The sequence below is a fragment of the Pezoporus wallicus genome, unplaced genomic scaffold, assembly GCF_028554395.1.
Source record: "Pezoporus wallicus isolate ANWC-B61680 ecotype Strahan unplaced genomic scaffold, APGP_CSIRO_Pwel_v1 contig_7923, whole genome shotgun sequence".
NCBI classification, from domain to species: Eukaryota; Metazoa; Chordata; class Aves; order Psittaciformes; family Psittacidae; genus Pezoporus; species Pezoporus wallicus.
In genome coordinates, this window is record NW_026642186.1 from 260 (window position 1) to 72,348 (window position 72,089).

The 72,089-nt window shown below is 43.6% G+C and overlaps 1 protein-coding gene and 1 pseudogene across 1 annotated transcript in view; one reads left to right on the forward strand and one right to left on the reverse strand.

Moving 5' to 3' along the window:
• Nucleotides 1-459: 459 nt before the first annotated feature.
• LOC130609316 (glucose-6-phosphate isomerase-like) lies at nt 460-48,005 on the forward strand (annotated as a pseudogene).
• Nucleotides 48,006-67,200: 19,195 nt separating this feature from the next.
• The window catches only part of LOC130609317 (Wilms tumor protein 1-interacting protein homolog), an 8,996-nt gene continuing 4,107 nt past the window's right edge, over nt 67,201-72,089 (reverse strand). Inside the window, exons 4-6 of the mRNA XM_057428194.1 lie at nt 71,729-71,780; nt 69,805-69,873; nt 67,201-67,496 (exon numbers count right to left, since the gene is read on the reverse strand). Of these exons, the coding sequence (XP_057284177.1) occupies nt 67,344-67,496; nt 69,805-69,873; nt 71,729-71,780 (274 nt within the window). The 3' untranslated portion in view covers nt 67,201-67,343. The remainder of the gene's footprint in view (nt 67,497-69,804; nt 69,874-71,728; nt 71,781-72,089) is intronic.

Here is a 72,089-nt window from a genome sequence, read left to right on the forward strand (position 1 = left end):
TATGTGTTTATCACAAGGAGTATCCGAAGCTAGCAGATGTTCGGGAGACACTGTCTCTAAACTAACTGATAAGTAGAAGGACGGGGTGAAATAATTCACTCATATTAGTAAGGCCACTAAATTCTGTTACCTCACCATAGACTTACAACACAAACATTGTTCTCTATTTTAAACCTGAGTTAGGCTAAAAGTATTTTAACCCTATGTTTTCCAGGCACTTGCTTTCCTTATATCAGCCCCGAGACCTAGCGACCTGTCCACGACGGCCGGAAGCCACATAGCAAACGCGCACACTCACAAAACCGCGCAGATGAACTGAGGACATCCCACGGCTTGGCCTGGCGGGGTAGCCGTAAAGGGGCGGGGCCGACGGCAGGAAGCCGAGCTCGCCGCTATAAAGGCGGAGGCTTGGGGTTGTGTGTTAACTGTTGTTTGGTGTAGTTCTATTTGGTTCCTAGTATGTTTTTTTTAGGTGACCCCACTTTCAAGAAGCTAGTGCAATGGCACAAGGCAAATTCTTCCAAGCTTGTCCTGCGGCAGCTGTTCGAAGCTGACAAGAATCGCTTCCAGAAGTTCAAGTGAGGCTAGGTAGACCGTGCCAGTCATTCTCTGCGGCTCAGTGGGGCAGTAGCCGTCCTAATTCCCTTGCACCGCGCCCCGCCCACCCCTCAGGCTGCCGGCACACTGATTACTTCAGTGTACGAGGTCTGTTGCTGCGTAGCGCTGTCTCAGATAGACGCTGCTGGGGAGCCGGGACATTCCCCGGGGGCGGAATGCGCCCTCTCGATTCAGTTCTTCAGGGGCTGAGTGGAGCTCCACTTCGCTCTCTCTTGCCCATGCGGTCCTGGGATGGGAGAAGGGAGGAATCGCCGCATGCACACGCAGCCGCTCTGCTAGCTGCTGCTCCCGCCAGCGTACGGAGGGGCCGCGTGATGGTGACTGAAGCCGGGCTGGCTGCAGGCTCATTACAGGCTGGGCACATGCGCCCGGGGCCTGCAGCGCCCTGCCAGGAGCGCTATGTGGGCAGCCGAATGGTTGCGGACGGGGATGCGATCCCTGGCATCCCTCGAGGAGGGCGGCAGAGCCCACTTGTCCTTGACTTATCCTTGCAGTAGGGTACGTGCTGGGAAGCACAGCGGTGGGCTACAACTCACATAGTGGCATTGTGGATCCTCCGTTTCTTAGTCTCTTGCACCCGTGTGCGTAGCCATGATGAGATCCGCGATAAAATCATGCGGAGCCATCCGTCCATGTGTCTCTACCTGTCAGGAGTGCGACGGTATTTGCCACTGCCCTGAGATGGGGAAATAGGAAATGTTTAGTAGGCTTAGTCCTCCTTTGCTTCATGCTATCCACGTTGCCATAAATGCATTGCAACACTCCTTAGCCAGAGGAGGGAGTAAGAAGTGAAAGCGGTTCCATCATGTGCACCAGACTGTGCTCAGTTGTGTGTGGCTTCGCTGTTTGAGTATACTAGCAATCTTGAAAGTAATAGTATGCATATGTGTCCCTGACTTAGTTTTAAAGTGAGCCTGAGTAATACAGATACAGTGAGTTTATGTTCTCAAGCTTTCAGATAAGACTTGTGGTGTTACCATAAAAGTTGCTTGGAGAAGCTCTCTAAGGCTCAATTTGGGGTTTCAGGAAGTAGGCATTCTTTAGTGAAGTGCTGGGCACACACACAAATCATTTCACGAAGGTGAATGTGCTTGATACTTTCTGACAGTGGCTATATATTTAGCATACTCATGCATATTAATAGTTTTCCTTGAATTAATTATAATATGCACATCCTAATTATGTATGTGCTTTCTTGCTGAGTGGGGGTCTTTGGTGGTTGTCAGTAGTCTTCCTCACTGTGTTTACTGAATGACCTCAGTGCTTGTGTATGCTTGTAAGGTCCTCGTGCTGAGTTAGCAGTTGGTGTGTCCTTGTTTCTGTTCTGTTCCAGTCTCGCTCCATGCTGAGTGCCACTCTGTCTTGAAGGCTAGCATCCTTGGTCTTACTTACTGTCTTTCTAGTTGTTATCAGTTCCATGATGTTCCTTCCCCCATCAGCCAAACATTTCTTTCTCTCTATGTCTTAGTAAGTTAGAACAGTTTGGTTTCTTCTACTGTGTTAAAGGCACACACACTATTGTGAGCTTAAGATTTAAGGTTACAGCGGTATCAAGCTTTTTGTTACTGCCCTAGATAAAGTGACTTTTCTTTTTGAGATCATTAGGTGCTTAAATTGTAGTTAAACATTGCATATGAAGTCCTGCACATTAGTAGACAAGACTTAGAATGCCACTTTTATTGATGGAAAAGGTATGCTAAATTTTTGGAGCATTGACTTTGTCTGGCTCTTCTAAGAGTATTTTCTATCCTGTTAAAGAACTTTATTGATATTATCTTATACATATCTACTAGCTTTTCTCTAATGGAGCTAGTACTGGTTGCAAGATTTCCTTCTCTACTATATTTGAAGAGACTGAATTTGGTAACATTCTTGTAACAAGCAAGCTACCTAAATCAATCAAGAGGTTTCTTACACGGTTCCTTCCTAAATGGCTTAAATATTCCTATTGGGGATAGCAATGCATTTTAATCTAACTGGCTGCTACCTTAACCATGAAATGGTGCAAAATACAATTGCAGAACTGACAGCCTGGGTTAGTTTGACAGATCTGCTTGTATAAATGTCACTGATTGCAACTTTGAGCCAGATCAGCAGGACGATGGTGATTAACATGTGTTGAAAGCCTAAGCAGTCTGGAGGGCTGGCCACAGGGTCCTCTGTAGTTTGCAGCTCTCCATGTGAAATTAATCTTTGTTAATATGTTTCAGTTCCTTCTGCTAGGTTTTGTCATAAAATAACTATCTTCCTTTAGAAGGAAAAGAGGAACTTATACCCACCTATGTAAAAGTACTTCCTGATACTGATTCTAGAGAAACTTGACTGGTATGGGTAACTTGCAAATCTGAGAAATGAGTGTCTCAGAATTTGTATCTCCTGTTTTCCTAATGAGGAGTGTAGTCAACCCTATGAGGTATACCTTTGGCTCTTTTTGCCACCCAAATATAAGGTCTGGTAGGAACAGTGGGTCTTAACAACATGAAAAATCCCACTATTTCAAAGGGGTTAGAACTGATCTGATGTAGCTATTGTAGAACTTGGCAGATAATAGATACCTGGATGATGATTAAGGTACTCGATGCAAATAGGTAGTGCAGGATATAAAGCACTCCTGCTAGCTGGCTTGTCCATTATGAAGGATTAGAAGGAGCCTCTAATCTAAATGGTAAATATATACTGCCAGGGAATCCATGTGTAATAATACATTTAGGGGTCGCATACTGTTTCTTTACTTTGTGTTTAGCTGAGAGAGAAAATCATAGAGATGCTGCAGGTGATCTTTCAACTAAGGGCTGCATCACTTAAATGTGGATTATGTGACAAAGCTCTTGTTCTACCTGTGTAGTGCCACCATTAGCTGCTGCATTGCAGAATGCAGCTGAGCTGCAGGGTTTGGAGCTTCTATTTAAACAAAGGGTAAGTCCCCTTGTGTAAAGGTTTAAGATGAGATTATGTTGAATGCTGCATGTTCCACTGTGTGAGAAGTTAGATCTGATAACCACTGCTTGTTTGTTGTTTTTTTTTTGTGTGTGTGAAATGTCTTGGTATGCCATCTTTCTGAAATTTCTTCAAATGAGCACTGATTTGAATCCAGACAGAGCTTCATGGGATACTTAGTCTTCTAGGTCTAGTGGAATTGATTTTTATTCATACAAGTAAAATAACAATGGATTGTAAAAGTAAGGTGTATGTCAGGTGAATATAAAGATAAGACTATGAGGATTCATGTTCATGGAGTAGAAGACTGGGAAAGAGTATCTTTCTATATTAAACTATAAGAATTTTAATATATCTACTTTAAACTGAAGTAGTATTACTATACTAATGGCCTCAATGTATCATTAGTGAAATGTGTTCAAATCTGAGACCTTTCTGTAAAGCAATTGTATCAGACATATAGAATCATAGAATAGTTAGGGTTGGAAAGGACCTTAAGATCATCAAGTTCCAACCCCCCTGCCATGGGCAGGGACACCTCACACAAAACCATATCACTCAAGGCCTTGTCCAACCTGGTCTTGAACACTGCCAGGGATGGAGCATTCACAACCTCCCTGGGCAGCCTATTCCAGTGCCTCACCACCCTCACAGGAAAGAATTTCCTTCTTATATCCAACCTAAACTTCCCCTGTTTAAATTTTAACCCATTACCCCTTGTCCTATCACTACAGTCCCTAGTGAAGAGTCCCTCCCCAGCATCCCTATAGGCCCCCTTCAGATACTGGAAGGCTGCTATGAGGTCTCCACACAGCCTTCTCTTCTCCAGGCTGAACAGCCCCAACTTTCTCAGCCTGTCTTCATACAGGAGGTGCTCCAGTCCCCTGACCATCCTCGTGGCCCTTCTCTGGACTTGTTCCAGCAGTTCCATGTCCTTTTTATGTTGAGCACACCAGAACTGCACACAGTACTCCGGGTGAGGTCTCACAGGAGCAGAGTAGAGGGGGGCAGGATCACCTCCTTCAACCGGCTGGTCACGCTCCTCTTGATGCAGCCCAGGATAAGGTTGGCTTTCTGGGCTGCAAGCACACACTGCTGGCCCATGTTCATTTTCTCATCAACCAGCACCCCCAAGTCCTTCTCCGCAGGGCTGCTCTGAATCTCTTCTTTGCCCAACTTGTAGCTGTGCCTGGGATTGCTCCAACCCAGGTATAGGACCTTGCACTTGGCATGATTAAACTTCATAAGGTAGCATCAGCCCACCTAACAAGCGTGTCGAGGTCCCTCTGGATGGCATTTCTTCCCTCCAGCATATCAACTGAATCCCACAGCTTGGTGTCATCGGCAAACTTGCTGAGGGTGCACTCAATCCCCCGTCCATGTCAGGGATGAAGATGTTAAACAAGACCGGTCCCAACACCAATCCCTGAGGAACACCACTCGTTACTCGTCTCCAGCTGGACATTGAGCCATTTACCACAGCTCTTTGTGTGCGGCCATCCAGCCAGTTCTTTATCCACCGAGTGGTCCATCCATCAAATTGATGTCTCTCCAATTTAGAGACAAGGATGTCATGTGGGACAGTGTCGAATGCTTTGCACAAGTCCAGGTAGATGACATCAACTGCTCTACCCCTGTCCATCAGTTCTGTAGCCCCATCATAGAAGGCCACCAAGTTGGTCAGACAGGATTTCCCCTTAGTGAAGCCATGCTGGCTGTCACCAAGCACCCTCTTGTTTTTCATGTACCTTAGCAAGCCTTCTAGGAGAATCTGCTCCAAGATTTTGCCAGGCACAGAGGTGAGACTGGTCTGTAATTCCCCAGGTCATCCTTTTTCCCCTTCTTGAATATGGGAGTTATATTTCCCTTTTTCCAGTTGTCGACTTGCTGGATTTCTTGTTCTCGGATTTTTTTTTCTGTACTGTAGCAATAAATAGCTAATTTTGCTGGTGAGAGATGGCAGTCCTTATCTTAGCTAGCTGTATTCCAGGTACCTTTGTGCTGGATGGTCAGGGTTTCAGGATTAGTGCTTGCAGCCCAGTGAAGAGAATGGTGATTAGCAGCTATGATACTATTTTTCCTTCCTCGCCTTGTGTTCTTGCCTATAAAAGAAACATTCTTCAGAGATTGTGATTCAAGACATCTTCCTTTCCTTATTTTGTCTTTTTTTTTTTAGGACTTGAAAAAGGGTGTGTTACTGTGATTTTTATTCAAGTTAGTGAAGCCACCCAATTTATTTGGCTTTGATTATTGCTGTTATTAGAAGTTCAGCTTTGTTCTTCTTTGGCAGAATTCTGTCTGCTTTGTCATATCTGTTTGGAATAGCAATTACACCATGTTTTGTCCCTGTGAAGTCTCTGGTATTCATGGTCACTAAAATCACAGAAATGTACTTTGTTTTTGGTATTGAGAAGGAGAAAGCAGGGGAGGTAGTGGAATGTAGAAGCATGGAAAACTTAGAAGCATGGGATTTCTTGTGGCTTGTGCAAGTGGAGCAAAAGAATAAGATATAGAAGGCTGCCTGTGCTTGTATAGGAGGCCTACTGAGTTATTTCAGGAACTTAAGTTGTCCAGTTTAGAGTGAATGTTTATTTTTGCTGTCAATTAGTGAAAAGAAGAAATGGGTAGGAAACTGCTGTAAAGGACTTGTAGGTTCTCACATAAATACAAAGCTAATAAAAATACAAATGGGCTTGCTTTATTGGACTGCCATTTCCAAGTTTCATTTCAGCTGTAAACCCAAAAATACTTGTCTTTTTGAAATGTTAGGCTATAGTTTTCAGATAATTAGTAAAATAATTTGGAGACTTCCATTTGTGCATGGTGTAGTTTTGCTGACTCAGTAGGAGTTTAATTGTTCATAGTAGTTGACATGGTGTTTCTGTACATGAAGTTGTATAGATTTTTAAGTTGTGCTTGCTCAAGTTTCCATTTAAATAATGATTATGTGTTGAAAGGACCTGTAGGAAGGCAGTTTAATTTTTTAGCAGTAAGAGAATGTGGTAAGCTTTTTACCTAAGATCTATTGGGTAAAAGCTAATTATTGTTAGAGAATGCTAGTGGCTTAGTGAAAATAGAATGGGAATGTCCAGTTATGCATTAAATGTACTTTATTGTGTTTGGACTTCCACAAGCAGAAAGTGGACGCTATAATTTAGCTTGTTGAAAGCCATGGTCTTCAATTAAAGCACTACTCTAGTAAGTCATTTTATGAGACTTGTGGGGAAATCACTTTCTTGGGTCATCTTTGAGAACTTGGTATAATTAGATTTCCAAGTATTTTGTAGTCTATGGAGGAGTTAGCATTGTCTTGCTTAAAACAGTTCTCCAGGAATTTGTAATTAAACAACCTGCTTTGTTTTGACAGCTTGACTCTGAATACTGATCATGGGGATATCTTACTGGATTATTCAAAGAACCTTGTTACAGAAGAAGTGATGACAATGCTGATGGAACTGGTAACTCTCTTTAAACCGTTGAACTACTGTTTAGTGTAGTGCCTGTATTTACAATCCTTCCCTGGCTACTGGTTCAGCTGAAGGCTTAGATCAGGTAGTGCTTCCTGTTTTAAATATTTGTCTTATCAAAAATAGCCATAGCAAAGTTACTTTTCCTACTCTTCACTCAAACAAAAAAAAAACAACAAACAAACAACCCACCAAACAAAACAAACAGGAAAAAAAAATCACAAAAAACCCACCACCTTAAGCTAGTACAAGGGATCACTGATTAATCCTATACCAGTATGACAGCATGAAACTGAGTAAGATAGATTTACTGTATCTTTGTCATTCAGCACATGTTATTGTGTAACCTCTCAAGGGAATAAGCAGCCTGCATAATACTTGCTTTAAAATATGAGGATTTTTAAGGTAGAATCAGATGGGTCTTCAATACCATAATTTGTTTCACTGTCTTATGGTAAATGTTCATGCTCATTGATGCAGCTGGACCTCTGTAGTGCATGTTGACTTCCTGCTGTTTTTAAGAGGATTTTATTTTTACATTTTTCAGACAAAGTCAAGGGGTGTGGAAAGTGCCAGAGATCATATGTTCAGTGCAGTGAAGATCAACTTCACTGAGGTAAGGCTATTTCTGTCCATGGGTCTTTACCTTCAGTTACACTTATGTGTTATAGGTGTTCATGCATCTATGTAAGAAGTCTTGAAAACAACTTACTAATTGGTACTTTGAAATGCTTAATGATAGTAGTATTTGCTGCACTACTTATGAGATTTTCACAGCTCTAACCAAGACAGAAGAAAATGTGTATGACTAAAACTATTCCATCATCCCTTCCACGTGCATCTTAATTTATTTTATTTTTTTTAGACATTTTTAGTGGTATTTTTTTCCTTTCTCTTCTCTCTTGTAGAGAGGAGGATGGGTTAGATCTTTCAAAGTGCATGGAGCAGAATATTGCTTTCCAGGTATCCCTTACATGCTTTTGCCTGATGTTGGTGATCATAAACCTTAGTGAATTGCCTGTAGAGTTTTAGTGAGGATTGTGGAAGGCTTTCTGCTTTGGGCTGTCAATGCCACTTATCTTTGGCTGTGTTTAACTGTGGAGACTACTAAACAGTTTTGGGGACAATAGCCACCTATTTCAGTAGGAGGATGGAATATCCTCATGTAGATATGAAGGTTGTAATTAAGGTTAAATCTTCACCAAAACATACAGAAAACTAAATGTACTTTTTCTCTGAAATGAAAATAGATAAACTAGATAGTCTTTAGTGTGATTTGTTAGTCTATCTATCTTAAAAATTAAGGCTATTTAGTATGTTTGAGGTAAATTCACAGAAATCAGTGTTTCCTTTGATTTGGTTATTGACTGATGTAGCTGGTTGCACAAGCTGTTTGCTTAAGATAACTCAGCGGTTGGACACCGTATTATTTGTGAATGCTACATGTCTGTAAAAATGCATGGACAGAAAGCTTTACAGGAGAGATGGTTCTGTATTAATGCCTTCAATTCACATGCAATTCTAGCTTAGTGAAAAATGAAAGTGGAGAAGGTGATGTCTTAAACCTACCTAGAGGATTGCCTCCTTGGGTACTGCCTCTTGCTAGCCTCATGTAACATTGTTACAGGGCTAGCCCATCACTGTCCATATATTATGGAGTTATACTTCATTGTCTACATGAGAGCAAATGTAGCAGTAGTTGAAGTTTTCTCAGAAGGATGTAATTTGCACAGAAACCACTTAAACACGATATTAAATTATGTATTTGGCTTCTGCTAACTCCCTGCTTTGCTACTATCTTGATATGGCAATTTCATGTAGCAATTACCTGTGTGAGGAGTTCAGAAGTATCTTTTTCATTATCGGGCTGTTTCTTATTTACAGTCAGAAGTTGACTTAGAATTGGATTTGCTTTGCTTAAATTTTTTTGTCTAGAATGTCAAATCAAATTGGCTTGACTCCTGAATAAGAGCATGTGGAGAATGTAAAATTGTCATGAGACCTTAAAAACAGGATGTTGTCAAGCAGCATGACTAAATAAACTTAAAGCAATAAGACAGAAGGGAGCCTCTTAATGGCAAGAGCTGACTTGTCTACTATTCTGGTTTAGAATGTTTTTAGCTATTTCTCTCAAATATTTGATTCGACTGTATTTGATGCTGCAGGCATTGGCTGCATGGTGTGCGGTTATGTGGAAATTCTTTATAGTGCATCCAAGTGTGTCATTGCCAGGTTTTTGTCTCAGATGAGTTAACTTGTAGCTTGATAAGGCACAAAGATGCAGTGCATTACAAAGTAACTAATATCTGACCACTCATCATGGGGACAGTCTTCTTAGTCCACCTGATTTATAGAAAATATTTCCATTTAACAGTAGACATCAGGTCAACTATGACTGCTTCTCTTCACCAAGACAAAGCTTCCTTCAAGCTGGATAGTGAGCAGTATTTGTCAAATACCATTCCATGGCTGAGTTGCAGAACTGTCTTGGTTCACCCCAAGTTTAAGTGGGTATGCGTTGCTAATTAGCAACTGAAAGCTTTTTCATATTCTAAGTTGGTAACTACAGACTCAGTGACTTTTGAATTAGCATTTGGTATTTAAATCATAACTTGTCTGTCTCTCAATGCATCTCATTATAGCAGGGAACACTGGGGTAGAACAGACAAATTTTTTATTTGTTAGTATTGACTAGCTCCTTCATTCTAGATTCAAGCTGTTCAGCTCTTGAACAGGCCAGATTTCATTGCTTTGATTTGTGTGTAACTGGAGAATTAATATAATGTGGTGCATGCTAACAACTTTTTTCTCAGCACAACTACTGCCTATATATTTGATGTGTCAGTGTCCTGGGTTTAGCAGTAGCAGTCATTTCTTTTTCTCCTTAGTAGCTGGTAAAGTGCTGTGTTTTTGACTTACGGGCTGGGAACAGTGCTGATAACACCGATGTTTTTGGTTACTGCTCAAATGTTTAGTCTGGCCAAGGACTTTCTGAGTCTCATGCTCTGCCAGGGCGGAGGGGAAGCTGAGAGGAAGCAGAGACAGGACACCTGCCCCAAACTGACCAAAGAAGTATTCTGTACCACAGCACATCATGCCCAGGATGTAACAGAGTTACCTGGAAGGGCTAGTTCACTGCGGGGTTGGACTAGGTATTGGTTGGTGCTTGGTTGGGTGGGGGCAAGTTATTGGTTGGCAGGTGGTGGGGTGTTGTATTCTTTTCCCTTATTTCCTTTATCATTATTATTGGTGGTAGCAGTAGTGATTTGTGTCATACCTTAGTTACTAAACTGTTCTTAACCTGTGGGAGTTGCATTCTTTTGATTCTCCTCCCCATCCCTCCAGGGAGCAGGGGGAGGGCAAGAAAGGAGGGGGGAGTGAGCGAGCGAGCGACTGATTGTGTAATTTATGGCTGACTGGGTTTAAACCACGGCAGTTAGTATTCAGGGAACATTTAATTGAGAGCAGTGGATAGAATAATATAGCTATTGTATTCTGTTTTGTCAAATCCATAAGAATGTATTTGTCTCTTCCCATATGCAATAGACTACTTGGGATAATTGAGAAAATGCCAGAGAAAATAACTTTGGCTGCTTGTTATAATTGATTTCCAGTATTGTCATTAATGGGGAAACTTTATCCTTGTATACCTGAAGCTTGCCAAAATAATTAAGCAAGCATGCTAAAATAATCAATACATTAATAAATAATAATTATTTTTAATATATGAATCATAGAATAATTAATAATTTTAACCCTCAGTTGTTAAATGCTTTCCAAGGCATTTTGAGCTTTATTATCAGTGTAGACAAATAAGCTATTTGTTTACTTTGCATATTGTGCTTTGGTAAGCCCTCTGCAGTGACTGTGAAGCGAGAGTGTGTTTTTTAGATAGCTGGTTGTCCTGGGTTCAGTAGTAGCAGTCATTTTTCTCCTTCTTAGTAGCTGGTGCAGTGCTGTGTTTTTGATTTTTTCAGTCTGGGAACAAGGTTGATAACACCCATGTTTTTGGTTGCTGCTCAGTAATGTTTACTCTGACCAAGGACTTTGTGAGTCTCATGCTCTGCCAGGGAGGAGGGGAAGCTGGGAAGAAGCAGAGACAGGACACCTGACCCAAAATAACCAAAGAGGTATTCCATACCACAGCATGTCATGCCCAGTATATGAACTGGGGGCAGGTATCCAGAAGGGCTAGATCATTGCTTGTTTCAGGCAGGGTATTGGTTGGTGGATGATAAGCAATTGTATTGTCTTCCCTTGTTATTTCCCTTATTATTATTATTGGTGGTAGCAGTAGTAGTTTTGTGTTATACCTTAGTTACTAGACTGTTCTTATCTCAATCCGTGGGAGTTACGTTATTTTTGATTCTCTTCCCCATCCCTCTGGGAGTTGGGGGAGGAAGGTGGGGGGAAGTGAGTGAACGGCTGTGTGGTTCTGGGTTGCTGGCTGGGCTTAAACCATGATGCTAGTGATGAGTGTGTGTTATACCCATATACTCACAAACTACTGGTCTACCAATTCCAGTTAATTAAAGAATTTCAAAGACTTGAAGATCATACTATCTCCTCGGTCAGACATCTGAGGCTTCTGGGTCTAATTTGGGAGTAAATTCATAATTTTTTTCCCCTTTCTTCAGAACTGAGCTGTGCTTCATGTTACTCTGGGAAATCGTTCCAATGTGCCAATAGTTGTAGATGGGAAGGATGTTGTTCCAGAAGTAAACAAAGTGTTGGACAAAATGAAGCGCTTCTGCCAGGTATAAAGTACTGCCATGTTCTGTTGGGTTTTTTTTTTAATGTAATTATACTATACCCAGCCAAGTTCTTATGTGTATTGTGAAGCACCGATTGTGGGCTAGGTCACATGAATTGTGCTCTTGTTTGACGTTAATAATAGGTCTGGCTCAAAAATGGGATTGGAGCTGGTTTTGGTATGATTTACTCCTTTATGTATTTTTGTGGGTGTTTTGTGTGATTTTTGTTTTTTGTTTTTTATTGTTGTGCTCTCCAGATTTTGTTCTTTTCACAGTAATCTTGCACTTAGTTCAGAAGTTTTGTAAAGCATTAAGTACCATTCAAATATTGCTTTATTTCTTGCTAATTTTTCAATTACTTGCCTCTATCAAGTAGAAACTCTATTTTTTTGCAAAATTCCTTTATGAGTCTATTCTTTGCAGATTTAGTGGTGTAAAATTTTTGTTGTTTCCTAGTTAAATACAGCAGTTGAGCATTATTGTCAAATATCATTCATTATTTTGGGAGTTTTTTTGATTCTGTATATCTTTAAAATGTAGGTATATTGTCAAATCAATGGAGGAAATGCTCTGAAGAACTTAGTACTGTACCAAAGTCAAATTTGTGTCATAAAACTAATCAGTAAAAGTTCACCAAATAATAGTTTTGGTGCATTAAACATGGCTCTGAGGTGTGAAGTTGATTGTTATCCTGGTGGTAATGGCCTATATCACTGCTAACTCATATTTGTTAACCTATACAAAATGAGCCTGTACTATGTCCAGTTCCTAATGGATAAATGCCAAAACAACAATAACTGATGCCAATTAGTTTGAATTTGGTAGTTTCTTCAGGTAATGCTAGAACTGAATTGGCCACTAATTCAGTGGTGTGTTTTCCACTGTAGAGCTTTTAACTGATTAAGGTTTTTTTGATAGTGCAAACCAAGTTTTCACTGGTGCCACCCTCATTTGTTGCTAGATAGTTTCAGTTATCAGAGCCTGTGATTATCACTTCCCATGCAGCTGTATCTTCTCTGCAAAATAAGTCACATTAAGCAGTTTGCTTGGAAAGATTAATGAAGATGCTTGTTTCGGTCAACTTGCGTAAGCAGGTGGTATTTTAAAACATCTTCAGGTTACAGAAATGGTATATACTAAGAGTGCATTCTCTGTAAGATTTAACTTAAACATCTGTGGAGAAGGAGAGCAGCATCAGTGTAACCAGGTGATTTGTTGAAGAATCGATTTAGAATTGGGGAAGTTATGAAGAGTGCATGATACTAGAAAGATTAATTTGGATTGGACAAATTTAATGCATAGGGTGTTACCTGATGGGCAAAATCCAATGCAGTGTTTTGATATTATTTAATGATTGTAATTTTGTTTGTTAAAACTCTCAGTGACTGTTAAAGTTACAAGAATAGAGCAGAAACCTGCCCAGAAATACACCTTAATGCAAGCATATATGCACAAGAGAAGCCTTTTGAATGTTTGGTTTGCCAATAAATCTCTATCTCCATTGCTTTATTCATATTTTAATGTCTTCCAGTTAGCGAAGGTTTTTTCTTTCTAATTAAAGACACTTAACCCCCTCAGGTTCTGATATTTGTTACAAATAGCTCAGTGCCCAATATTTTATTCATTTTTTTAGTCTGATTTCTTTTGCCTTTGCTAACACTGTTGTGAATGCTATAGCAGTTCACACAGTTAGATACTGCAGTATTTTTAAATATGTGCATTAGACTTCTAACCCTTAATAAAGGGTTATCTTGGATATAACTGAGCTAAGAAGGTAGCTTTGCGTGTAGGCTTTAAAGTCTGGAAGCTTGAAAGGTCTCTTCAGAGACTTACTATAACAGTACCTGAAAATACAGCATTTCCAGTGTTAGAATCATTAACTTAAGTATAAAATAGTCATGGCAATATTCTTACAGCGAGTCCGTAGCAGTGAATGGAAAGGCTACCCTGGAAAGGCAATCACTGATGTGGTCAATATTGGTATTGGTGGCTCTGACTTGGTAAGCTGACTTCTATATATCTTCCACATCTTTTTGTGTGTATATATGCTTGCAATGAAGATAAAATTTTGTTGCTTCTATACAGGACCCTCTGACAGTAACTGAAGCTCTGAAACCATATTCCAAGGCAGGTCCTTGATACAGGGTTAACCAATGTACAGGGGGGTTGTACAAGGGGGTTAGAGGAATTCGCTTGCTTAAACAAAGGTATGGTCTGTACCTATCATGCCTACTAAGCAGAACAAAGGCATGAACCATTGATAAAGAGAAGCAGACACCTGGTTCTACTGACAAGGAAAAGCAGATGCCTGATTCTACTGATAAGCCGCTATTGATAAGGAAAAGCAGATGCCTGAAGGGGGAGAAGCAGATGGTTTATGGCTGGGACACTGACCAAACCCTAAAGCTGTACATGAAGACTAAAAGGTGAAAAGTTCAAGAAAAGGAAGACTCATTTATTTAATCTTGAAGACCCCTACTCACAGGAGGAAGACTCATTTACTTCATCTTGAGACCCCTGCCCCTGACCAGAGGGGCACTGTGCAGGCGCAAAGGACCCTCTAGCTCATTATAATACGTAGCAGGGATAGGACATGAATATGTATAGGCGTATTGTGCAACCTTAATAAATGTAGAGGGAAACAACACTGAGGTACACATGACTTTGAGGAATTATCCCTGTGCGTCTCAGCACTGAATAAAAAGTATACCTACTTTACAACTTTAACGAATTGTTGAGTCAATCCGCGTATCAGTTTGGCGAGCCAGCCAGGAGATCTCTGTTGGGCTGCTGGATCGGCTGAGGGGTGGACATCCTAGGCGCCCCAGGCCGCTTGCCTGGAGGAGCTCTGCTCCTCATCCGCTCATTGTGAGGACAGACAACAACCTGTGCCGGCTGCGGAGAAACGGTATGCTTGAAATTTAGGGTAGGCAAACCCACCAGGTCTCCACTGCATCTCAAACTCTGGGAACCAGGATGGACCTGCTACCATAAGAAGCAGGAGAAGGGTAAGGCGGAACCATAGTGTGAGTGTGTGGGATCCCATGTGTAAGTGTTTGTGTTTCTGTGTGGCTGAGACATAGCATAGCTGTGAAGCGAGTGTGGAGTCCTGATCTGCGGTTCCATGTTCTCTGCGAGGAGAGCGGCTTTGTTTTGTGTTGTGTCTGTCTTTAGTGTTAAAGATTATGGTGTTTAAGCGGTGGGGGAGGAGTAGACAAAAGTAAACTGTGGCTAATGGGGGGGTTAAGAAGAGTTCCCTCTCTGCGCCCTGGTGGCTGTATAAGAGAAGTATAACCTCTAATATCTGTAGTCCTACTCTTGAGACCTGGACTTTACACTCAGTACCAGAGGCTTGTAGCCTCACATATGGGTGCATAATAACTTTTGAACAGTGGAACCTGCTGTGGATATTAGGACAGTGTAAATTTTGCTGGAACCAAAACTATGATCTAACAACAGGGGAGTTGATCTGCAGAACCCAGAGATACTATTTTACTGAACCCCCTGAGAATATCATAAAACTTGTGTGTAGGTGCTCTCATATTTTGAAGTGCATTTGCAGAGCACTGGGAAAGAGAAGCTATAGAGATTTGCAAAAGATTGTTTCAAATGGGAGCTGGTCAAAACAAGGGAATTCTGAAGAAAAGCCCATTGGGTTACATTTTGGCACATTGGAAAGAACTGGGAGGGTCTTCTGGGGGCTCGGTAAACAAGAAAACATTGATAAAATATTGTAACCAATGTCTGTTTTTAGTTAGACTGTTGCTAACTTAAAAGTTACAATTCTCCACTCCTGTAATTTTGCATGATGTACACCCCTGTTATTTTTAATTTTTAAAATTTGATATGAAACTTCTCTGGATAAAGTTGAGTACTTGATGCGTACGTATGGAATATCAGGTCCTGTGTGCAGGTGTATCTTTTTATAAAGTCTGTGATGTTCCTATATGTGTATGAATTGTATCTGTAAAAACATTGTGAGTGTAAAAAGCTTGCATTTGAAAAGTTAATTGCCAAGCTTGTGATTGTTTATTAGATTGGGGAAAGTTTTAATTGGGATTTTGGTGTGAAGTCTCTGAAGTTAAGTAGCAGAGGACAGGTATTAGCCCCCTATTTATTATATGATCATACATTCAGGAATGATATAGAAAGAGAACAGTGTGTCAATGAAATAGCTCTTTCCCATGGTCAATACTTGAACTTCCATTTCATCTATAAAGAAACAGTGATATTAATTAAATGTGTTTGATTTGCCTTGCCAGACTTGGATTGCTCTGGAGACTGCTAAGCATTTTTCCAATTTGATATGGAATTTTCCCTTGCTTGGATTCCCCCTTCTGTCTGTCATGTGTCAGGGTTTGATAGCAGTTCTTTAAGGATGTTTGATGCCTAAGACAGAGGATCCTTTATGGCAGTGTGTACATGTATAATTTATTTATTTTAAATTTGTCAGACCAGAAAATGGGGCTACAGCTCCCATTGTCTGGTAATTCTTAGTGAATTTAATTATATAAAGCAATGAAAATGGTTGAATTGTAGGAGGAGATTAAAAAAAACACATCTTAATCTCATAATGACATGTCTCAAGCTGGGCATGGGGAGGTTTAGTCTGGGTATTAGGAAAAATTTCTTCACCAAAAGGTGATCAGGCATTGGACCAGGCGGCCCAGGGAAGTGATGGAATCAGTGTCCCTGGAAGTGTTCAAAAAACATTGAGATGAAGCCTTTAATGACATGGCTTAGTGGTGGTTTTGGCAGTCCTGGGGTAATGGTTGGACTTGATGATCTTAAAGGTCTTTTCCAACCTGGTTAATTCTACAATTCTGTGATCAGGAGAAATGGCCTAAAAATGGAACTCTGAATTATAATACATTGTTACAATTAATGTTGGTTTTGAGGTGGCCAGGAAAATGGGATGAACTAAGATATATGGATTCACTTTCAGAAACCACCTGGAGTGGCAGACATAATGTGAAATTAATATAGCTCTGCCAGATCCCTAATTTGGGCTTTGGAAAAGGACAGGGAAAAACAGAAAGCTAAGCTGGAGAGATGTTGTTCAGCCTGTGATATTGGGGTAATGAAATAAATAGGAAAATTATATATCACAGGTACCTCTGAGAGGAGCACCCTCTATATCTGTCTTATCAGATATTGATAAGGAGGAGGAGACTGCTGTCACTGGCAACAAGCAGCACATTCACATTAAACCAGAAGTGCTGTTGCACAGACAGGCATCTGTAACCCCTGCAGAGCAGGGTGAGCAGCTGTGAGAAAAAAAAAAAAAGGAAAACCAAGGGGGAAAGGAGGGGAGCTTGCTCGGCTCCTGTGTTTGAGCATGGGATGAGTGCTGGGGCAGGCAAACCAGTGGGAACATACGGGACTGAGGGCTTGTTGAATAAATGTGGACAGGAGTGAACTAGGTCGTGCTATAGCCACGGCTGCGGTGGTTGCTTAGAAACTGGTGGAGGAGGAATGTCGGGCCAAGGTGGGGTAAGTGGATTCTTCTCCCATGGGATGGGATTGGTGTTTGTGTGCTGTGGGGAGTTTTGGATGTTGGAAGTGAGACTGCCCTGGGGGGGAGTGCCATGGGGTGGCTCCGGTGGCTAAATTGGAACTAGACTGACAAGGGACCTAGGTTATCTACCCTAGCAGATCCACTGGTTAAATTAAATCTATGGACTAGAGAAAATAAAGTGGAATTTTAGTGGATACAGGAGCAACTTATTCAGTGTTGAATTAGAGGGAAAAGAATTTGTTACAGATGTGGGAGCTACTGGCCACCAAGGAAAAGGAAAAAAAAAAACAATTCTTAATTGAATGTGAATTGGAATATAATACTCCTATCTTGCCAGTAAAGAAAAGTTGCAGATTGATTCAAGATCTCGGGAATCAACAAATTTGTAGAGGATATTCAGTAGTAGCTAATTCGTATACCTTATTGACTAAATTGAATCAGAAATGGTTTGCCATCTTGGATTTAAAGGACTCTTTCTTTTGCTTACCATTGGCCAAAGAAAACCAGAATTTATTTGCTTTCAAATGGGAACATCCTGACACAGTAAGGAAAACCCAATTAACTTGGACAGTATTACCTAAAGGGTTTAAAACAGTCCAATGATTTTTGGAAATCAGTTAACACTGGAACTAGGATCATGGAAACCACCCACTCAGATGGGGACTCTGTTACAATATGTGGATGACCTATTAATTGCCACAGAAACAAAGGAAGCATGTGTCCAGTGAATGGTGGGATTATTGAATTTTCTGGGAATGAATGGTTATTGGGTAACCAGACAAAAGGCCCATCTAATCCAAGCCCAAGACTCCTACTTAGGACATGAAATAACAGGACAGAGAGAACTTGGAACTGCTAGAAAAGAAGCCATTTGTCAAACTCCATGACTGTCGACCATCAAGGAGCTCCAGACGTTCCTGGGAATGACTGGATGATGCAGACTTTGGGATGCATGGTTATGTTGTTCTGGTAAGACCCCTATATGAACGGTTAAAAGAAACCCCTCTCTCTTTGGAATGGACTGATTCAGCAGAGGAGGGCTTTAGAAATTTAAAAGTAGAGCTAATGAGAGCTGCAGCTTCGACTTCTGGATGTGACTAAATCCTCTTGGCTATATTCCTATGAAGAACAGGGAATAGCTTTAGTGGTCCTTACTCAGAAACTAGGACCCTGTAAGAGGGCAGTGGTGTATTTTTCAAAACAGCTGAATGAAGCGAGCAAAGGATGGCCTGGATGCCTAAGAGCTGTGGCAGCAGTTGTCATGAATATTGAAGAGGCTCGCATATTTACCTTGGGACAAAAGATAACTGTACTAACGTCCCATGTTGTATCAGCATTCCTGGAACAGAAAGAAGCCCACTGGTTATCTCCTTAATGTTTTTTAAAATAGCAGGCCACCCTTGTGCAACACGATGATAGAGAAATTGTGGTCACTAATGTTGTGAATCCAGCATCCTTTTGCAGGAACAACCAACAGAGCTATTAACACACGACTGCTTGGCCACTACATGAAACTGTATATTCAAGTCAACCAGATTTGAAAGAAACCTGGAATGTGCCCTGGAATTGGCTAAAGACAAAAGGATAAATATTTGGACTGATTCTAAATATGCATTCGGTGTGGTCCGTGCACATGGTGCCATCTGGAAAGAACGAGGACCTTTGAACACCCAGGAGAAACAGATTAAACATACTCCAGAAATTCTATGACTACTGAAAGCTCTTCAGCTACCTGAGGAAGTAGCTATTATGTATTGTTGAGGGCATCAACAAGGTGACTCTGAAATTGGAAGTACTCATTCCCTTAATTCCTGATGGCAAACTAACAATTGAGAAATCTAAACCTAGATATTCAAAGGAGGATAGAAAATTGATTGGAGATCTCAAAGGAGGGGAAAACAAAGAGGATGGGTTCAGATACCTGATGGGCAAATTGTAATCCCCTATAACCAACTCTGGAAGCTAGTTCAGGAGGAACATAATAAAACTCATTGGGGTAGCAAGTCTTTGTATAAATACTTAGATGAACAAATTGCAGGAAGGAACCTATATACCATAGTTCTATTACTGACAATCAGCTCTGTCTCAAGAATAATCCTAAAATTGAAAATAGAAATCAAATTGGTACAACCAGGGAGGAAGTTATCCGGAACACCACTGGCAAATAAATTTTTCTCAATTACTGAGAACAGGAGGTTACCAATATTTGTTGGTGTTAATGAATATTTTTTCAGGGTGGCCAGAAGCATTCCTTGTAGAATAAATAATACAAGACAAGTAATTGGAACATTGTTAAACAGTGTAATACGTTGTTTTAGAGTACCAGAGACAATTTCTTCCGACTGAGGCTCACCCTTTATTGCAAAATGGCTACAAGAAATTAGCAAAAATTAGAAACTGATTGGCAACTATATTTTCTGTACAGGCCTCAGGCCAGTGGGCAAGTAGGAAAAAAAAAATCAAACAACAGATTAGTAAAGTATGTCAAGATATTAGTACCAAGCCTTACCACTGGCTCTTTTAAGAATTCAAACTAAACCTCAGTTGAATAGAAGGGATTATCCAACTCGCCCTTTTAGATCCAGAGACTGGGTTTATGTTAAGAATTTTTCAGGAGATCCTCTACAGGAGAAGTGGAGCGGACTGTATCAGATAATATTGACCACCTTTACAGCAGTGAAGATAAAGAAACAACCTGCTTGATACATTGTTCAAGAATAAAGAAAGCACCAGAACCAGAGAAGACATGGCGGATCGAACCTTCAGGACCCTCGCATATGAAATTATATCAGTTGTAATTTGGATTTATGTGATAACCTACATACCAGCTTGGGACTAATACCTGAAATTAATGCAGAATGACTTAAGTTGTTAATTGTAGTGACTGTTGGGTGTGTGCACAGTTGCCTGAATCAGGAGAAGATCAAGGCCTTCCATTAATTTGTGTTCCAGTTTCTAACACTACAATTTTAAGGTTTGGAATAGTTAACCAGAATAGGATACTATGTTTGTTTAAATGCCACAGGTGTAGGTCACTATTCAAATTGTACTCACACTATTAAAATATAGATGGTATTGTGGTTCAGTGGTGGCCTGTTCCTGAAAGGAAAGGATGGTATTGGTTAAGCGAGGGTTTAACCCTATTGCTGAACAGAATACTGCATTTCATAATTTTGTGAGATGGCTAATTCCATCTTTGGGAGTATCTCAGCAACCATAGAGGAAATAGAAAGTAAAACCATTGATATAATCCAAGTGGAACAAGAATCAATGGAAATTGCTGCTCCTGAAACAGATCTGGAGGAAATCTGGAAACGAACTAAAATATTTCATAAAATGGCCAAGGATGATACCTCCTGGGGGTTTGAAGCAATGTAGAAAAAGTTACCTTCATGGTTACCTGATCTCTCCTGGTTAAGGCAACTGGTTGCAGGAATATTAATAATAATTGTTTTAATATTGATTACTTGTGGTATAACAAAACTTTCTTCATGATGGTACTCATATAGCCAAAACCCTGGCTGACCTTAAACCGGATGCTATGCTCTTCATCATTGCATCTAAGGTATGTCTACTACAACCACTGGAGTGTGACTTTAACTGTAAACGATTCAGTCAGAATGGAGACCTGTCCACAGGAAGATCTGAATCAGGGATGACTACTAAACATTCCTGGTGTGATTAATCACAAACTTGCAGCATAAGCTTGTGTTGCTGCTGAAGTACTGGGGGATTCAGAAGTCTGTCGTAGTTTAAACCCTAGCTGTACAGCTTGTTCACTCACTCCCAGTGAGTGGTGCCGGGCTGGAAGCAATAGAGTGTCGTGTCGTCCCCCCCCCCCCCCCGGGGCTTTCCCCTTCCCCGCTCTTGAAGGGATGGGGAGGAAAATCAAAAGAGTGCTATGTCATTCCAGGTTACTGTTGCCAATGAATGGGCATATAATGACAGTGCATTCCGTGTAAGTTTTCGCCACATGGGTCGTGTACATTCAACTTCATCTGGATCTATGGGTATATCCCCATTATTCGGCTTGATGTGATAGATCATTTCTATGATGGCTGATTCCCGCAAAGACTGGATGCCTTTTGTCTATAGTGGTCCACTTGGCCGAACGACTCATAACATTGTCCTTGTATGGAAACCTTTTTTTCACAGCTGCCAAGAGCCGCCTCTAAAGACTGAGGGACTTTTTCTCTCTTGCAATTGCTTTGTCAATTCCCCCTTCTCTAGGAAGTGATCCCAGCTGCTTGGCTTCTGGACCTTCTAGTTCCTGACCATCAGCCCGATTGTCCCAGCATCGAAGTAACCAGGTGATGATGTGCTCCCCTGGTTGACGGGTAAAAACTTTTCGCATATTCCGTAGCTCGGTTGAGGTCCGAGGTCGAAGTTACCTCTTCCTCTTCTTCGTCATGTGATGATGACTCCTGATCAGATTCTAGACCAGGTGGTGAATACATTGTTTCTTCATCTTGCTTCACCCTTTTTGCCTCCTTTTTGCTTGTTCTCTTGCGTACAGGGGCAACCGATATTGGTACGAATTGATCCTATGGTTTGGCTGCAGTGATTATCACTGTGGTTTGAGTAGCAACTGTACTTGTTGCTGGGGTGGTGTAGCTGCTGTGCTTGGAGCTGGGGTAGCCACGCTGTCTGTTGCAGTCAAAGTTTGAGTAGCTGCTGTACTTGCCACTGGGGTAGCTGCGCTGTTCATTGCAGCCAGAGTTTGAGTAGTGACTGTACTTGTCACTGGGGGTGGTGAACTGCTGTGCTTGGAGCTGGAGTAGCTGTGCTGACTGTTGCTTGGCCCTCAGATCCACCGATGTTTTTTTGCTTTTGAAGGTGCTGGATAGTGTTGAACAAGGCCCTGTAAGCATAGGCCAAGCCCCAGCACGTTGCCATGATTTGTCTGTCTCTGGTATGGCCAGAATGACCACACACCTCATTTAAGTGTTTTACTAATTCTTCTGGATTTTGCAGTTGTTCGGTAGTGAAATTCCAAAATACTGGAGGGGCCCACTGACCTAGATACTTGCCCATACTATCCCACACACCCTGCCACTCATGACTGTCCAGCCTCAGGGAAAATCCCTTGGTCCTCCTACATTGTCGTTTGACCCCAGACAAGACCCAAACCTGACTCTGCTTAACTCTTGAAATCAGTAGTGGGCAAAACACACTCTGTATGCATGCTAGCATGGTGATTCCCGTCACGATCAGCAAACAAGTCTCAACAGCATTAAAAGGCCATTCAAAAACTTCAAAACTCTCAAATGATGCTGTAAATGGTCTGGGGGAGGACTGGGAGGGTAAAAGAATGTCTCCTTCACAGGTTGAGCACCTGAGAAGGAGAAAAAAGATTTGTAATTGCTAAGCACTTCTGTTATATACCTCCCAAAGTATAAAGGTGGTGATCACACTGGGAACATAAGCCAGATCAGTTTCATGATCAATGATTCTATTGTATTACAAGTCATTGCCATAAAGTACAATGCGACAAAAACCTTAGCCCAAGTTAGTGATAAACACTAACACAGCAAATACCGGATGGAAGTAAGGTATGATATACTGAAATTGTGAGATCAGGAACAACAACCTTGAGAGCCAATAAATCAGCATTGTGATGACTAACTATTAATCCGGACAGATCTGTCGTTATTTCAACCCTTTGGGCCCCACATTGGGTGCCAAAAAGAACTGTCGTAGTTTAAACCCTAGCTGTACAGCTTGTTCCCTCACTCCCAGTGAGTGGTGCCGGGCTGGAAGCAGGGGAGGAGAATCGAAGAAGTGCAACTCTCACAGGTTGAGACAAGAACAATCCAGCAACCAATGTACAACACAAATCACCACTGCTACTACCAATGACAACAATGATAAGAGAAAATAACAAGGGAAGAGAATACAATACCACCCGCAGAGAAACGAGTTCGACCCCGAAGCCTGTGTCCTTCCGGGTAACTCCCAGTTACCGCCCACCCCGGGCATGACGTGCTGTGGTATGGAGTACCTCTTTGACTAGCTTGGGTCAGGTGTCCTGTCTCTGCTTCCTCCTGGCTTCCCCTCCTCCCTGGCAGAGCATGAGCCTCACAAAGTCCTTGGTTAGGGTAAACATTACTTAGCAACAACTGAAAATATCGGTATTGTCAGCACTTTTCCCAGCCTGAAGACAAAACCCAGTGCTGCACCAGCTACCAGGAAAGAGAAAATTTGACTGCTACTGCTAAACCCAGGACAGTATCCACCCCTTATTCCATACCATTCATGTCATGCTCAGATCCCACATTTTCAATATACCATCGCTCTCCCACATGTATACATCCATATACACACACAGACCAAGAGAAAGAGATCATTTTCTTAGTGCATGGACCAATCCCTATAATGCTGCCGAGTCCATTGGGTCCATGATGTCAAAACAGCGCTGCACCAGCTACCAAGAAGGAGAAAAATTGACTGCTACTGCTAAACCCAGGACAAAGTAAAGTGCTGAAAATCACTTAACCTAAACCAAATTGGTTTAGCATCAGATCCTATGTAGATGTTAAGTTCTTGATATTATTATTTCGTTCCTTACTTTTATTTGAGGGTACTTCTGGTCCTTTAAAAGTAGTGTTACTTGTTAACAATATTTTGCATCTGCATTAATTGCATGTAGTTTGGGAATCTTCGTTCTCTTTTAGGGTAGTAACAGTGTTTTCACCTAAAAAACTTAAATGAGTTAGTTGAGCACTACAAATACTAAGCTTTCTTAAAGTGGTGGAGATGCCACTTATTTCTGAATGCAGACTTAATAGCTGCCTTTAAGTCTTGTCTTTTGTTTACAGAATATAGTTGGGGGGGTGGTGGTTTGGGTTTTTTGTTGTTTTCTTCTGTTGAAGGAAAACTGCAACAAATGAATGTGTGTGTAATGTTGGTGCTCATTATCTTTTTTGCTATACTGCAGCCAAGCAAGAACTTATGGAATAATAAACTTCACAAACTAATACAGCTGGCACTCCAGAACCAAGTAGCTGCTTGCTCACTCCCCCACTTCCTCCCCCTGCTCCCGGAGGGATGGGGAGGAGAATTGAAAGAATGTAACTCCCATGGTCTGAGATAGGAACAGTTCAGTAACTAAGGTATAACAGAAACCACTGCTGCTACCACCAATAATAATGATAAGGGAAATAACAAGGGACTAGAATACAACCGCTCACCACCTGCCGACTGATACCCAGCCCAACCCAAGCAGTGATCTACCCCTTTTGGCTAACTGCCTCCAGTTTATGTACTGGGCATAACATGCTGTGGTATGGAATACCTCTTTGGCTAGTTTGGGTCAGATGTCCTGTCTCTGCTTGCTCCCGGCTTCCCCTCCTCCATGGGAGAGCAAGAGGCTCACAAAGTCCTTGGTTAGAGTAAACAATACTTATCAGCAACTAACAACATGGGCGTTATCACACAGGTGCATATGATGCCTTAGTGCATTGACCAGTACATATAGAGCTGCTGAGTTTATCTGGTCCATGATGTTGGGCTCCAACTCTTGTAACAGTCTTTCAAAGCAGGAGAGGCTGTGTGCAGGTGTGCAGTGTTAGGTCGTTCACTGCTAATGATACTGCAGAACTCATTTGGTTTCATCAAAGTTCATTCTTTGTTGGGATGATGGTTGGAGGGAAGTCAGGGCCAGTCGTTGGTCATCTGAAGACATCCAGTTGGTAGGCTATAGAAGTGCTACATAGCAGGCAACAGCATACAATTAAGTTCATTTGCTGCTTTCCCCTAAAATCAAATCCCCTTGAGGTATACATCAGACTTCCCCATTTTCCCGCATTACCTACCATGTATGTGAGGGCCCCTGAGCAAAATGAATCCAACGAGTGGGTTTGCTTTTACATGAAACAGGAATAGCCCAGACTGTCTTCCCCAGCAATATCTTTATGTGCACCACGGGAACTTTATCCCCCTCTACAGTACGTACAATTTCTGACTGGTCTGGGCCAGCCCTGTTGGCAGACCTTCTGGTTTTGATCAACCAGGTGGCCTTTGGTAAGTGTGTATCCCAATGTTTGAAAGTTCCCCCACCCATTGCTCTCAGTGTAGTTTTTAATAGGCCACTGTACAGTTTCCCAGAGGCTGGTGCATTGTAGGGAATGTGATATACCCACTTAATGCCATGCTCTTTGGCAAAAGTGTCTATAAGCTTGTTCTAGAAATGTGTCCCATTGTCTGACTCAGTTGTTTCTGGGGTGCCATGTTGCCACAAAATCTGTTTCTCAAGGCCCAGGAGAGTGTTCTGGGCAGTGGCGTGAGGCACAGCATATGTTTCCAGCCATCTGGTGGTTGCCTCCACCATAGTAAGCACGTGGCGCTTGCCTTGGTGGGTTGGTGGGAATATGATATAATCAATCTCCCAGTCCTCCCCATATTTGTACTTCAGCCATTGTCCTCCATACCAAAGAGGCTTTAACTGTTTAAATTTCTTAATTGCAGCACATGTTTCACAGTCACGAATAACCTGGTCAGTAGTGTCCATTTTTAAGTCCACTCCTCGATCACGAGCCCATCTGTATGTTGCATCTCTGCCTTGATGGACTGAGGTGTCATGGGACCACAGGGCCAAAAATAGTTCACCCTTATGTTGCAAATCTAAGTCCATCTGAGCCACTTCAATCTTAGCCGCTTTATCCACCTGTTGGTTGTTCTGGTGTTCCTCAGGGGGAGAAGTCTTGGGTTCATGAGCATCTACATGGTGTACTTTCACCCCCAGGTTCTGCACCTGGGTAGCAATATCTTGCCACATTGCAGCAGCCCAGATGGGTTTCCCTCTGCATTGCCAGTTGCTCTGCTTCCATTGCTGCAACCACCCCCACAAGGCATTTGCCACCATCCATGACTCAGTATAGAGATAAAGTACTGGCTGCTTTTCTCATTCAGCAATGTCCAAGGCCAGCTGGATGGCTTTCACCTTGGCAAACTGACTCAATCCACCCTCTCCTTCAGCTGTTTCTGAAACTTATTGTTGCGGTCTCCATGCAGCTGCCTTCCATCTCCGATGCTTTCCCACAATACGGCAAGACCCATCAGTAAACAAGGCATATTGCTTTTCACTTTCTGACAGTTTATTGTATGGTGGGCCCTCTTCAGCATGCATCACCTCCTCCTCTGGTGACATTCCAAAATCTTTGCCCTCTGGCCAGACCATGATGACTTCTAGAATTCCTGGATGACTGGGTTTTCCAATTCAGCTCATTGTTTAATTAGTGCAGCCCACTTATTCCATGTAGCATCAGTAGCATGATGTGTAAAGGAGACCCTGCCTTTAAACATCCAGCCCAGCACAGGCAGCCGGGGTGCCAGGAGGAGCTATGCTTCAGTGACAATCACTTCTGAAGCAGCTCAGACCCCGTCATAGGCTTCCAGTATGTCTTTTTCAGTTGGGGTATATCTGTCCTCAGATCCTCTGTATCCCTGCCTCCAAAAGCCAAGGGGTCAACCTTGAGTCTCCCCTGGAGCTTTCTGCCAGAGGCTCCAGGTATGATCATTCTCCCCAGCTGCTGTATAAAGCAAAGTTTTCACATCTGGCCCAGTCTGGACTGGTCCAAGGGCTACTGCATGAACTATCTCTCATTTGATTTGGTCAAAGGCTTGTTGTTGCTCAGGGCCCCATTTAATATCATTCGTCTTCCCGATCACATGAGAGTGAAGGCTTGCAATCAAACTGTAATTTGGGATGTGCATTCTCCAGAACCCCACAACACCCAAGAACGCTTTTGTTTCTTACTAGTTGTTGGAGACATTGCAGTTATCTTGTTGATCACATCTGTGGGGATCTGGCGATGTCCATCTTGCCATTTTAATCCCCAAAATTGAATTTCCTGTGCAGGTTCGTTGACCTTACTCTGTTTCATGGCAAAACTGGCTTTCAGCAGGATTTGGATTATTTTCCTCCCTTTCTCAAAGATTTCTTCCACTGTATCACCTCACATGATAATGTCATCAATGTCCTGAAGGTGTTCTGGAGCTTGCCCCTGTTCCAGGGCAGTCTGGATCAGTCCATGGCAGATGGTAGGGCTGTGTTTCCACCCCTGGGCAATAGGTTCCAAGTGTACTGGATACACCTCCAAGTAAAAACAAACTGTGGCCTGCCCTCTGCTGCTGAAGGAATTGAGAAAAATGCATTGGCAATATCATTTGTGGCATACCAGTTGGCTGCATTTGACTTCAGTTCATATTGAAGTTCTAGCATGTCCTGTACAGCAGCACTCAATGGTGGTGTGACTTCGTTCAGGCCATGATAGTCTGCTGTTAGTCTCCACTCTCCGTTAAAACTTTCACACCGGCCATATGGGGCTATTAAAGGGTGAGTGGGTTTTGCTGATCAGTCCTCCACACTCCAGTCTACAGCAGGTCAGCGTATGGTTGGGAATCAGGGAGTCTCGGATGGTGCGATATTGCTGCTGGTGCACTGTTGTTGTGATTGGAACTTCTTGTTCTTCGACCTTCAGCAACCCCACAAGAGAAGAATCCTCTGAGAGACCAGGGAAGGGGGACAGCTGCTCAATTTCCTCAGTTTCCAAAGCAGCAACACTAAAAGTTCATTGTTACCCTTTTGGGTCTTTGAAGTACCCTCTTCTGAGGTAATGTATGCCAAGGATGCATGGAGTTTCTGGACCAGTCACAATGGAGTGCTTTTGCCACTTCCTCTCAGTCAGGCTGATTTCAGCCTCCAGTGCAGTCAACTCTTGGGATCCTCCTGTCACTCCAGAAATATATAATTGGGTTCCACCCCTTGACAGTTTGATTGTATCAGAGTACCCTGTGCACTGTTATCTACTAGAGCCTTATACTTCTGTGGGACTGATTTGCCAGGCCATCTGATCCACACAGTCCAGTAAATCTGATTGTCCCCTGTCTCCACCTGGCTGTGGATAGTCTTTATCACAGGAGCTGGAGTAAAATCAGCTCTTCTACTCCATGTGGGAACCTGCTCACCAGAAACTGAAGCCACAGCTTTAATGGGATGATCATCCTTGACCTTTGTTCTTCTCTTCACTGAGGTAGGTTTTACATCCCACTTCCTCATGTTTTCTCCATGATCCCGCAGGTATCCCGCATGACATATACCTCCTATATCTTCTCTCTCGAGCAGTAGGATGCCTCTTGTTGATGGCTGAGATGTGGGTTGTTGCACGGGGGGACTGGATAAATCGGATAGATCATCTCTCAATTTTTTGAACTCCTGAGACTGTTTTTCACAGCTGAAATGATGGAAAGGGTGAGATTGTTTTCAAACTCTTGGAGTTGATGAATTATTTCATGCACTGTTGGTGGTGGTATATCATTCCAGGTTACTGCTGCCAATGTGTGGGGATATGATGATGGTGCATTCCATGTAAATTTCCGCTATATGGGTTGTGTACATTTGATTTAATCTGGATCTATGGGTCCTTTCCAGGCATCCTGTTTATGGTAGATCATCTCTACAATGGCTGATTCCCTCAGAGTGTGGATGCCTTTCTCTAGAGTAGTCCACTTGGCCAAATGACTCATAACATCGTCCTTGTTTGGAAATATTTCTTTCACAGCTGCCAAGAGCCGCCTCCAAAGGCTGAGGGATCATTTCTCTTTTGCAATTCTTTTGTCAATTCCCCCTTCTCTAGCAAGAGATCCCAGCTGTTTGGCTTCTCTACCTTCATGACCGTCAGCCCCATTGTCCCAGCATCAGAGCAGCCAGGTGATGATGTGCTCCCCTAGTTGACGGGTAAAATCTTCTGCATTTTCCATAGCTTGGTTGAGGTCTGGGGTCGAGAAGTCACTTCTTTTTCTTCTTTCTCTGATTCACATAATAATAACTTCTGGTCAGATGCTATCCCAGGTGGCGAGTACATTGTTTCTTCATCTTGCTTCATCTTTCTTGCCTCTTTTTTTGCTTTTCCCCTTGCATACAGGGACAACTGATACTGGCACGAATTGGTCCTCTGGTTTACCTACAATGATTATCACTGTGGTTGGAGTGGCTGCAGTATCTGTTGTCGGGGTTTGGGTAACTGCTGTACTTGTCACTGGGGCTGGTGTATCTGCTGTACTTGGAGTAGCTGTGTTATCTGTTGCAGTTGGAGTTTGAGTAGCTGCTGTACTTGTCACTAGGGTTGGTGTAGATGCTGTGTTTGGAATAGAGTAGCTGCATTGTCAGTTGCTTTGCCATCAGATCCAGAGACATTTTTTTCCCTTTGAAGGTGCTGGATAGTGTTGAACAGGCTTCTGTAAGCAAAGGCCAAGCCCCAGCACTTTGCCATGATTTGTCTCTCTCTGGTATGACCAGAATGACCACACACCTCATTTAAATGTTTTACTAATTTTTCTGGGTTTTGCACTTGTTCAGTGGTTAAGTTCCAAAGCACTGGAGGGGCCCACTGGCCTAGATACTTGCCCATACTATCCTGCAAACCTTGCCACTCATGACTGTCCAGCCTCGGGGAAAATCTCTTGGTCCTCCTATATCATCATCTAACTGTAGTCAAGGCCCAAACCTGACTCTGCTTAACTTTCGAGATCAGATGAAATGATTGTGGGTAAAACACACTCTGTATGTGTGCCAACATGGTAATCTCCATCACAATCAGCAGGCAGGTCTCAAGGGTACTCAAAGGCCATCCAAACCTTCAGAACTCTCAAATGCTGCTGTAAATGGTCTGGTGAGGGGTCTGGGAAGGTAAGGGAATGTCTCTTTCACAGGTTGACCACTTGAGGAGGGGAAAAAAGATGTGTAATTGCTAAACACTTCTATTATATACCTCTCAAAGTGTAGAGGTGGTGACCACACTGGGAACGAAATCCAGATCAGTTTTATGATCAATGATTCATGATCTAAGAAGGAGAAAAATGACTGCTACTGCTGAACCCAGGACACTAGGTTACCCTATTTTGATGCTCTATTAGTTCCTTTTTAGGTGAATGGTAAAACTTTTAGTGAAAGACTATGGTAGGAAACTTAGTCTCAAGGGTTTGCATTAAAATTTGGGAGAAGGAAGTAACTGGGAGTAAATATTCCAATTTCATATATGATCACAGCACTAATCCATTGGATTGATAAGGATTTTTTGTGTTTTTTTTTTTGTGAAATCTGGCAGAAGCTGTCTTATGAATACCTACAGTTCCTCTGCTCTGATTACTTTGGGACGTAAGATATTTTAGCAGCCTGAACTGTTTTTAATTTTAAGTATACTTTTACATACTTCCTTGTTTTCTGATGTGCAGACTTTCACTACCCAAGAAACTATCACCAATGCAGAGATGGCCTAAGAGTGGTTCTTGCATGCTGCTTATGATGTAAGTCTAATATGTTTATGTTGTGTTATAGAATGCAGCAGCCTTTTTGTGTAGCATTTCCCTGGTCATTTTGTGTGCTTTGGAACAGTCAATAGCTGCCCAGACATAAGATGTATAGCTCAGCAGATGCTGTATGTATATCACTTCAGTGCTTCATGGTTAGACAGGTTCTTATGTCTGATCAAAGTGAAGACATTATTTTTTCAATATAAATGATTGTAATGCATTGTTCCCCAAAATCCTGCCTGTTAAGTAATAGTGTTATATTAGTGTTGTGGTTTAAACCCAGCCAGACAACTCGTTCACTCACTCCCCCCCTTCTTGTCCTCTCCCTACTCCTGGAGGGACAGAGAGGAGAATCAAAAAGAATGCAACTCCCACGCGTTGAGATAAGAACAGTTTAGTAACTAAGGTATAGCACAAATCACTACTGCTGCCACCAATAATAATAATGATAAAGAAAATAACAAGGGAAGAAAATACAACATCTCACCACCAGCCGACCGATAACTCCCCCCCAGCCCAACCAAGCACCGACCGATACCTCCTCCAACCCCACAGTCCTAGCCCTTCCGAGTAACTCTCAGTTACCTCCTGGGCATGACGTGCTGTGGTATGGAATACCTCTTTGGTCAGTTTGGGTCAGGTGTCCTGTCTCTGCTTCCTCTCAGCTTCCCCTCCTCCCTGGCAGAGCATGAGGCTCACAAAGTCCTTGGCCAAACCATAACATTGTTATCAGCTCTGTTCCCAAGCCGAAAGTCAAAACACAGCACTGCACCAGCTACCAAGAAGGAGAAAAATGACTGCTACTGCTGAACCCAGGACAGCTGGCTAGTAATTTAGTGGAGCAACTGATATAAAAAGCCAAGAATATGGTGTCTATGTGGCATTACCTTCCAATTGGCAAATATTTAAAAAGTAGAAGTTATGGTTGAAGTGATATACTGACGATTCCATGGCAGATGGATGTGCTATGAATAGAAACCCTGTATTTTGTTCATTCTCTCATTTTTAACCTTTAAGAGGAATAAAAAGCAGATACTGTCTGCTCAGGTTATTAAGATGGTCTTTAACATGTTCCAGTCAGGGTAGCTGTACTTTGAAAGCTGGGCTTTGAAATTGCTTATTACACTACTGTTGCAGACACCTCATCTTTGTCCACCAGAACACTTGCTGAAAGACCGAAGTCTAAATATGGAGCTTGGGATTTATCAGTAATACCAGTTGTCTTGTTCTTTTGACCATAGCTGGAAGGGTAGTACATGTACAACAAACTCCATCTGCTCCAAAGTGGTAGTAGTGATGTTCCGAACCAGTAACGCTCTTAAGGAAATGGTGTGCTGTTCTAAGTAGCGACTGCTTCCATAGGGCTTCATCAGAATGCTATCTTCAGGCTGATATGCTTCTGAGTCCCACACTTAATGTGAATTAAGTAATTTCAAGTTGATAATGCAAAAATAACTGGATAGTGATCAGTAGTTTGTTTAAATGGTAGCAGATCAGCTTTATGAACAGAACTCAATAATTGGCATTCTAGAACAAACACTGTTTGCTTTTATTAAGCCTTCAGATGTGGCCAAGCATTTTGTTGCCTTGTCTACCAATGCTGTAAGTATAACAAATATTTTTTTTTTCCTATGTACCTTTAGGATGGCCTCATTTTAAAACCCTAACCCTAATAGGTATCCAATTTGTGTGTTTTATTTGCTAGTCAAAGCTTTTAAAGATTGCTGGTTTTACTTATGGTGTCCTTACTTTTTATTTATATATATATGTAAATATATATTTTTTTTCATTCTAGCCTAAATTTAAAGACTTTGGAGTTGACCCAGAGAACATGTTTGAGTTTTGGGATGTAAGTAAATGTCCAATGTGTGGTAGATGTTAACTGTTAGAATAATCTAACTTGCTTTAGAAAATGCTAACTAGATGTCAGGAAACTGCCAAAACTACTGAAATTATAGTAGTTGTATTCTGTACTGAAATATCTGAAAACATTATGAAATTGAGAATGCATTAGCAAGTGAAACACTCTTCTCTTGGTCATTCCATTAAAATCCTGCAGTCAAAGGCCTAAAGAGGAGTTTTCTGTATTTTTGGCTGTCTAATCAGCTGTTGGGTAACAGGAGGTAAGCCTTAGCTTATTCCTCTGTGTAAGTAGTTACTCTAAGCTGTGGCATTTGACTGGGGGTCTACTGTGTATAATCTAGGCTTGTAAAGGTCAAGTGTCAGAAATGGGAGAGAATTTGGTATTTTGTAGGAGTTGCATATTTTAAATATATTGCCTTTGTCTTGGCCCTTATACTTAACTAGAAACAGCTTGTTTTATGCTTCATTGACTATGTGCTTTTACAAACTAGATTTTTAAAGCTGCTGTTTAGAAATGTATGTAGAGACTTATCCTTCCCTAGCTAGTGTCATAATCTTGCTGAAGCAGACTTTATTTAGAGGAGTGACATTAGGAAAGCAGTTAATACAAGGTGCAATTTTAGTATTAGGAAATGAATTGGAATCATCAGGAGATCTTCTATAGATGTGACATAAATTGGATGAGTAGGTTAACTTTGAAGTGTCAAAAAATGCATAGTTAAGGAATCATGAGGGAGCTGCTGTAAGGTGCAGGTTCCCTTGACCATGCCTTATAATACACAGTGAATTATCATCAGAAACAATATTGGGTTTGCTGAAAATAGTCTAAGCACATGGTACTATTTCCTTAGAGTTTGAATAAGTGTAGATTTAAAAGCCTTGCACTTCTGTCTAAACTGGTCTCTTCTTTTCAGTGGGTTGGTGGCCACTATTCTCTGTGGTCTGCTCTTGGTCTCTCCATTGCCCTGCATATTGGTAGGTATTCTTATGATTGTTGCAGAATGACTCTAAGAGCAGGACCATAGAGCCCTGGAGGACTGTGCGAGCAAGGCAGGGGGTGGCCCCCACAGGTAACCGGAAACCGGACATGGGAGGAGAATGTGGAAGAAGCTGTGTGGGGCTACCCAATACTGTTGTGCCAAGGAGGAGTGGCTGAATACCACTCCTATATATATGTGAACTGCGTCACAAATAAAGTAGAAGTTTGCTTATCACCCATATTGGGTTGGCCTGTCTGCTTCTCCTCGCTGCTTACAAATGGTGCCCGAACAGGGACGCGGACTACAGGGCCCCGACTAGCGGGGACCCAGAATACAGGGCCCCGACTAGAGGGGACCCGGATTACAAGGCCCCGGTTAACAGGGACCCGGATTACAGGGCCCTGACTAGCGGAGACCCGGAATACAGGGCCCCGACTAGAGAGGACCCGGATTACAGGGCCCCGGTTAACAGGGACCCGGATTACAGGGCCCCGACTAGCGGGGACCTGGATTACTGGGCCCCGACTAGAGGGGACCCAGATTACAGGGCCCTGACTAGCAGAGACCCGGAATACAGGGCCCCGACTAGAGGGGACCCGGATTACAGGGCCCCGGTTAACGGGGACCCGGATTACAGGGCCCCGACTAGCGGGGACCCGGATTACAGGGCCCCGACTAGAGGGGACCCGGATTACAGGGCCCCGGTTAACGGGGACCCGGATTACAGGGCCCCAGTTAACGGGGACCCGGAATACAGGGCCCCGACTAGCGGGGACCCGGATTACAGGGCCCTGGTTAACGGGGACCCGGAACGGAGAGTGAGCGGCGCCGGCGGCAGCGGCCTGGGTGCTGCTGCGGTGGCGTGATGGACCCGGGTGCTTGGACTAACCGAAAGGAGTCCGCCGCTGGGGCGAACCAGACACTGCTGCGTCGGAAGGCCGATCCGGAGACCGAGGTTACAGGAGGATCCAGGAGAAAACGATCGGGAAAAAGCTGCCATGAAAATGGACCGAGAGGTAGCCCTGGACTTATTACAGTGCTTCTTATAAAAGCGGGCGGGGAATTGAGCCTGAGACTCTAAAGCAGCTAGCAGGTCTAGTGGCTGTACGGAAGGCTAAGGGATTTTTTGTAGATCCTAATACAGTTTTTGACGAGAGTGAGTGGTGAAAGTTTGGTGAAGAACTATTTGACTCAATGCTTAATGATGATAAAATGGCAAAGAAACTCGATAAACCATGGAGAGAAGTAATAAACTGTATAAAAAGTTGCAAGGCGGAAAAGAAAACTGCCACAGTAGCAACGGAGAAACTAGGAACAGACGTCCCCGGTCGGTTGAAACCGGGGGAAGATTACAACTCGTTTCCCCCAACTCGAGGGAGCACAGGGTTTCCCCCCCCCCTTCCTTTTCTCCCCCTCCATCAGAAGGTGCCGCGGAGGAGGTGTAACCCCCTGCTCCCCCACCACCCCAGTTCTGAAAGTAGGGACTTTAAAAAGGACAGAGAAAGTATATTAGAAGGTATATGCATGATAAATGTCGAGGAATCCAAAAGAAAGAGGACGGTGCCTCGGCGCCGGATCGATTGCGGCGCCACTGTGAAGCACGCAGTAGAAACAGAGATCATGCGCTAGCTGGAGATTTAAAGGAACTGCGAGCCTCTCCAACCCACTATCCCCTAGAGTGAAAAAAATTTTTAACTCAGTTACGGAGGAGCCAGGTCTGCAGATGGCTACATACCGAACGAGAGACATCCGATAAGAAAGACACAGATGCGAGCAACGGAGACCCTGAGTTCAGCCCAGGATCAGCCCCCGAATCCCCTGAATCTGAGCCAGATTTCTATCCCCTGCTTCCAGACTCTGACTCTTCGTCTCCCGGGTCGGTCTGCTCAGACTCACTGGCCCTGGAGACGCTCAGCTGTAACAAGGGGTAACCAAGGATGCGATCATTACCGGGGAATTTTCTGCAATGGGCATCTCTGCATATCCTGTGTTTACTACACAGCAGGGGGCTAAAGAGTGGGAAGCTCTTGATCTCAAAATAGTTAAGGAGGCCTGACAAACAGTGACCACGTATGCGTTAAAATCCTCTTATACTCAAGCTGTATATGTGATGATTTTTTCTTGCAATTGACAGGGGGAGCCCATACAGTTTCTCTGTGATACTCATGTACTAGAAGTTGGTAAATATAAGTATGTCCAGGTTTCTATCAACCCTTGGAGACCTTTGTAGATACTGCTGGCCACTTCTTCCAGCACAGGCTGGACACCTGTGTCAGAATGAGTGTGCATTTTGGTCAGTATAAAAGCCCAAGCCTCATACGATGTGGGGGAGGCAGAGCCTCTGCGGGGACACCCGCTAAGGTTGAGCCTGCCACCTCACACTGCAATGATGCTTCTCGGAGCTGGTTTGCTGTTAGTCTCCACAGGGTCCTTATGCCACATTCTGTACGTGGGACTGTAGTGGGAGTAATGATTGTCTGGATTTTGTGCTTCAAATATTGTAGTTGTGTGGCGTGTGCTTGTGGGATCCCATACGCATGTGTTTGTATGTGTGTGCTGAGGGCAGACGGTGTTCTGTGTATTTTTCTTGTTGTTGAGTTCATGTAAAAACTTTCAACGGGTAGCTGTTTAACATTTCGGGCATGAAAGGGTTAACGTAAAGGTGCGGTTGCCGGCGGGTATTTATGGTTGCTGCTGAAGCAGGCAGGCGCTATAGTTGCTGCCCAGCAGGATGGCTTTTGCAGGAACTAAAAAAAAAAAAAAAAAAAAAAAGGGGGGGGGGAAGAGAGTAATGATGTTACATTTAACCTGTCTACTTCTCAAGAACTGATAACCTGGGGGAGTGGGTATATATCCTGCCTACAGGTCCATAGCAACTGCCTGCAAAGTTTGTGAAGCCTTGCCATGAGCTGGACAGACAAATGGATAAATCTAATGCCTCAGCTACAGGAGCTGATCGTGAATATCCCAAGCAGAATGAGATAGAGGAAGAGAAAGAACGATTAACTGCAAAACATCACTTGGGGACAACTGAAAAGTAACATCCTGAATATGTGTGCTTGTATAGTAGCTATTATTAGAGGTTGTGATTTTGTGTATAAAACCACCTGTATTTACTAGCTAGTTTCTAATAAGAAACTGCACCTTGTATTGTATAGATTTATCACTTGTAAAAGAGATGTTAGAGTATGGAAATTTGCAGCAGCTGCTAGAAAATGCTAAAGCAAAAGCTAGAAAGATTTTAATGCAATGGTAGTCTTATAAAGCAGGTGATAGAACAAATTAAGAGGGTGGGAGAATTCCACTGGTAAGAAATTTCTTTGGCTTGTCCCTCACTGCCATCAGCATCTTCAACATGCTGCTTCACCCTGTAATAGTTACTCTGCTAATGTAAATTTGTGTGTGCCTTGCTGTAGTAGCGACTTGTTACTGGATGAAGCAGGTGAAACTGTGCATTGACAATAAGGTGCAAGGACTGAGGCTGAACAAATGCCTGCTACCACAAGACTGGGTTGGCTTCTGTGTTTGCCACTGTCGTGGTTTGAACCCAGTCAGGTAACTTGTTCACTCACTCCCAGTGAGTGGTGCCGAGCTGACAACAATCGAGGTCCGTGTCCGTCTCCCCCCCCCCCCCCCCCCGCACCGGGGCTCTCCCCTTCCCCGCTCCCGGAGGAACGGGGAGGAGGATCGAGAGAGTGCAACTCCTACGGGTTGAGACAAGAACAGTCCAGCAACAAATCACCACCGCTACTATCAGCTAAAACAACGATAAGGGAAAATAACAAGAGAAGAGAATACGATACCACCGGCCAAGAAAGCGAGTTCCACCCGGAAGCCCCTGTCCTTCTGGGTCACTCCCAGTTACCCCCCACCCCGGGCATGACGTGCTGTGGTATGGAATACCTCCCCGGCCAGCCCGGGTCAGGCGCCCCGTCTCTGCCTCCTCACAGCTTCCCCTCCTCCCTGGCAGAGCATGAGCCTCACAGAGTCCTTGGTCAGGGTAAACATCACTTAGCAACAACCGAAAACATCGGCTTCACCAACACCGTTCTCAAACTAGAAGTCAAAACACAGCACTGCACCAGTTAACACAAAGGAAAAAACATGACTGCCACTGCTGAACCCAGGACATTATCCACCCCTTATTCCATACCATTCACGTCGTGCTCAGATCCCACATTTTCAATACACCATCGCTCTCCCACATATATACATCCATATGCATACAGACCAAGAGGAAAAAATCATTTTCTTAGTGCATGGACCAATCCCTATAATGCTGCCGAGTCCATTCGGTCCATGATGTTCCAAGTTCATTCTCTGTTGGGATGATGGCTGGAGGGAAGTCAGGGCCAGTCGCTGGTGACCTGGAGACATCTAGTTGATGGGCTATAAAAGCATTACACAGCAGGCAACAGCATACAATTGAGTTCACTGGCTGTTTTCCCCTAAAATCAAATCCCCTTGAGGTATACATCGGACTTCCCCATCTTCCCGCATTACCCACCAAGTATATCCAGGTCCCTGAGCAAAAGCAATCCCACTAGTGGGTTTGCCTTTACCTGAAGCAGGAATAACCCAGACTGTCTTCCCCAGCAAATTCTTCATATGCACCACGGGAACTTTGTCCCCCTCTACAATATGTAAAAGTTCTGACTGGGCTGGGCCAGCCCTGTTGGCAGATCCTCTGGTGTTGACCAACCAGGTGGCCTTTGGTAAGTGTGTATCCCAATGCTTGAAAGTTCCCCCACCCATCGCTCTCAGTGTAGTTTTTAACAGCCCATTGTACCGTTCGATTTTCCCAGAGGCTGGTGCATGGTAGGGGATGTGATATACCCACTCAATGCCATGCTCTTTGGCCCAAATATCTATAAGGTTATTCCGGAAATGAGTCCCATTGTCTGACTCAATTCTCTCTGGGGTGCCGTGTCGCCACAAAATCTGTTTCTCAAGGCCCAGGATGGTGTTCCGGGCAGTGGCATGGGGCACAGCGTATGTTTCCAGCCACCCGGTGGTTGCTTCCACCATGGTAAGCACATGGCGCTTGCCTTGGCGGGTTGGTGGCAGTGTGATATAGTCAATCTGCCAGGCCTCCCCATATTTATACTTCAACCATCGTCCTCCATACCAAAGAGGCTTTAACCGCTTGGCTTGTTTAATTGCAGCACATGTTTCACACTCATGAATAACCTGGGCAATAGTGTCCATTGTTAAGTCCACCCCTCGATCACGGGCCCATCTATATGTTGCATCTCTGCCCTGATGGCCTGAAGTGTCATGGGCCCACCGGGCCAAAAAATAATTCACCTTTATGTTGCCAATCTAAGTCCATCTGAGCCACTTCAATCTTAGCCGCTTTATCCACTTGTTGGTTGTTCTGGTGTTCCTCAGTGGCCCGACTCTTGGTTACATGGGCATCTACATGACGTACCTTCACCACCAGGTTCTGCACCCTGGCAGCAATATCTTTCCACAGTGCAGCAGCCCAGATGGGTTTACCTCTGCGTTGCCAGTTGCTCTGCTTCCATTGCTTCAACCACCCCCACAGGGCATTTGCCACCATCCATGAGTCAGTATAGAGATAAAGTACTGGCCACTTTTCTCGTTCAGCAATGTCCAGGGCCAGCTGGATGGCTTTCACCTCGGCAAATTGACTCGATTCACCCTCTCCTTCAGCAGTTTCTGCAACTTGTCGTCCAGGACTCCATACAGCTGCCGTCCATCTCCGATGCTTTCCCACAATACGGCAAGAGCCATCAGTAAACAAGGCATACTGCTTTTCACTTTCTGACAGTTTATTATATGGTGGAGCCTCCTCAGCACGCACCACCTCCTCCTCTGGTGACATTCCGAAATCATTGCCCTCTGGCCAGTCCATGATGACTTCTAGAATGCCTGGACGACTGGGATTTCCTATTCGAGTTCGTTGTGTAATTAGTGCAGCCCATTTACTCCATGTAGCATCAGTTGCATGATGTGTAGAGGAGACCCTGCCTTTGAACATCCAGCCCAGCACGGGCAGCCGGGGTGCCAGGAGGAGCTGTGCTTCAGTGCCAATCACTTCCGAAGCAGCTCGAACCCCTTCATAGGCTGCCAGTATCTCTTTCTCAGTTGGGGTATAGCTGGCCTCAGATCCTTTGTATCCCCGACTCCAAAAGCCGAGGGGTCGACCTCGAGTCTCCCCTGGAGCTTTCTGCCAGAGGCTCCAGGTAGGACCGTTCTCCCCAGCTGCAGTGTACAGCATATTTTTTACATCTGGCCCGGTCCGGACTGGTCCAAGGGCTACTGCATGAACTATCTCGCGTTTAATTTGCTCAAAGGCTTGTTGCTGCTCAGGGCCCCATTTAAAATCATTCTTCTTCCGGGTCACATGATAGAGAGGGCTTACAATCGAACTGTAATTTGGGATGTGCATTCTCCAGAACCCCACTGCACCCAAGAAAGCTTGCGTTTCTTTCTTATTAGTTGGTGGAGACATTGCTGTTATCTTGTTGATCAGATCTGTGGGGATCTGTCTACGTCCATCTTGCCATTTTATTCCCAAAAATTGAATCTCCTGTGCAGGTCCCTTGACCTTACTCCGTTTTATGGCAAAACCGGCTTTCAGCAGGATTTGGATTATTTTCCTCCCTTTCTCAAAGACTTCTTCCGCTGTATCGCCCCACACAATAATGTCATCAATGTATTGCAGGTGTTCTGGAGCTTGCCCCTGTTCCAGTGCAGTCTGGATCAGTCCATGGCAAATGGTAGGGCTGTGTTTCCACCCCTGGGGCAGTCGGTTCCAAGTGAACTGGACACCCCTCCAAGTAAAAGCAAACTGTGGCCTGCACTCTGCTGCCAAAGGAATGGAGAAAAATGCATTGGCAATATCAATCGTGGCATACCACTTGGCTGCCTTTGACTCTAGTTCATACTGAAGTTCTAGCATGTCCGGTATGGCAGCACTCAATGGTGGTGTGACTTCATTCAGGCCACGATAGTCTACTGTTAGTCTCCATTCTCCATTAGACTTTCGCACTGGCCATATGGGGCTATTGAAGGGTGAGCGGGTCCTGCTGATCACCCCCTGACTCTCCAGTCTACGGATCAGCTGATGGATGGGAATCAGGGAGTCTCGGTTGGTGCGATATTGCCGCCGGTGCACTGTTGTGGTCGCAATTGGCACTTGTTGTTCTTCAACTTTCAGCAACCCCACAGCAGAGGGATCTTCTGAGAGACCAGGCAAGGTGGACAGCTGCTCAATTTCCTCAGTCTCCAAAGCAGCAATACCAAAAGCCCACCGGTACCCTTTTGGGTCTTTGAAGTACCCTCTCTTGAGGTAGTCTATGCCGAGGATGCATGGAGCCTCTGGACCAGTCACAATAGGGTGCTTTTGCCACTCCCTCCCAGTCAGGCTGATTTCAGCCTCCAGCACAGTCAACTCTTGGGATCCTCCTGTCACTCCAGAAATATAGATGGGTTCCACCCCTTGACAGCTTGATGGCATCAGGGTACACTGTGCACCGGTATCTACTAGAGCCTTATACTTCTGTGGGACTGATGTGCCAGGCCATCTGATCCACACAGTCCAGTAAATCCGATTGTCCCCTACCTCCACCTGGCTGGAGGCAGGGCCCCTCTAATGGTCGTCACAGCATTGGACACTTAAGTCGTGTTGAAAGGGATTATTCTTCATTATCACAGGAGCTGGAGTAAAATCAGCTCTTCCACCCCATCTGGGAAACTGCTCACCAGAGACTGAAGCCGTAGCTCTCATGGGACGATCAGTCTTGGCCCTTGCTCCCCTCTTCAGTTCACTCACCCGTTCCTCCAAAGCTGAAGTAGGTTTTCCATCCCACTTTGTCATGTCTTCTCCGTGATCCAGCAGGTAAAACCATAGGGTACCCCGTGGCGTATACCTCCTGTATCTCCTCTCTTGAACAATAGGACGCCTTTTGTTAATAGCTGAGACGTGTGTTGGTACACGTGAGGAGTTGGATAAATCAGATACATCGTCCCTCAATTTGTCGAGGTCCTGGGACAGTTTTTTCACAGCTGAGATGATGGAAGGAGTGAGATTGTCTTCGAACTCTCGGAGTTTATGAACAATTTCATCCACTGTTAGTGGTACTATGTCATTCCAGGTCACTGTTGCCAATGAATGGGCATATGATGACAGTGCATTCCGTGTAAGTTTTCGCCACATGGGTCATGTACATTCAACTTCATCTGGATCTATAGGTGTATCCCTGTTATTCGGCTTGATGTGATAGATCATCTCTACGATGGCCGATTCCCTCAGAGACTGGATGCCTTTGTCTATAGTAGTCCACTTGGCCGAACGACTCGTAACATCGTCCTTGTACGGAAACCTTTCTTTCACAGCTGCCAAGAGCCTCCTCCAAAGGCTGAGGGACTTTTTCTCTCTTGCAATTGCTTTGTCAATTCCCCCTTCTCTAGCAAGTGATCCCAGCTGCTTGGCTTCTGTACCTTCTAGTTCGTGACCATCGGCCCCATTGTCCCAGCATCGGAGTAACCAGGTGATGATGTGCTCCCCTGGTTGACGGGTAAAATCTTTTCGCATATTCCGCAGCTCGGTTGAGGTCCGAGGTCGAGAAGTTACCTCTTCTTCTTCTTCTTCGTCATGTGATGATGACTCCTGATCAGATTCTGGACCGGGTGGTGAATTCATTGGTTCTTCATCTCGCTTCACCCTTTTTGCCTCCTTTTTGCTTGTTCTCTTGCGTACAGGGGCAACCGATATTGGTACGAATTGGTCCTCTGGTTTGGCTGCAGTGATTATCACTGTGGTTTGATTAGCGACTGTACTTGTTGCTGGGGGTGGTGTAGCTACCGTGCTTGGAGCTGGGGTAACCGTGCTGTCTGTTGCAGTTGAAGTTTGAGCAGCTGCTGTACTTGCCACTGGGGTAGCTGCGCAGTTCATTGCAGCCAAAGTTTGAGTAGCGACTGTCACTTTGCCCTCAAATCCGCCGACATTCTTTTCCTTTTGAAGGTGCTGGATAGTGTTGAACAAGGCCCTGTAAGCATAGGCCAAGCCCCAGCACGTTGCCGTGATTTGTCCATCTCTGGTATGGCCAGAATGATCACACACCTCATTTAAGTGTTTTACTAATTCTTCTGGATTTTGCAGTTGTTCGGTAGTGAAATTCCAAAGTACTGGAGGGGCCCACTGACCTAGATACTTGCCCATACTATCCCACACACCCTGCCACTCATGACTGTCCAGCCTCTGGGAAAATCTCTCGGTCCTCCTACATCGTCTTTTGACCCCAGACAAGACCCAAACCTGAATCTGCTTAACTCTTGAAATCAGTAGTGGGCAAAACACACTCTGTATGTGTGTTAGCATGGTGATTCCCATCATCAGCAGCAAACAAGTCTCAACAGCATTAAAAGGCCATTCAAAAAATTCAAAACTCTCAAATGTAAATGGTCTGGGGGGACGACTAGGAGGGTAAAAGGATGTCTCCTTCACAGGTTGAGCACCTGAGAAGGAGAAAAAAGATGTGTAATTGCTAAGCACCTCCATCATATACCTCCCAAAGTATAAAGGTGGTGACCACACTGGGAACATAAGCCAGATCAGTTTCATGATCAATGATTCTATTGTATTACAAGTCATTACCATAAAGTACAATGGGATAAAAACCTTAGCCCAAGCCCCACACTTGAAAAACACTAATACAGCCAATACCGGATGGACGTAAGATATGGTATACTGAAACTGTGAGATCAAGAGGAAAAACCTTGAGAGCCAATAAATCAGCATTGTGACGAGTGACTATCAATCCAGTCAGATCTGTTCTTATCTCAACCCCTCGTGCCCCACGTTGGGCGCCAAAAAGAACTGTCGTGGTTTGAACCCAGTCAGGTAACTTGTTCACTCACTCCCAGTGAGTGGTGCCGAGCTGACAACAATCGAGGTCCGTGTCCTTCTCCCCCCCCCCCCCCCGCACCGGGGCTCTCCCCTTCCCCGCTCCCGGAGGAACGGAGAGGAGGATCGAGAGAGTGCAACTCCTACGGGTTGAGACAAGAACAGTCCAGCAACAAATCACCACCGCTACTATCAGCTAAAACAACGATAAGGGAAAATAACAAGAGAAGAGAATACGATACCACCGGCCAAGAAAGCGAGTTCCACCCGGAAGCCCCTGTCCTTCCGGGTCACTCCCAGTTACCCCCCACCCCGGGCATGACGTGCTGTGGTATGGAATACCTCCCCGGCCAGCCCGGGTCAGGCGCCCCGTCTCTGCCTCCTCACAGCTTCCCCTCCTCCCTGGCAGAGCATGAGCCTCACAGAGTCCTTGGTCAGGGTAAACATCACTTAGCAACAGCCGAAAACATCGGCTTCACCAACACCGTTCTCAAACTAGAAGTCAAAACACAGCACTGCACCAGTTAACACAAAGGAAAAAACATGACTGCTACTGCTGAACCCAGGACAGCCACCAAGAAGGACCTTTAGCTCCGCTGTTGGCTGCAACCCAGCAGGCGTGGAGAGGTGGGGACACACGACATTGCCAGACCTTGATGTGAAGGATCAGAGAGCTATACAGCCTGTTATCAGAGAGCCATACAGCAGAAAAAAGGGGCAGGCCCAGGCAGCCTCTAGTTGGCATATGTTGGAGATATAATCTAGCCCAGATCCCCTGCTCAAGTAGGGTCACCCAAACCATATATAAAACATAAAGGGGGAAGATTTGGAGACAGTGTTCTCACAGGAGAATGCATAATTGGTACATAAACTTTGAATAGTCCTGAAGGATACAGCAAGGCCATGAGAGGCCTGAAGAAGCTTAAGCAAGCAAGATAAGAGGCTGGAATTCACCAAGTTAATGAGAACTGTGAACTGTTGGCAAGCTTTCAAGGTTGAGTTCTCACACCTGTGTTTAACCAATTATATGTTAGTCACTAAGGGTCTTCAAAACATGTATCCAATCATAATATGCCAAATCACTGTAAGTGCTTCAGCCAGGGCCTTGGCTCAACTAAGCAGACTTGGTTGCTGAGTTGCTAAGCAGACAATACTACATCGAAGGCGATATCTGATTTGTTTTCATGTTGACTCTGTAAGACATGCAACACTGCAGAACCTTTTGTTGTTGGAACAGGGACATGGATCTGAGGAGTTTGTTGGAATGTCTTGTATGAGTCTCTCTGATTATGCTAATTCGATGCATGCACAGCTGAGAACCCTGGCTCAGCTTACCCAGCAATAGTAAATGAGCAATATCCTAAGAATAACTAGATGGTTGTCTTCACGGGGCATTACAGGTTGAGTCAAACACTGCTGTTTAAAGTATTGCACTTATGTATCATTGTTAGGTTAATCATCGTAGCTATTAGACTTGCTTATAGTTGTGTGATAAAACAGGTGAACAGAATAACCCACAATGCCTTGCTCGCACAAAGGAAAAGGGGGAATTGTTGCAGAATGACTCTAAGAGCAGGACCATAGAGCCCTGGAGGCCTGTGCGAGCAAGGCAGGGGGTGGCCCCCACAGGTAACCGGAAACCGGACATGGGAGGAGAATGTGCAGGAAGCTGTGTGGGGCTAACCAATACTGTTGTGCCAAGGAGGAGTGGCTGAATACCACTCCTATATATGTGTGAACTGCGTCACAAATAAAGTAGAAGTTTGCTTATCACCTGTATTGGGTTGGCCTGTCTGCTTCTCCTCGCCACTTACATATGATGTCTGTTTGCTTCAGGAATGTAACTATGGAATGCATCAATGATAGTGTGTTTGGGGGGAAATATTTGACCCAACCTACTGAGTGGTTGGCTGTGCTAAAAAAAAAAAAATCTAACAGAATGGTAGTGTTGAGGTTTTTAGTACTGTAAATACAGTTTTGGAGATTACCCATACTTAAGTAGAAATAGTCAAATTTAATCTCGAGTCACTTGCCAAAAGTGCCTGTTATATAAAGCTATGTCAGCGTTGAAAATTGGACCTTGAAATTGATATTCCTTAACTATTTGAGTGTCTTCTGTGAGTATATACATGCTAAACATCAAAACTCTATGTCTCCAGTTCTGCATGTGAGCTCCATTTAGTGTTGTTAATGGTCTCTTCTTATTACTACTTTTTGTCCCCAGTACTTATTTTTCTAGGGTATAGGGCCTGATGATACAGGAATGCTGCTTCTATCTGCAGTTGACTGTAGAACAAACATTAGACCCTTGAAGCAAATTCTCACCTACTTGTTACTGTAGCATGCTCATTTCTTTTGCAGATCTCAAATACAGGTGGAGAGTACAGTTAATGTGAACGAGCTCAAAGAACTGCTGTTTCCTGGTAAGCAGGCTGTTCAGCAGCCTTGCATTTGTTCCCTCATGGCTTCTTTCAGGTATTTAAAGTCTGAAGCTAGAATTCCCTTAAACTGAGGCTAGAAGAAAAACATTGGTGATTTTGGAATGATATGAATAGGAGTTTTCATGTGTAGAAAAACCTATGTGAACAGCAAACTTTATTCAGGCACTTGCTGTTTTGTCTGTAATTAACTGTTCATCTCTGCTGTCAGATCTGACTGCTGACATGCCAGTCTATCAGGGCTTCTAGCTCTTAAATCCTTCACCTCCTGAAGCTGGCTTTTGACCATAGGTAGAGCTGCTGCTCTAATTGTGAAACACTTCAACTCAATTTTTCCATATAAAAATTGGAATACATGGCTTTGCAGGATGGGATGGTGTTAAACTACTCATTAGTGGAAATGAATAGCAATTAAAATACACAAATTATGAAGGGGAACCTTTTTTGAGAAAACCATACTACAGTTGTTTCTCCTCAGACAAACACAAATGCCTGCTATACTAGCCTTGCCCTGGGGTGTGTGGGGTGTGTGTGGTTTTTGTATGCTTCATGAAGTTGGACTTTCTCTAAAGTCCAAGCCTCTATTATGGAATTATGGGATGCAAATTTTGGGAGAAGTCAAAGTGCAACTTTAAACTCCATTACCAGTTGGGAGCCTTGTGCCATACAAGTAATTTTAACTGTTTTACAGTTGTCTCTACAAGGAAAATAAAGTTTGAGTTGTAATAACTTCAAAATGACTTTTTCCATTTAGGGTTTGACAACTTTGAGAGCCTGCTTGCAGGAGCCCACTGGATGGTAATTGGATGCTTATTTTGGATGTTCCTCTTAAGAGCTGTTAGTAAGATAACTGAAGGCAGGTTGGTCCCTGAAGTTCAGCATCTTATGTCCTATCAGTGCTTCTAAAACAGCTGTGCTTGGGAAGCTCTCTGGATCAAAACAACAATAAAAACAATTATTGGGAGCTGGGAGGAATGACTTCTGCTGTATCAGAAGTGTTTTCCTTTGTGTCACATAGGATAATCACTTCCACACTGCCCCACTGGAGAAGAACATGCCTGTTCTTTTGGCCGTGCTGGGGGTCTGGTATATAAACTGCTATGGATGTGAAACCCATGCCCTTCTGCCCTATGACCAACACATGCACCGCTTTGCTACCTACTTCCAGCAGGTAAGCCTCAGAGTAAAGGTTTCATAGAAGCAAGTATGTAGATAAGCTTCCATCCTGGTTCTAGAACCTGAATGCATGTTTCTAGGTTAAAATTGCAGTTACTTACGTTATCAAGGGCCTAAAGAGACTGGTGCCATGATGTATATCTACTTATTTGCTCAGTTAAGTTAGATTCCCCCCCCCTCAGACCTCCATTATCTCTATGTCTGTAAATTAAGCAGGTGTATCCCCGATTTTTATGAAGCCTCTACCAATAGGTAACACTCGTGATAGTTGAATTATATATGGAAACTTGTACTGATACTGTGTGGATCTGCAAGGACAGTGATACATCCCTTCTTTCCTTTTAGGGTGATATGGAATCTAATGGCAAATACATTACCAAGAAAGGCTCTCGAGTGGGCTACAGTACTGGCCCTATTGTGTGGGGTAAGCCTGGCACCGATGGGCAGCATGCTTTTTACCAGCTCATTCATCAAGGTAAAATGAAACTATTCAGTACTTTAGTTTGGAATTCAATTCTGAATGGCTACAAAGCTGTAAGAGTGTCTGCAGATTTGACACTGGTTTAAAGGTTGGACTCTTAGCTTGCCTAGCATCACATTGCTATGGTGCTATCAATTTTAGTGGCTTTTAAAGGGTACAAGAGGCAGGTTTTAACCTTACAATAAGGAGGGTCAACTAAAGCTGAAACTACTGACCTGTATTGTCACTTCCCCCTGCTTTTAATAAAAAGCTTTTATTATTATTTTTTTATTTAAAAGTTTTTTTTTTAAGTGGCTGAGTCTTCCAGTAGCTGGAAGAGTTGAGAGTTGAAGTTTTCTCTAAGGTGTTCATGTTGCAGGGCTATTAATGTGCCTTTTCTTACAGGAACTCACATGATTCCTTCTGACTTTCTGATCCCAGTCCAGACCCAGCATCCAGTCAGAAATGGCTTGCATCACAAGGTAATAAGTTCTTTGTCAGGGCACCCATATTACTGTGGCTGAAGGTGCTGAAGCTTACTCAGTATTGTAGTGTACAAGATTTCTAAATGCCTCTTTGAAACTCTACACATGCTCTGTGAACTTTCACAATAGGGTTGAAAATACCTAAATTATAATTATGTATTTTATGTAATGTATGTAATATAGTTGTTTTTCAGTTCTTGAAACTGCAGCCACGGTTCTGGAGGCAGATCAGTGATGTGGCCTGTTGTCCTATGGAGGCTGGAGAGTTGATCAATTAAGTATTAGGAGAGAACTTGTAGGAATTGTAAGGTATGTAATTCTTGCAGAGTAGAAGTAAATTCTCAGAGCTGATGCAGCAGCATCTGTGAGCAAGTTTTTTCAGGTCTTGCTCTAGGACAAAATTTAATGAGTATACTAGCATGGCTAGGGCAAAAGCCTTCTACACAAATATTTTAACAAGCCCAATTTTAATGTATCATCCAACCTAATTTGCAGTTAACTGCTTAAGAATTTTAAGTTTTGTAGGTGGAAACACGTCCAGGTCTAATTTGTGCCTGCTTCAGGAAAAGCATGTTTCTTCACTGAATTTCATTCTTTTAATGATTTCAGATTTCAATTTCTATTATATTGTGTAATAGTAACTTTTTATAAAGTAATACCCAGTCCAGTCAAAAGTTTAAGAAGAACATGGCTTTGCAAAAGAAGGGGAGAAAAGGTTTCATTCAACTGTAGATATAAGTTTATTCTCAGTGTAATGAGTAGGGCAGAAGTACACGTGAATTTGCAAGCTAACATTAGGAAAGAAATAGACTAAAAACTTGTATTGATAGGGATCAGTATGCTGTGTAGATTTTTTTTGTGGGGTTTTTGTGGGGTATGTTTGTTGGGTTGTTTTGGTTTTTTTTTCCTTCATATAGAGTAAGTATGTCTTAGTTGGTTGCATATTGTAGAATCCCAGCTTGGAAGGGACCTCAAGGATAATCTGGTCCAACCTTTCTTGATAAAGCATGATCTAGACTAGATGACCCAGCACCCTGTCCAGTTGAATTTACAGCCATGACATAGCATGGGACAAAGTATAGACTACACTGGCTGAAAAGGTGTGTGAAATCTTGGCTCCTCTCTTCTCACTGGAAGGCTTGTTGTCAGTTTCAGCAGGGGCAGGCCTTTGCAAAACATTCCTGATTGTCTATGGATACATGTACTATTAAGACAGTAATCAAGTCTCCTGGCACTCTGAGCTAAAAAGCAATAGCAGGAATTATGCAGCTATAACTGCTACGCATCTTGCTGCCATAGTATTAAAACCCAAGTGTTGTAACTGTAGTCTAGGTTCAAGCACTAGGTATCATGTTCCAGCTAAGGAAATGGTAGCTCAAGTTGATGTTTTTATTTCTACCTCCTAGATCCTTTTAGAATCATAGAATCATTGTTGCAGAATGGCTCTAAGAGCAAGGCCATGGAGCCTTAGAGGCCTTGTGCGAGCAAGGCAAGGGGTAGGCCTCACAGGTAACCAGATACCGGATGTGGGAGGAGAATGTGGAGGAAGCTGTGTGGATCTAACCAATACTGTTGTGCCTAGGAGGCATGGCTAAATACTGATGCGCGGATAAACTCCACAACTCGTTAAAAGTTGTAAAGTAGGTATGCTTTTATTCAGCGCTGAGACGCATAGGGATAATTCCTCAAAGTCATGCGTACCTCAGTGTTGTTTCCCTCTACATTTATCCTCTAAAGTTATATATATTCATAAGGTTGCACAACACGCCTATACATATTCATGGCCTATCCCTGCTTCGTATTATAATGAGCCAGAAGGTCCTCTGCGCATCACCCCCTCTGGTCATGGGCAGGGGTCTCAAGATGAAGTAACTGAGTCTTCCTCCTGTGGGTAGGGGTCTTCAAGATGAAGTAAATGAGTCTTCCTCTCCTTGCACTTTTCACCTTTCAGTCTTCACATATGGCCTTAGGGTTTGGCCTGGTATCCCAGCCATAAACCATCTGCTTCTCCCCTTGTTAGTAGATTCAGGCGTCTGCTTTTCCTTATCAATAGCTGCTTATCAAAAGGACCAAGTGTCTGCTTTTCCTTATCAATAGCTGCTTATCAATAGGACCAAGTGTCTTCTTTTCCTTATCAATAGCTGCTTACCAATAGGACCAGGTGTCTGCTTTTGCTTATCAATAGGACCAGGTGCCTTTGTTCTGCTTAGCAGGCATTTACAACAGACAATACTTTTGTTTAAGCAAGCAAATTCCTCTAACCCCCTTGTACAACCCCCTTGTACAATATCCCTGTACTACCCCCCTGTACATTGGTCAACCCTCTGTATCAATACCACGCCTATATAAGTGAACTGCATCACAAATAAAGTACAAGTTTGCTTATCATCCATATTGGGTTGGCGTCTTGCTTCTCCTCGCCGCTTACAAATGGCGCCCGAACAGGGACCATGGACTACAGGGCCCCGGTTAGCGAGGACCCGGAACGGCCAGGGAGCGCGGGCAATGCTGCTGCAGTGGCGTGACGGACCTGGGTGCTTGGACTAACCGAAAGGAGTCCGCCGCTGGGGCGAACCAGACACTGCTGCGTCAGGAGGCCAATCTGGAGACCGAGGTTACAGGACGATCCAGAAGAAGACGATCCAGAAAAGGCCGCCATGAAAATGGACTGAGAGGTAGCCCTGGACTTATTACAGCCCTTTTTAGAAAAGCGGGGAATTAAGCCTGAAACTCTAAAGCATCTAGCCGGTCTAGTGGCTGTAGGGGAGGCTAAGGGATTTTTTGTAGATCCTAATATAGTATTTGAGGAGAGTTAGTGGCGAAAGTTTGGTGATGAGTTATTTGACTCGATGCTTGATGATCATAAAACGGCAAGGAAATTTGGTAAGCCTTGGAGAGAAGTAATAAATTGCATAAAAAAAATACAAGGCAGAAAAGAAAATCGCTGCTGTAGCAACAGAGAATCTAGGAACAGACGTCCCCGGTCGGTTAAGGCCGGGGGAAGATTATAACTCCCAACTTCCCCCAACTTGCGGGGCGCTCCCTGTGCTCGGAGCGCAGGGTTTTTCCCCCTCCCTTTCTCCCCCTCCCTCCTCATCAGAAGGTGCAGCGGAGGATGCGCAACTCCCTGCTCCCCCACCACCCCAGTCGAGTTTTGAAAAGCAGAGGGATTCCGACAGTAGGGACTTTGAAAAGGTTAGAGAGAGTGTGTTAGAAGCCATACGCATGATAAATGTCGAGGAATCCGAAAGAAAGAGGGCGGTGCCTCGGCGCCGGATTTATTGGGGCGCCATTTTGAAACACGCAGTAGAAAATAGAGACTACGCCCTAGCGGGAGATCTAGAAGACCTGCGAGCCTTCCCAGTCCGGTACGAACCAGATGGACTGGGAGGAACACAGGGAACCCATTATGACCTAGATTGGAAATTTTTAACTCAGTTACGAAGTACGGTGAACGAATCAGGATTGCACGGTGAGCCCACTAAACAGATGTTAGGTTATATTTGGAGCGGTACAGTTTTATGCCCTGAAGATATTAAGGGAATAATTAGAATGATCATGACACAAGCGCAGCAGCTATTGTGGCAGCGCATTGGCAACAGCTCTGTGATAGATCATCAAACCTGCCCAGAGGCCAAAACGACCCGCTGTTTGGTGTTACAACAGAACAATTGATGGGAACTGGGCGATTTGCTAGTGCAGACATTCAAGTGCAAATGGGGCCAGACGTCTGTCTGGAATCCATGCGTACTGCCCGGGAAGCCATGCAGAGAGTGCGCACGGCGCCCCCCACCCCCTCGTACATGTCCATTAAACAGGGGAAAGATGAAACATTTGCTGATTTTGTGGATAGACTAACCACAGCCATCAGTTTAGCGGATACTCCAGATTATATGAGGGGTCCGCTGCTGCGCCACTGTGTCATGGAAAATAGCAACACCTATACAAAAGGTATTTTAGTCACCCTACCCGCAGATGCCACCACAGAACTTATGCTAGAACGCATGAGCAGGGTGCCAGTAGGAGCTCAGGCACTACTTGTAGAAACTGTTAGAGAAATGGGAAAAGAGATAGCTCAGGCACAGAGGGAGGCAGCGCAGGCTCAGGTACAGGCTTTTGCAGCGCTGGGTGCTCTACAGTCCAACAACGTAGTGCCGGCACAACCAAGACGTGAATGCAAGCCTCAGCTTCGTTGTTTCAGATGTGGCGGAAGACATTTGAAACGAAACTGCAGAAGGACTGTTTGGTGTTCTAATTGTCACCGAAACAGCCATAGCACAGAAGCCTGCAGCTGTTCGGGAAACGGACAGATGAGCGCGAATGGCCGCCGCGCGCAGATAACAATTGCGGCCCCTGCTCAGGCCACCACCCAGTGGCCAGCGCCAAGTGCGACACCATCAGCTGCCGCCCAGTGGCCAGCACCAAGTGCGACACCATCAGCCGGGAGCTGCGGCCCGCAGCCGACCTGCAGCCCGCCACTAGAGGGAGCCTCGTCCTGGACCTGGCAACCGCAGTAGATGCGACCCTCATTGATCAATGGCCGTGTAAGATCCCCACAGCAGTCCGGGGACCACTAATGATAAATGGACAAGCCCATGGAGCATTGCTGCTTGGGCGATCCTCCAGTGGACTGAAGGGTCTGTTTATATTACCTGGACTGATTGATGCAGACTTTACTGGAGAAATTTGCATTGTAGCTCAAACATCATTTCCTCCGATTCATATCCCTGTAGGGAGCAAGATTGCCCAGCTAGTCCCCTTGCCACAATTAACTGCTGCAATGCAAGATACTGGTTCATTGGCCAAGCGTGGGTCCCAAGGATTTGGCTTCACGGGAGGCCTTGTTATGCTAACTGTCCCAATGACCAACAGACTCGTAGTGGACTCCACATGGTCTCGAGGGAACCAGCATCTAAATTTACCAGCATTACTGGACACTGGAGCCGATATCACCATAATAAACACTGACAAGTGGCCACACTGGTGGCTGTGCCACCCCACCCTTGGTGGGGTTGAAGGCGTTGGTGGCACTGCTTCTGTGCAATGCAGCTGTGGTTTAATACAGGTGGCCGTCGATGGTCAGGTTGCTTCTATCTATGAAACCATTATGCCGTTGCCCACTGGGGTGGATGCCCTAATCGGCCGAGATGTGCTAGACCAGCTGGGACTGGTGCTGACTAACCAGCATTTTTAGGAGTGGTAGCTGCACAATGGACTTTCCTGATCCAGCTCACATGGACTACTAACACTTCGGTGTGGGTCAAGCAGTGGCCGCTGAAAAAGGAAAGTCTAGAGCAAGTGCAGCTTTTAGTGCAGGAACAATTACAACAGGGACATCTACGACCTTCCATGAGCCCCTGGAATATGCCAATTTTTGTTATTAAAAAGAAATCAGGAAAATATAGACTGCTACAGGACTTGAGAGCTATCAATGCACAGATACAAGCGATGGGTGCCTTGCAGCCAGGATTGCCCAACCCTGCTATGCTCCCAGAGGGTTGGCACCTGCTGATTTTGATCTTAAAGACTGTTTTTTCACAATTAAGCTGCATCCACTAGATACTGCACGATTCTCCTTCACCTTGCCAATGCCAAATAAAGCAGCACCTTTTTGCTGCTTTGAATGGACTGTACTGCCACAGGGCATGAAAAATAGCCCTGCCCTGTGTCGACTGTTTGTGGCCAATGCACTCCAGCCCCTTCACCGGATATGGCCAGGAACATTAATTTATCATTATATGGACGATATTCTATTCGCCCAAAATCAACCCTTCACCACAGACCAAGAGACTCTACTGGAGCAGCAACTGAGCAAACAAGGACTCGTTATCGCGGCTGAAAAAATTCAGCACGGCCCTGCCTGGAAATATTTAGGTTGGCATATTACAGAGGGCCAGGTACGACCGCAGAAACTGCAACTTCACATTCAAATTTCGACCCTACATGACGCACAGTGCTTACTTGGAGATATACAATGGCTGCGTCCTGTTGTGGGCATTTCAAACGGTGATATTGACACCTTGAGACCCCCTGTTGCAAGGCACCTACCCATGGGTGTGACCCATGTCGGAACAGCAGCTAACCATTCAGCGCATCAGCACACAAATCACACAGAGATGGGTTGACCGTCGAGACGGAGACCTTCCCATAGACCGTACAATATTACAAGGCCCTAAGCAACTCTTGGGTGCACTGACACAGTGCAAAAAGAAAAAGGGGGAGGAGGTGAAGATACTGGAGTGGCTTTTTACTGCTGTCTGGCCCAAAACTACTATTCAACAGAAAATAGAAAATTTAGCAGAGTTGGTCCAAAAGGGCCGAATGAGGGTGTTGCAATTAACGGCCCAGGAACCCGAAACTATTTACCTGCCAATAAAACAGCGGGATCTTGAGTGGTATCTCCAGCATTCACAGGCGTTACAAGTCAGCCTGCTGTCTCAGGCTGCGGAGCTTAAGGTAGAGCAACTGCAATCCACCACCTTGGGCTGGATCAGCCAGCAAGAATGGATCAAGATACCAAAAAGGAGTGAGCGCCCGCTGGCCAATGCAGTAACGGTTTTTACAGATGCTGGAAAGAAGTCTCGGCGTGCTGCGGCGACCTGGATGCAGGATGAGACATGGCACCAGCAGATATTGGCCGTGGAAGCAGAGGACGCACTGCAGACTTTAGAGCTAGCGGCGGTCGTCTGGACCTTTTTGAACTGGCATCACACAGAAATAAATGTAATCTCTGATTCTATGTACGTCACAGGTGTGGTTCAGTGCATTGAGGATGCTCGGCTCAGAGAGTGTCGAAACCGGTGGTTGTTTGACCTGCTGCGTCAGCTGCAGGCAGCCATTCATCAGCGGGAGTGTGCTTACGCCATCATCCACATACGGAGTCATAAACGGTCACAGGGGTTGGGGGAAGGCAATGATAGAGCAGATCAGTTAGTTTCCATTGCTGCACCCCTGAGTGACTTTGTAAAGGCCGGGGAGGCCCACAACACTTTTCACCAGAATGCTAAGGGACTATTCTGTCAATTTAAGATTACAATGGAGGAAGCGAGAGGCATTGTCAGGGCCTGCCCCAGCTGTAGCCATCATGGACCAGGGCTGGGAATCGGGGTGAACCCTCAGGGTTTGGGCCCTTGTGAAGTATGGCAGATGGATGTCACACATGTGCCACAGTTTGGACTCCTTAAGTATGTGCACGTCACAATTGACACATATAGCAGATTTCTGTGGGCCACAGCCCAGACAGGAGAAAAGGGTTCCCATGTAGTACAGCATCTAACTAGCTGCTTTGCCGTTATGGGAGTGCCTCAGCAAATAAAAACGGACAATGGGCCTGCCTATGTAGGTGAGAGAATGCGCCAATTTTGTCAACAATGGGGAGTCAAACATGTGACTGGCATTCCCTATTCACCAACGGGACAGGCCATAGTTGAGCGGGCGCAACAGACCCTGAAACGGTACCTTGAAAAGTTCAGTGACATTCACGACGTGCAAGAAAGACTGTCTAAGGCATTGTTTGTTCTGAACTACTTGTGCATTTTTGCAGATCAGGACTCTCTCCCTGCTCAAGTGCACAGGCGAGCCGCGGCGTCCGAATCTAAGGCACCCATGATGGTCATGTACCGTGATCCCAGCACGGGCCTATGGCAGGGCCTGGCAGAAGTGAAGTAAATGGGGCGATGTTATATGTGTGTGCTTACATCCACAGGTACACAATGGGTCCCTGCGAAGTGGACCAAAACAGTGTCCTTATCTTCCCCTGCTCTTCCTGACAGTAACGAAGACTCTGGAAACAGCCAGCCGTCTGCCTCCGCAGCCCGGGAACAACGGGTGGGCGATGATGGTTAAGCTTGCGGGGCAGAACGCCATTTGCCTCGCCTTACCTTCCCCTGGTAACCCATTTCCAATATGTTTGGTTGGTACTCCTATAGGCAACTGGCCCTTGCCCGTCCACCATGTCATATGTAGCACTGCCAACCTCAACAGCACAACAGACAATTGGGATGCTTGGGTACCATATTCGCCTATTGCCCCAAATGGACCTCGGGAGTAGAATTATAAGGGGCCGTGCGAATGGGTACCTGCGTAATATTTAGTTGAACAAGCGCCTAAGCCAAGGTGAATGGTACTGTGACAAATGTAAATTCTAGTCCTTTAGATTACAGGAACGCCAGCGTGTGGTTCAGGTATGCTTCCCACAACACTTCCCGCTCTACCGATCATCCCCTGAAGTTGCTCAGTGGAATGTTCCGATCTGCGGCGATCCAGCCTGGCCTGGCATTCCCTCAAAAATAAAAAAGGGGACCTTGTTACTGGAAGACTGACCCTGTTGACCCCTAACACTTCAGTGACAGCACCGTTTAAGGTGCTTAAAACACTTTGTACTTAGTCTTACTGCTAACTGTAGATCTGATGTAAGTTTTGGTCACCTGACACTATTGTAACAGTTTCTTTCCTCGTGCCAGGTACGGCATCGGACAGGGCCTTGGTGCAGCTAAACAGACTGGGTTGCTGAGTTGCTAAGCAGACAAATCCTGCATTGAAGGCAATCTCTGATTTGTTGTTTAATGTTGACTATGTAAGACATGCAACACTGCAGAACCTTTGTTGTTGGAACAGGGACATGGATGTGAAGAGTTTGATGGAATGTGTTGTATGAATCTCTCTGATCATTCTAATTCGATGCACGCACAGCTGAGAACCCTGGCTCAGCTTACCCAGCAATTGTAAGTGAGCAATAACCTAGGGATAACTAGATGGTTGTCCTCATGGGGCATTACAGGTTGACTTAAACACTGCTGTTTGAAGTACTGAGCTTATGTATCATTGTTAGGTTAATCATTGTAGCTATTAGACTTGCTTATAGTTGTGTGATAAAACAGGTGAACAGAATAACCCACAATGTCTTGCTCACACAAAGAAAAAGGGGGGAATTGTTGCAGAATGGCTCTAAGAGCAAGGCCATGGAGCCTTAGAGGCCTTGTGTGAGCAAGGCAAGGGGTAGGCCTCACAGGTAACTGGAAACCGGACGTGGGAGGAGAATGTGGAGGAAGCTGTGTGGATCTAATCAATACTGTTGTGCCTAGGAGGCGTGGCTAAATACCACGCCTATATAAGTGAACTGCGCCACAAATAAAGTAGAAGTTTGTTTATCACCCATATTGGGTTGGCGTGTCTTGCTTCTCCTCGCCGCTTACAAATCATAGCCAACTTCCTTGCTCAGACTGAGGCCTTGATGAAAGGAAAAACTGCTGATGAAGCTTTTAAGGAACTTCAAGCAGCAGGACTGAGTGGAGATGTTCTGGAGAAACTCCTTCCCCATAAGGTAACCAGGCTTTGGCACTTGACAGCTTTCCTCTGACTAGATAACATGGTGGTCTGTTGCTAGCTGGAGTTTGCTAATGGAGCAGTACCCTCTGATGGCTGTCAAGTGCTACTGTCTTGACAGCTGTGAAGTTTGTTACAGGTTCTACCTTGTCAGGTCTTGCAGAGCAGTCTGTGAAAAGTATTCATGCTGAAGTGTGATTATCTGGAAGCCTTTTGAGACACTTTAGAAAAGATGAGGTATCTTAACACTGGCCCTAGGATATTAACTTGTATTTTACTTCCTGTAGACTGTAGTAGTAATAGTACTTGGAGGTAACATTTTGGCATTGTGCTTGTAATAAAACATGAAAATTATACCATTTTATGGTTGAAGCTGTTAGCCTTTAAAGTGTTCAGGATTTAGTTTTGCTGCTAATACAGCTAGTACCACGTGGGCTGTAAGGAAAATACAAATTTTTTAATCTAAGTTTTAGAACATACTAGATGAAAATGTAACTCTTGCTTTGAAAGGTCTTTGAGGGGAATCGACCAACCAACTCCATCATATTTACTAAACTCAACCCATTCACTCTGGGAGCCGTCATTGATGAGTAAATAGATCTCTCATCTGTGAATGCTTATTGAGACTTTATCATAAAGTTAATTGATAAATCTTTCTGCTTATAGCCATGTATGAGCACAAGATATTTGTTCAAGGAATTGTCTGGGATGTTAACAGTTATGATCAGTGGGGGTAAGTATCCTTGATAAGTTTCTTGTATACTTAGACTGTGGTATTCCTTAATCTGTCATGACTTGGAGAAAAGACAATTATAAGTGTTAGAGCAAAGGCTTAAGAGTTTTAAATAGATTTGCAGTCACCATGTATCCTTGTTCAGCCATGCATAATCACTTTGTAGATATGACTTTAGCTAAGGACCTTTGCATTTATAGTATTTTTAATCAAATGAAGAGACAGTAATGAGTAAAATAGCAGGTGCAACACATTCTCAGAGTTAGGGAAAATAATTTCTTTTATAGAATGGGGAAAATTACTTCTAGAAACACTTAGTAGGCAGTTTGAATGGCATCTGTTAAGCAAAAGGCTGACTGCCTCTTAATTTTCCTATACTGGAGATACAAGACTGTTCTTGGCAGATATCTTCATGTACAGGAGCCCTAGGTCTAATGCAGACTGCACCAAGGCTCATGGTAGAGTTCCATGCAGAGAGCAGCAGCTTTATGAGGAGTTTGTCAGTCTTAAAATTAGAAGACTAATCAGGAACTAATCGAGTTAAGACCAATCTGTAGCAATATTAACTGTACAACATACTGCATAAAGACTTATGCAGGAGAAAGAGGGATTGGGAAATGAGTAAGATTTTTTTCAGGTGGAACCTGCTTTTATGTTGTAAGGGGTTATTTTGAAGAGCAAGTTTGCTCTACAGGCCTAGCATAGCAGTTTAAGCTGCCTTAAAGGCTGAAGGATTGCTGTCAGTATGTTTCTAGAGCTATACTCCACAGCAAATTCTTTAAAACATTGCAGTAGAAACTGTAAATAATGTCTAATAAAAGATGTCTATAGACAGCTATAGCTGATGCTGATCAGGAGTGGGATAGGACTAAGTACAGTTTTTACTGTAACACATGAAAGTCTAGAATGGCATCCAAAACTATGGAATGTGGGGATGCTGTAAAACCAGCTTAGTTTCTTGTGTCTGTTGGAATATTCTAGGTCCTTAGCCTGTGTGGCTGTAACTGTTGGACAGCATGCTGTAGTGTTGGGGAAGGCTTCCAGGCCTGCAACTTAGCTGTTGTTTATTGTCCTGGTGTTGCAAATCAGTGTTCTGAGTGATGACAGGTTCAACAGTGAATAATAGGAAGCTGAATGCATTCTGCATTGGGGCAGGCTGCATAACAAATACTGAAGGGGAAAAGATTGCTTAATTCTTGCAACAAAACATTATCTTCCGGCATCCTGTAATTTGAAAGCTGTCTGTTCAGCTAAGCAGCTGTGAGAACTCCACTTCATGAATAGCGCACAGTTAAATAATAACTTTGTCAATGTTGTGGTTTAAGCCCAGCTGGTGACTCGGAACCATACAGCTGCTTTCTTGCTTCCCCCTTTTCTTCCCACCTGCTCCAGGTAGGATAGAGGGGAGAATTGAAAGAACGTAAATCCCACAGGTTAAGAAAAGTCCAATAACTAAAGTATAATACAAAACTACTACTTAATAATAAGGGAAATAAGGGGAGAGAACATAAAACTAAAAATGGAAGGGGGGGGGGTGGAAACCAACAATAAACAAGTGATGCACAATGCTCACCACCTGCTGACCAATGCCCAGCCTGACCCGAACAGCAAACTGGGCCTTCCGGGAAACTCCCCCTAATTTATATACTGGGCATGACATGCTGTGGTATGGAATACTACCTCTTTGGCTAGTTTGTGTCAGGTGTCCTGTCTCTGCTTCCTCCTGGCTTCCTGTGCCTCTCCTCACTGGCAGAGCATGAGACTGAGAAAGTCCTTGATTGGGGTGTTACTTAACACACCAATGTTTTAGTTGTCGCTATCAGCATTGTTCTCAGAGTGAAACTGAAACACAGCCCTGTGCCAGCTACTAGGAAGGGGAAAAACAACTTGCAGCTGAACCTAGGACAGTCAGTTATTTGGGGGGGGGGGATATGACATAGCATCAGTGTTCACTGTAAAGTTACTTTGTACTGGCACCTATTTTTATTGTCAATGGCTTACAGTAATTACTGTAGGCTATTTCATTAATGTTGTTCTTCTGCTTTTATAAATGCAGAGTTGAGCTTGGAAAAGAGGGGCCTGGAGCAGGCTGCCAGGTAGGTGTTTTCCTTCCCTAGTACAGTACAGCAGCAAATAAAAACATGCATGTCTACTTCCAGAGTCTAATTTTGAGTGCTTGCAGAGGGCATGTAAGGAATGGTGATAGGGCAGTCAGCCTACAGATATATCATGAATTCCATTTTTTTCTATTTAGCTTAATTCTGTCCTTGTATCCTTAGGACTATAGCAGTCATAGCTTTTTGATATGTGAGCAATCATAGGCCTTGTAAATGCTGTAAGTAAAGTAAGGTAAATTCTTTCGTAGCAAGTAGAAAAACAAATGAAAATCCTTTTCTGGAGTTGTGGCAGAAAGCAATAGGGAGCTGGAGGCAATGGGATGAGCTGAAGACAAGCTGGGGGGGGGTCTGGAGAATTTCTTTGGGAGTGGTAGAAAGTGTATTGTGATCAGGGAGTGCTGAGCTGCAGCTTGTGGGGGTGTGCACAGCAGGGGAAGAGGAGTCAGGAGGTAAGGGAAGAGGTTCTGGGCAGAGAGACAGGATTTCCTGGGACCTAGACCTGAATAAAAAGGTGTGCTTGGAATTTGTAAGGTGTCTGTTTGTTGTTATTAGTACCAGGTATTTATATCAGAGGAGCAGGGTCTGGGTATGCTCTCTTTAAATAAGGAGAGCTGCACCAAAGAAATACCCGATTTCCATTTTCAACTTTTTACTCTGGAGTGGTGCAGCCTGGTGCTGAGTGCTTAAAGATAAACTAAAACAGATATAAGCAAAATTAACTTTTTTAGACTGAAGTTTCTTCAGGCAATACAGACATTTTAGAAAGTAAGCAGTTAAGCAATTGACTGGTTTGGTTGTTGTTTTCTGTTGGGTGGGTTTGTGTTTTTTATTTTATTTTTGTTTTGGGATTTTGGGGGGGGGTTGGGTAGTTTTTTGGTGGTGTTGGGGGGGTTCTTTTTTTTTTTGTTTGTTTTTTGGCAGGGGGTTTTAGAGAAAGAAATCCTGTAGAACTGGCAATTAATTTGATTTTCTATTCTTTCAGATAAGCGTGGTTGGTCCTTCTTCTCTCTATGCTACCTAAACACACCTTATGCACACAAATATGTAACCTGGCTTAGCCTTCATTCATTCAAAAGTGAGAGAAGTTCCCGAAGTCCATTAGCTTTAACATAGGAAATACGTAAGCCTTTCTAATACTCCTGTTCGTTAATTTATAAAAAAAACATTCTAATAATGCTGTCTGAAAAAGTAAAAAAGTATTTATGATCTCTGGTTTGGCTTCACTTGAGTATTCATTTTTTTAGATCAATTCCCCTAAGGCAAACAGTAGCTTGTCATGCCCAGTATATAAACTGGGGGGGCGATAACCAGAAGGCCCGATTGCTGCTCAGGTCAGGCTGGGTATTGGTCAGCTTGTGGTGAGCAATTGTAATGTGCACCACTTCTCTCATATTCTTATATTCATATTCTCTCCCCTTGTTATTCCACTTATCATTATTGTTATTGGTGGTGGTCATAATACTGGTTTTGTATTATACCTTATTTACTGGTCTGTTCTTATCTCAGCCCATGGGATTTTCATTGTTTCGATTCTCCTCCCCATCCCTTTGGGAGCAGGAGGGTGGGGGCGTGCATAGAAGTGGGGGAGTGAGCGAGTGGCTGCATGGTTCCGAGTTACTGGCTGGACTTAAACCACAACATGGGCTTTTTTGGATTTTTTTCAGCCACGAGACAAACCTTTATGAATTTGTTGTTAAAAATCTTTTTGGATAGATACTTATTGTTTCTTGAAAAGCAGCTCTCCATGTGGTTTCTTTCTTTTTGTACAGTTTTCAGTTCATACTTCTCCTTTGCTGGTTATGTGAGCACAGTGATTTATGTTATCTAATGCAGTGTATTTTCTTCCAATGAGACACAGACTGGCAGCACAGGGAAAATGCAGGCACGTGTTAGTTATTATGTGCTCTTAAACAATATGGCAACTTATTTTTGTTGTCCTAGTGTTAAGTGAATAGATGTCAAGATACTATCCTAGCGCTCAAAGCAGTTCTCGAGTTTTGAAGAGTAAGAAAATATTTTGGGTCTTCTGGAGTTTTACCAAAAATTGTAGTTATCTCCATAGCTTTTAAAAATACATAATTCATCTGATGATAAGCCCAGTAGTGCTGACTGAGGAATGACCTGCAATTTATTTCAGAAACAAATGCCCTCTGCTTAATGTGTGTCACTTTCATGTCCAGCTTAGGCATCCAGAGAAGACTGTGTCCTACTCAACATCCAAGTTGTGCAGACATCTGGTAAGGTGAAGTGCAGGGCTAGCAAAAAGCACTCCTGAATAATCTGCATGCCAGATTTAGCATTCATCATGCAACAGCTTCCAGTTACACACTTCCCTGTGGCTCAGATATCATGGCAGGGAGTACTGCAACATTCTATTGACTACATTTGTGTCACCCATGTGATGAGGCACTGTGAAAATGCTTTCACAGAATCAGACAATAGTTAGGGTTGGAAAGGACCTTAAGATCATCTAGTTCCAACCCCCCTGCTATGGGCAGGGACACCTCACATTAAACCATACCACCCAAGGCTTCGTCCAACCTGGCCTTGAACACTGCCAGGGATGGAACATTCACAACCTCCCTGGGCAACCCATTCCAGTGCCTCACCACCCTAACAGTAAATGATTTCTTCCTTGTATCCAATCTAAACTTCCCCTGTTTAAGTTTTAACCCATTACCCCTTGTCCTGTCGCTACAGTCCCTAATGAAGAGTCCCTCCCCAGCATCCCTATAGGCCCCTTTCAGATATTGGAAGGCTGCTATGAGGTCTCCACACAGCCTTCTCTTCTCCAGGCTGAACAGCCCCAACTTTCTCAGCCTGTCCTCATACAGGAGGTGCTGCAGACCCTTTATCTTCCTTCTGGCCCTCCTCCAGACTTACTCCAACAGTTCCATGTCTTTCTTATGTTGAGGACACCAGAACTGCATGCAGTACTGCAAGTGGGGTCTCACGAGAGCAGAGTAGAGGGGCAGGATCACCTCCTTTGACCTGCTGGTCACGCTCCCTTTGATGCAGCCCAGGATATGGTTGGCTTTCTGGGCTGTGAGTGCACACTGCCAGCTCACGTTCATTTTCTCATCAGCTAACACCCCCAAGTCCTACTCCGCAGGGCTGCTCTGAATCTCTTCTTTGCACAACTTGTAGCTGTGCCTGGGATTGCTCCAACCCAGGTGTAGAACCTTGCACTTTGCATGGTTAAACTTCATAAGGTTGGCGTCAACCTACCTCACAAGTGTGTCAAGGTCCCTCTGGATGGCATGCCTTCCCTCCAGCATATCAACTGAGCCACTCAGCTTGGTGTCATTGGCAAACTTGCTGAGGGCACACTCAATCCCACTGTCCATGTCACCGACAAAGATGTTGAACAAGACCAGTCCCAACACCGATCTCTGAGGGACACCACTCGTTACTGGTCTCCAGCTGGACATTGAGCCATTGACCCCAACTCTTTGTGTGCGGCCATCCAGCCAGCTCTTTATCCACCGAGTGGTCCACCTAAGAAATTGATGTCTCTCCAGTTTAGAGACAAGGATGTCATGTGGGACAGTGTCGAATGCTTTGCACAAGTCCAGGTAGATGACATCAACTGCTCTACCCCTGTCCATCAGTTCTGTAGCCCCATCATAGAAGGCCACCAAATTGGTTAGGCAGGATTTCCCCTTAGTGAAGCCATGCTGGCTGTCACCAAGCACCTTGTAGTTTTTCATGTGCCTTAGCATGCCTTCCAGGAGAATCTGCTCCAGGATTTTGCCAGGCACAGAGGTGAGACTGACTGGTCTGTAATTCCCCGGGTCATCCATTTTCCTCTTCTTGAAAATGGGGGTTATATTTCCCTTTTTCCAGTCATCGGGAACTTCACCTGACTGCCATGATTTTTTTAATATAATGGCCAGTGGCTTAGTATCTTCATTTGCCAGCTCCTTCAGGACCCTCAGATGGATTTCATCAGGTCCCATGGACTTCTGTACATTCAGGTTTTTAAGATGGTCTCAAACCAGATCCTCTCCTACAGTGGGCCTAGGATCTTCATTCTCACAGTCCCTGGTGTGGTGTGGTCAGAGCCTTTGCCAATGAAGACCAAGGCGAAGAAGTCATCAAGAACCTCAGCCTTCTCCAAACCCAGGGTAGCCAGTTCTCCCGATAGCTTTCAGAGGTGGCCTACGTTGTCCCTAGTCTGTTTTTTATTCGCTATGTACCTATAGGATCCCTTCCTGTTATCCTTAACATCTGGCCAGCCTTAGTGCCTTTTTGTTTTTTTTTTAAATTCAAGGGCATGAATTGCTCATTTTGAATGAATTTTTAAAAAATTAGGAGAGTGAGAAAATAGCATGTATGTGAAGGCCCTACAGAAATGTAGTACATCTGTTTCAAAGCACAGAAGTGCAGACTAAGTCCCTAAAACAATTGTGCTTGTAAATTCTGATTGTGCAAAAGAAAAAATTGTCAAAATAGCCACTGTGTGAAAAACACCAGAAAATTTCATTTCCAAATGTTGTCAGTTGTATTTTGCAAAGCCAGGATGACAGAGCTGTAGAGCAGGCCTCTTTGAAGAGGATATCATGACACTAAAGTAGAGGCTTGTGAATATTGTGATTTTTCTGAGTCACTGGGGGAATGAGCATCCCTAAAGGTGGCAGACTGACCAGCTTGATGGAAAGGAAACCCACTGAACGTGAGGAAACCAGGAAGAAACTGGTTTTTGTACTCTTTCCCCAGGCATTCGCTTATGGCTGTGGAGACAAGATACCAGTGCCAATGAACCTTTTGCTTGATAGATAAGAACTTCTCTTGCAGGACCACCTGTGTGCAGAATACAAATGTAACCAAGCTCTCATCTGTGCCATGAAGCTGAAGACAACAAAGTGGCAAAGAGCTTCATAAAGGTAAGATATATAAAAAAGCATCTCTGATCCTATGAGAGCTCTGACTGTGGTTTCTGAATTACTGTGACTTAGCAAGAATATCTAGAAAATCCCATCCCACCCCCCATGTCTGAGTGCTTTAACATTTTGCAAGTTCATAGCCCAGGCAGTACTCCTCTTCTGGAACATTCTAAAAAATGATGTGAGCCTTGAGAAGGAAGTGTTCCTCAGTACTGACTGTCCTACATGTGAACTAGCCAGACTGGTTAAAGCTTAATTAAAAATTGCCAGAGAGGCTAAATTCTTTTCTAAGTGCAGCTGCAAAACCTTAGCTGTGGGCATATTTTAGACCTTAATTAGTAACACTTGTACTGGAGGACCAGAATATTTCATGAATGCAGCTGTGATCAATTAATATCAGTTAGGCATTTCTGTAGGCAATACAGGGGTCTCCTGAAACTTGTTTTAGTGCCCATCTACATTTAAAAAAAAACCCAAACCAATTTATATGCATCAAACTACAAAAATCAAAGATCATTAAAAAGTGTCTTTATTGAAAAAAAGCAGATTATAGCGTCTAAGGTTAAATGAAACTTCTGACTTTAATATTAAATAACTTAAAATGACAGCAAGTAGCTGCTTCTTTAGATAAATAAATCTACATTTCCCAATTTTTTTCTTCAACAATCAAGGGAATTAAACACTGAAACAGAAAACCACAATTAATTCTAAAGACTAAGACAGAAGCATATTGAAAGGTTTTATGAAGATACATATATATACACAAAAGTAGTTAAACTAATGTATATTTTCAGTATGTAATCTATTTACATGATATACAAACTGGGAATTTATATACTTCCTACAAAACAAAAATCAACACTGGTCTGAGTTCTTGGAAGAAAACATAAATATTTCTCAAATGAAAACTTAATTTAAGTCAAATTATATACTGTAGTTACGGCATTAGTTATAAGATGAATCACAAACTTAAACTTTACTTGAAGCACCAGAAAGCAGCTTTTGTCTCCTTTAGAACTTTGGTTTACTTTGCTACTCTGGAATTTCTGGTCTTAAAGAGCTCCTCTTAACATGTTTTTTCCTTTTGAAGCTCCACCTTACTAAATATATACACACACATGCACACAAGTGAAAGGAAAAGGAAAGAAACCCAAACAAACCCTCTTTGAAAGCTCAATTATATGAGTACATTCTTGGTATTTTTTTACATTATTATTTTGGTCCTTTCTTTGTAATGTGTACTCCAGTGTATGAGGGACTCTGAATTGCCTACAACAGCTTTGTGCTGTAGGGACTTTATAACATTCCTTACCAAAATGGAAAGGTGTAGTCCTGATGCAAATGAGAACAAGTTGTTATTGTTTTAACTTTATGGAAATAGTGTGAAAGTACAGTAAAGGCCTCTAAAGAACAATCGCATCATAAAATGAACTCTAGAAAATTTACCTCTGTGTTGAACTGATTTAACATAAAAAATACTCCTTAAGAAAATCATTAAGAGAAGCTTTCGCTTCACAAAGCTGAAAAGATAATACAAAACCCACTGTCCCCTCTTTTTTTAATAATATATCAGCATACAGCCATAAAGTTGGTAACAAATGAAGTCTTGTATAAAACAAGTAGTATAAAGACAAGTGTACCTTTGCATAGAAAGGGGCAGCTAACCCTGTTAAACAAAAAACAGCTTCGAAAGATGAATTCTTTAGTAAGTGCCAAATCATCAAGTTGATATGAATGTATTTTGAAACCATGGCTACAGTTGTACATTGCAAGCAATTACAGAGGTCTGTAATTTCTTCAACTGCTATGACCCTGCATGTGCCAACTTTTCTGATATAATCCTCTGTAACATAGTTTTTATAAGAGATGCTTGCCATATTTCTTCAACAAGTTAAGTAGTCTTTGGATGACTGTGGAACATTGTAGGACGGAAAGCTGGACTGATGCTTCTTCAGAGAATGCTATTATTTAACCCATGCAGATAATGTCCTTACTAAAACCACTTGTTTGCTTCCTAAGTTTTAAAAAATGTGAGCCTGTATTCTCTAAGACCAGAATTCAATAAAACTAGCTAAAATGTTAGCATTTATCTTATCGTGCTTGCTGCAATATGATAAGGTGCTAACTTTTGGAAAGTAATTCTACGCTTACTTGGGTGAAATCTCCACTGGAGGAATGTGAGTAGGGATTGCAGAACAGCCCTTTATACCACTGCTTTAGAAATGCTGCCATTTACAGTTACAGTTTAGTGGTAATGCAGAAAAGGAACCCTCACCTCTGATTTTAAAAATAAATAGCTGGTTTAGATGATTATTACTGGAATCTCATCTTTAAAGGAACAGGAAAGTAATTTTTAGATTTGTCTTCTCTTTCAAATGGCTTACTGGTAATGGAAATGTCTTTCAGAGTTCTGTGATATGCATCGGATAGCTTGGAGGTGGATGTGATGGCAGTTCAATATTAAGGCGCTCGATATGACAGCCATGGCAGAGCAAGTGGCCCTCTAATGGATAACAACGATGGCCTTCCTCATCATTGAGCTGCAAGCCACAATCCTAGAAGAAACATATACATCCCAGGTAGGTCATCTCACAATGTTGACCTACCCAGCATAAGCCTGAGAGCTCCCTCCCATGCCTCTGAAGCCAACAACCTCAAGAGTTTTTGGCAGGTGGACCATGACTATCTCATATTAAGCAAAATGATATTGCTGAAATCAAACAGGACCCAGCTTTTTTTTTTTTTCCCTGTTGTTTTCCATTCTGGTCTTTTATTTTTCTAATAAATGTTGATGCAAATCAAACAAAAAAAAAACAAAACAGGCCAAGGACTGACCCTGACGCATACAACCAGGAAGAGATTAGGACAGAGAAGGAGCTAATTTTGCAACAAGGCAGCAGGCAAGAAATGGAGTAGCATAAGTAGAGAATGAGAGTGAATGGGGAAGAGGGGGAGATGAGACATGTTTTACATCTGAAGCAGGGCTACACTTTCTGTAATTTGGAATTTAAAAAGTTTAACTTCAAGGCCAGTGGTCCATCTTTACCCCTGGAACCAGAACAGGGACAAAATGGATGAACTGTAGTGGAGGAACAGAGATAAAAAGAACAACGATCCTGCCTGCTATTATGTATGCTGCAATAGAGACAATCCTGGTTTTCAGCTGTCATCATTATAATTTGGGTGTATAGGTCACTTCAGTATTGAAAACTGATGCCAAGTTTTTAATTGGACAAAATGTATGATTTTTTTTAGATTTCATAGCTCAAGTTAAAATCCTTAAAGTTAACAATGCTGAAATAAGAATGAAAAATGGGTTTTAAAGTAAGCTTTAAAACTGGAGTGTTAGTTTAGGGAGGCTTTAATCACAGTTTCTGCCAAGGTAGTTTTGTAATCCTTTATGTGATATTTAAAATTCAATTCCTCATTAGAATTCACCAATTTTAGATACTCTACAGATGCACCAAGTGTTCATACCTTTTTTCCCCTCTCCAGAACTGGATTCCTTTTCTGCAGTAAGAAAGCATGCCTTCTCAGTGGATTTCAGTTTTAGAATGGGGGCATATTGATCTATAAACCTGCTTAAAGTTCTCAGCAGAAAAGTGGTTGTACAAGAAAGAGATGATGTAGAAAAGCAGCAAAGTTTCAACACTGCCCACTGACCTTTGCATGGCCACGAGGTTATGATGACTTTAACAGCATTTCAGAAGTGGCTGGCAAGTTGTCAGAGCCTTTTCAGAAGTCTCCATGTGAATACCTCAAAATACTGGCACTGACTTTTCTAGCATGATTCTGGGACAGCAGTGACCCAGCATGTACAACTTGAGAACCTGATTTGAGACCATTAGGCAGTAATTGACCCCTGTTAACACATGGCTAACCTCTGATTTCTGTACATAAATGCGCTCTGCCATTCTGGGCAGATGTGGAAGCAGCTTGATTTGCCTCAAACTGGAAGGAGAATGGGGAAATGAATAATGAAACAGAACTGAAAATAACCCCCCATTAGGACATTCTAACATGAAGTCAGTAGCCTGAGAGAGGAGGGAGCTGTCATCTTAGGTGAAGCCTGCACAAAGCAATAGATGGGGAAAGGAGGAGGAGGGAAGTACAGCTCTCCAAAATAGTGTGATTTCCTGTGCCAATTTCTCGTTAAAATTTAATAGAGAAGGATGGAGTATCGGGTATCTCTGTTGGAAGGAGACAGCTGAGTGGATGGGGTCTTCCTTACATTTAGATTCATATACATTTCAAGATGCTCTGAATTTTGTTATTTTCTCCCTCAATTGGAAGTCTCTTTGTAAAACCTTTTTTGCAAATGTGCATGGAAGATAGCATTGCTGCATTTCTGCCTCTGCTGCTAAGACAGGTAGCACAGTTAGTATCAGTGTGGATATTTGCTTGTTATATCAGAGTGCCAAGCCTACTGCAAAAGGGGAGTTTTGGGTTGATCCCAAATTAAAGTTTGTTCCCCTCCTCATGCCTCTGGATGCAGAGCTAGAACTGAACTCAGCTCTCCTCTCCAAAGCAAGAGCATTAATCCCACAACTTGATCTGCTCCAATAAAAGTTTAATTTTTCTGCACAAAAAGGAACTACTCCCCAAAAAGTAATATAGTGGTATCCCTATCTCTTTTCTACTAAACCAAAACCCAAACTGATTTGGTACTGGGGATGGCAGCACCACTTGCAGACCAGCTAGCACTCATCACTCCCTCTGCCTCCCTCCAGGAGCTGTGGGGCAGAGCCCTACCTGCCCAGGTGTGCAACACCCAGCAAGTGCACCTTGAGGTGCGAGTCAGGCACCTACCAAGAGGCTGCTAGGTATTAGCAAAGCCTTGCCATGAGGCAGGCTGGAGCTTACCTCGCAGTGATAACACTCCACATGGTAGTCCTTGTCCATTGACACCACGCGAATGGTCTCCTCGGAGCCCTGTTGGGGAAGCAGAGAGAAGGTAAGAGTGGGCTTTTAAGTGGTGTTTTCTCAATCTTCTTTCAGTGCCCAGCCTATTGCTTTGCAGAGCTGTTTCCCCGAGGGATCCCCTCCCTCCTCCACAGAGAAGGGCTCTGTGACCACTGCGGGGGTCTTGTCCCTGGTGCACAGCCCTGCACCACTGGTTTTGCTGTTTAGGAGCAGCATGGGTGTCTGATATATCTAAGCTGTAGAGGTAATCTGGGAAGTGTAGCCAATACTTTATCCTCAAGGGAGAAACTTGTCTTGAGATCAAATAATTTTCCAAGGGCACCCAGGTTCTGAATGAATTACCAGCCAAAAACTATGATCTGCTGATTGGATAATTTTTCCTTATAGACATCCTGGCCTGAGTTTTCCAGGACTTGTATTCCCCTCAAACCATCTGCTGCACAGCTATTTTGCTAATGCACATGTATGTGCTCCATAGGGAGTTACATACCAGTCCATCAGGTAATTATGTGCACAGGCCAAAACCTCAGCATGAGGGTGGGTGCAGTGAAGTTGTATAATTACTGGCTGAGCCCCAGGCCCTGCAGAGCAGCCTATATCCTTCTTGTAACCTCACAGACTCCCTGATCCACTCTGAAGCCTCTGAAGTCAGAGCTCATTAAATCTCTTGATCTCTTGTCTTGCACTTTTTCCAGTTCCAGGTGTCATTTAGAGCATCAGATATAATGTAAACTATGTCTGAGAGAAGCTATGGGCAAGTTAGTACCTGCACTGCTAGACCTGAACTAACCTAAGAAACCTCCATGGGAACATGGAGTCTATCCTGCTAGACATCAGATGAGTCAGCAGTAAGACTGCTTTTTCTTTCCCACCTGTTGTTTTTCTTTGTAAGTAAGTTTGTAAGACACAAATCCAGTGAAATTTACATAGGGGTTTTCTCCTCATATCCCATCACCAGAAAAAAGTTCTGGCTCAACTTTTATGAGGTTTTGAATTATGTGAGACCTGGCCATGTAACAGAAATAATAATGACAAATGAGAGAGTAACATGCAGAGTGATGGAGGTAGGCATGCTGAGAAGCTCTAGCCCCAGGCACAGCAGCTTATAGGATGTAAGCTCTATAAACTTGACAAGAGGAAAAGGAGGGAGGTGCTGAGGCCTCTGCTTACAAATGATCTAGTCAGTGAGCTCAGCAATGGGAATTCAGAGAGTCCTTCACCCTGAGTGTCTGAGGGAGCACCACTGCGGGCAGGCAGAAAAAGGATGTCTTAATGCAGAAGTCTTATCGTGCTAACTGTACTGTCAGGATAAGCTGAGGTTGCAAGTATATCTTCACCTGGCTTCCCTCTTAGCCAACTTTTCTGCTGCCTTCTCCACCCTTGTAAGCACTTTTATTACATTGCCACCCCAGGACAAGAGACTATGTGGCCTTCTCACAGGATCAGAGTAAACCTCAGCTGTCTTTTCAAATTTGAGCATCTTGACAGATACACATCAGAAATGCAGATGTAGCAGACAAGGAAAATTTCTACTTGAGCTAATAGGAGATTTTTAAAATAAACAGGGCTTCTTAGGTTGCTCTTGGAGCCCCAGTCAGAGCTTTCAATTAAATGACATTTATAACAGCATAATTAAGAGCTGAAAAGCACCCTAAAGATACAAAGTACTAAGCTGCATAAGTAGTATGACTATTACAACCACTGGAAATGTTTGGGAGTGACATTACTCTGAACTGTATTTAATTTAGTGTCTGACATAGTATAGATTCTGGAAGAGGGAGGAAAAGCATCAAATGTGGTTTTAGAAAGTGTTCATATGCCAACAGCTGATTTCTCTAAAGAGTCAATGCATGTTAACATGTACCTGTGCTGGTAGGATCGGCTGGTTACAGGAAGCGCATTTTGGTGCAAAAACCCTAGGGTGCAAGAAGAAATGTTCAAATCACATTTAAAGCTTCTGAAGAAAGTACAACCAAAAGACCTATTCTAATCATGCCTTGTTTTTAGCAAAATGTAGATGCACAGGATTTGAAACTCCTCTAAATGTTTGATGATATTCAGGGAAAAAGGAGATTTGGAGGAGACCGATCTAATCCAGCTTTATTGCTTAGCTCTTCCTGACAACTAGGCATAGTGAACCCATCCCTCTTCCCACATATGCCATTTCTCTTACCTTCCTTTACTCATAAAGCCATTAAAATTCTTCCAGAGGTTCACTGCTTTGA